At 39.7% G+C, this 72,089-nt stretch overlaps 1 non-coding gene and 1 pseudogene across 1 annotated transcript; both read left to right on the forward strand.

Annotated features, from left to right (window-relative positions):
• Window positions 1-35,966: 35,966 nt before the first annotated feature.
• trnai-uau (transfer RNA isoleucine (anticodon UAU)) lies at window positions 35,967-36,060 on the forward strand. The gene is made up of 2 exons: window positions 35,967-36,004; window positions 36,025-36,060. It is a non-coding gene; the product is annotated as a tRNA-Ile (tRNA).
• A 28,214-nt stretch (window positions 36,061-64,274) lies between these two features.
• LOC148669893 (uncharacterized) lies at window positions 64,275-65,622 on the forward strand (annotated as a pseudogene).
• Window positions 65,623-72,089: the final 6,467 nt, after the last annotated feature.

A 72,089-nucleotide genomic window follows, 5' to 3' on the forward strand; every position in this document is an offset into this window, starting at 1 on the left:
ATTTCTCTAGCATGACTGCGTCCTGCTGCTCGGCTTTTGTTTGTAAAGTTTGAGCGAGCACCCCGTTCAGTGTCACTTTGTCACTGTGGTCAGAAAGCATTCTTGATTCTGCTTGAGCTGCTTCATGAATTCTAGCGACTGTAAGAGCTCTTTCTAAAGTCAGCCCTTCCTCCTGCAGCAATTTATAGTCTCTTATGTGCACATTTTTCCACAAGTTGATCTCTTAACATGTCAGTTTCCAATACTCCAAAGTCACAAGATTTAGCCAGTTCTCTTAGTGCAGTCACAAAAGCATCAACAGATTCGTCCTGAGACTAAGTTCTCTGCCTAAATTTATGCCGTTCTAAAACCACTTTTCTCCGCGGTGTAAAGGAAGCGTCTAAGACAGCTACAGTCTTTTTCTCCAGGGAGGTTGGCAACAATCCGCTGCACGGGAGCCCCGATACAGTGCAGTAATGTAGCACGTCTCACGGCATCCTGAGCTTCTGTAGATCCACTGGCTATTTAACAAAATCTGTACGACTCCATCCATATCTTGTATTCCGTATACAAATCCGGAGCTACGAGGTTCAGTGGAAGCGGTGGAAAAAGCTGGGCATAAGCAAAGCTTCTCGGCACGGATGCCATATCTTCCATGGCGCAAGCTAAACGAAGTTCGTTTCTACCAGCAAGAGAACTAAAATCCGCACTGCACTCGCTTTGAGTCCGTCAAGCACTCATCTCTCGTCGCCTTCAATGTTTTGTATCTTAATAAAAATACGTTTTTATATTATTTTAACTATTTTGTTAACTACACAGATCATGCCCTTACACCATATTGTAACGCTTACGGCCGACAGGCACTGTGTAAGAGCCGGCGTACCAGAGCGGGTGACGTCACCGCCCTTCCCTGTGATAGCAGGACCACAGCTACTGGGCTGTAAAGAGATCTCTCTTTAGCTCACGGGGCTAGGTCGCTGCAGAGAGACGCGGAAGTCCTGGGTTCGAGCCACCTATACTTTGGGCCGACCAGATGCGGCAAGGGCGCCCGCCTGAGCCCCCGTTGCGTTACAATATATTCCCGCCTTCTACCTTCGTAAGTTGTTGTAAATATTCTGAAGTGAGAGATAACTTTGAAGATTTACACTCTATTTAAATGTTATTTCACTTAATTTCAGTTCTCTTCACTCCCCGGGATAACTGAACTCACAATCGCATACTGAAGGCTTTACATGAATTATCTGTGATACAGCTTCTAATAAGAATGGAATGAAAGTGTATTAATAATAAATGACATTGTTTTAAATAAATGTGTATTGATAAACTTCATAATTAATTAAAGTGGTGTGACAGGAAAGCAAATTAAATATTACAATGATATTCCAAGCAACTGATGCGTAAATTCATTATGTCGCGACAATTTTATTCCCACTATAAAGGGTAATATTCTAATGTAGATCCAGTGTTCCCCTTAGTCTGCTTCTGAATGTCTTCATTTCAGTCTGTCCTCTATTTCAGTAACCTCTAGAGGGCGCAGGATTGGGTTCCTTGAAGTGAAGAACAGGTTAATTAAGGAGCTGTGGACTGATTTCTGCGGCCGAGTTCGTTGTAGTGTTAAGTTAAATAATTCTTCGATTTTAAGAAAAAAGACAGGTATGTTTTGTGTCTCATGCCGATCCTCTTCTCGATCCAAATGAAAGGTTTAATATGATCCCTCGAGAAAGAAAAGAGTCAATTTCCACCTGTAATGATTGATGGCACACCAAACATTTTGTAATATCCCCGGAAGTGTATACAGTAGAATCCTGGTTCGTAGCTTAAATTCAAGGTAACCAAGACTAAGGAAAAGAGTTGGAAACTTGATGTCTTACTGGGATTTAAATAACCTGGAACATTTCACTACATTGTGCAGTGTGTGCGAGGAAACAGCTCCTGTTATCCCTTCGATAGCTCAGATGGTAGAGCGGAGGACTGTAGTAGGAACACCTGGGAATCCTAAGGTTGCTGATTCGACTCCGGCTCGAAGGAAGGCGACTTTTGTGTACTTTAATCAAAGACAATAAATAACTATCACTCACATGTTGATCAGAAGCTCAATAAATGATGAAGCAGAGGCTCCTGTTCCGAATTCCCTTCACGTCTGATGGTCTTGTTCTGACCGAGATCAATCTAAATTGGTGGAAGGGATTTTAACTAATCTGGTCTTTGAATTCAGGGACTGCTCTATCTGCTTTGTAATTCAAAAATAGATACCAATGTCAAGTTTTTTGTAGATAAAGTGTTGTCTGTTTTCAAAAGTTAGGCACTTAATTGGCTTTATGATTTGGTATTGATTTTGTATAGTTATATTATTACATTTGTGCTTTCTCTGTTTTTATCGTATTGTGAACTTATTTTTTAATCAAATGCTTACAAAGGCAAACAGGGCACACAGTACAAGCTACTCTGCACTTTTGGGAGTATAACAGGTTCGATATAAAATCGCAAAAATGTAAAGGGGAAAATACCCCAGACTGCGTGTGAATCCCTCCTTGAGGTAGGCTGTTGTTCTATATAAATTGTTCTAGATAAATACGACGTACTGTGCACAAAATGCTGCATAAAACAACCTGATATTTTAATAATTATTATTTTATAATTTGATAAGTGTGAGGCCCCGGATTCAGTTCACGTTATCTTCAGTCCTAATTTTTTTTAAACATGAGATCTTCCCTTCCTCTAGTTGAAGTCACACGATGAGAGCGATTTTTTTTTTCCACGTTGCGATCCAAACAGTCTGACAGTGACCAAACCAGGATGGATTCTGCTGGGAGCCGGACTGAGGTCATTCTCACTCCCTGTGCTGGTACACCTTATGTAATTTTCACAATTGCGATAGACTTCTTTAAAAAAAAAGTAGATATAGCCCTGAAAAAAAGCCTTAGCTTTATCAGTTTTTACATTAATCGATTTTGAATCTAAGATCGAATTTTTAATAGGTTCAATTTATATTTAAATTGAAATATAGCATGCATACCTAATCCACCAACGGGCAGAGCAATATTTTATGGTGGATTTGTATGGGCATCTGTATGATACCACTACAGCACTGGCGCAGGTGCAAAATCCACTTTCACACGACTTTTTCAGTGCCTTCTCTCTCACATGATCCGGAGCGCAGGAGCTTATATCGTTCAAATGTTATTGATTGCTGATCGTTCAGTGGGGGTCCGGATGTGTCTGTGCGGCTGAAACCGGACGGCACCGTCCCAGTGGGCAGTGATTCGTCGAATATACGTATATATCACGGCGAAAATACGGCTATACTTATATATACGTTGTCGCGACGTATAATCAACGTCGAATTGCAACCGTAAAATCGACAACATTAATAAATGCATATATAACGTCGAAAACACATCTGACACAGTCCCTGAGGCTTTTTACTGTTAATGTCTTGTGTGCCGCAACTAGGAGTATACAGCAATCTGCATCGTGCACGAAGTAAATTATTTTTGCAGTAATTACTTTATTTACACGTGTATACTAAATATAGTAATAAATATAGTCCCACCCTACATCGACATTAAAAGAAATTAAGGAGCACAAAATGCATTACTTGAAGAATGCATATGCAAGGCAGGGGGCCAGGAGATCTGGACACTGAAAATAATAAGTTTCTGGTTCTAATTGTTAGGACAATTAGACAGGGTTTGCAAATGGTGGACAAAAATCGTCTTAATTTCCATTGTAATATTTTTTTTCTTGGAAATGTAGAAGTTGTGCATTTTAAAATTTATATTTGAATCAAAATGTGTTTTTGTTTTAGTGCGTTAATGTAATTAGTGTTTGTCATTACTATACTGTATATTGCCATGTGTTTTTTTATGATTATTGCCCATATGTTGATTGTTGATCGATTGTATACAATGTATAATTTGAAATACATATTTTTCAGGTGTGAATGTGTATTTTCTGAATAAATTTCTAAACCAAATCATTGGCTTGATTTACTAGTTTCTACACCAGTAAAACCTATCTTTGATGTATAATAGACCTCTACTCATAAACGTATAATAGACCTCTAAAGTTATCCGTATAATAGACCTCTAACCATATACGTATAATAGTCCTCTAAAGTTATCCGTATAATAGACCTCTAAATTTATCCATATAATAGAACTCCAACCATTTATGTATAATGAACATCTAATCATAGACGTATAATTGACGTATAACAATAGACGTATATTAGAATTTCATTCTAGACGAATTGCAGACCACATTTATACGTCTAAGGTATGCGTTTAAGACATATATTATACGTCTTTTGCCCACTGGGGTGTATCAGGCTCCGCTGCACAGCAGCGTAAGTATAAGTGTATAGATGAAACCTTTAATGATTTGTTCGGTTTCAATTAAAATGCTTTACTACTACAAGAGAGAAGTATAGTAAGAAGGATGGAACAAAATGATTTATTGGAAGAAAACTGTCACGCCCTCTGCAGCCAGAGGGCGCTCCTTCTCTGTCCTGTCCCTAGTTTCCGGTCTGCTGTCCTTCCTGTCCCTCTCTTTCCCTTGGGCTATATATTTCTGGGTCTTGCTCTCTGTCCTGGCTCAGCATTGATGTTCGGATGTCCTGAGACCCGCCTAGCACCAGGGCGCCCCACGTCCGCTCCCTGAGGGCATAGGTGTCTATACGGCATTCCTGAACTCTTTGCACTATGAGCCCGGGCCTTTTTCCCGTCTCGCCGCTACGCATATGGGTCTTTTTCCGCTCTCCTGCTCCCCACGGTTAGTCCCTTTGGACGTCCGTGACAGAATGCTGAGCCACCTACTGACCCCGCGAGCGGCGCTTTTTTTTTTTGTCTTGCCGCAGTTTTTTTTTTTCTTGTTCTCTGGGCTGTTTTTTTTTTCAGTTCCTCTATTCTAATCACTGGATATCACTCCGATCTTCCGTGCCTGTGAGCGGGTCCAGCACCTGGCTTTCCTCGGGTAGATCACTCCGATATCAGTGATTGAACGTTGAGCTGGCTTGCCTATTCTTATTACTGGATATCACTCCGAGCTTCTGTGTCTGGAGCGGGTTCTCGTGCCTGGCTCTTCCTGGTCTGGCTCTCTCCGATATCAGTGATAGAATGGTAAGCTTTCTGCCGTTCCTCCATTCTTTTCGCTGGATATCACTCCGGGCATCTGTGTCTGTGAGCGGACTTCGGTTTGGCTTTCCTCAGGTTGTCCACTCCGATATCAGCGTTAGAATGTGAACGTGCCATTTGCCCAGTCTGCGGTATTTTTCCCCGGGGTTTTTGTGTTTTTTTTCCTTGTTTTTTGTCTTTTTGTTTTGATTTTTTTCTTCCTGGTTTCCCCTCCTTTTTGGTCCCCCCTGCTCTCTGTGTCTCGGAACTTTGGTTCCTACCTGTTTTTGGTTCCTACCTGTCTTGTGTGGTTTGTCTCCCTGGTCTTTCCCAGGTTTTTGTCTGTTGGGTTTGTGCTTGTGTACTTTTTTGTTTTAAGTCTCTGGAGCTCTTCTCACCCCCCCTTCCTCCACCCAATAAAGGTTTATACCCCGGAGGAAGGGGTAGCTCTCAGCCGTGGATTCCCGGAGGTTTCCTTTCAGTTAAATGAGGTTTTTCCTCCCCCCCAGTGCTGTGCAGCTTATTTATTTGTTTGGGCGTCGGGAGCCGCCCATGAAAGGGGGGGTACTGTCACGCCCTCTGCAGCCAGAGGGCGCTCCTTCTCTGTCCTGTCCCTAGTTTCCGGTCTGCTGTCCTTCCTGTCCCTCTCTTTCCCTTGGGCTATATATTTCTGGGTCTTGCTCTCTGTCCTGGCTCAGCATTGATGTTCGGATGTCCTGAGACCCGCCTAGCACCAGGGCGCCCCACGTCCGCTCCCTGAGGGCATAGGTTTCTATACGGCATTCCTGAACTCTTTGCGCTATGAGCCCGGGCCTTTTTCCCGTCTCGCCGCTACGCATATGGGTCTTTTTCCGCTCTCCTGCTCCCCACGGTTAGTCCCTTTGGACGTCCGTGACAAAAACGTTTTTTATTTATAAGCTCGTGTCATCCAGCTCTAATACAAAAGCGACTCGCATCTTCAGCCCTTTTTTTGTTTGTGATCATTAATTTCTTTAGTTATAATCAACATTGAACTTTTTTAAAAATTAAATGACAATAATCAAACACGCAGACAGATTTTTTGAAAGTATTAGGAGTTGACAGGGTGCCCCTTCGGAATAGTCGTCAGAAAATGTGAGAAAAGGAAAGTTACGTACAGTAAGCTCTCATACACAGTATTCGACATTGGAATCTGATTACAAAAAAACTACCTGTCTCCCCAGCATTTATCGGTGCTGTTGTTCTCTGAGTTCTCTTAAGAAATACCAAATTATCTCCTAATTGCGACTTGCTCGCTGAATGATCTCTCAAGAAATCCCGAGTGAGATTCAACAGGTGTTTCCTGCAACAGCCACGACAAGTGTGAAGACGTTCTCTGGATTTCCCGAATATGACGTTAAATTAGTTCAAATCATTTACCAGGCTTCCCACGTACAAAAAGGCCCAAGGACTCCAGCAGTCTTACAACCACTGTCCTGTTTGTCTCACCAGACACGATCTCTATTCTGTTGTAATCCACGATGACCCCGTTCTTCAGGTGATTTATCATGTCCTTCCTCGCCTGTTGAGAGGCCATCCTGATCTCCTCTGCCGTGGCGTGCTTCATACACGCCCTCTTCAAGTGAGCAGGAAGCTGATCAAAAGTATTCAGGCACACCTTGCACACCAGGGGAATCCTTGCAGGTTTCCTTTGAAAATAAATAATATAATTTGTGTATAGAAACAAGCTAAGACTGATTTCTTAAATTATCCTTAATTTTCTCTCTCATAGTTTGAGCATAATGATTTTATTGTATTTATATCAGACTTGCTCATTGCTCCAAATGAAATAATGGCTTAATATAAAAAAGTGAACTCTTACTTGGTCTCAGTCACAGACTTTCCAATAGGAGCCATTGTGGAGTTCAAAAACTGCTGGTCCTAGAAGTGGGGAAGGAATGTTATAAGATAAATTGAATTACAACAGAAGGTCTGGCTGAGGGAACACTGGAATATATACAAATTCCAACTAGTGAGGAGTCCATATAGACACAGCTACCTTTCATATTCAGTATAAGATGGAGAGATGAATTGGCCCTGAAAATTCACTGCAATGAGAGACTGCTCCTGCCACTGTATATGAACAAACATACATGCTCATCTATATTCATTTGCAGTTACATTATTGCAATGAATCTGTATCCAAAAAAGGATGTGCTCCATCTCGTCAGTAGATTGGATTCCAAAACTGATTTGGGTCAATATACATTGCCTTAGAAGATAAGGTACAGTCTACTGTAGGGAACCATCAATTTAGAAAGCATTGGCCTTCCCTGGGGGGCAGGTAGGTGCAAAAGCTTATCATGTTGCCATAGTAGACAAAGTTCTATAAAATGTTAAATAACTTTAAAAAAAAGTTAAAATGAAAATGATTGTTAAAAACTGGGCTTTCAATAAATGACAAGTTTAATCTAATACTGCTCTGATCATGGTAGCAGGAAGGTGTGTAAATTACTCTGTACCTTCTCCCCAGGTGTCTAAAAGACTGACCATTTCCAAAGATGGCTGTTGAAAGCCACTTTCTACTAAAGTTAAAGTTCTACTAAATAATCAATGTAATCCATGTTACACCTCATTCACCTTGTTTTTTTTTATTTTAACCCTGAGATTATAGAGGTTTAATACCTATGGTACCCATATTCACCCTTTATTTAATACACCATAAATTTAATATTTATTCTTAAATACTAGAAAGAGCTCTCAATAAATTAAATGCCCCATTGAACTGGCCCTGATTATACAATGCAAGGAGAAGTCTTCTAAGCCAATACTTGTTACCAGAAAGAGGCTTTATTTCAATTGTACAATATACAAAACAATACCATTTAACACAAAGATATATTCCACACCGTGGCATGCACATGATGAGATTCTTGATATTAGATTAGAAAAAAAATATCAATGCACTGAGAGACGCTTAAGAATAAAGATGCATCTGCCTGACTGCATATTAGTTTTAAAAGGTTATCAGCAAATGTATTTAAAAGTAAAAATGTAAAGTCTTACCTCTTGATCGTAGTGGTGATTCAATATCCAGGACCTTAGTCAAGTCTCAGAGTTACTGTACCTCCTGTCTTGATTGCAGGTGAAAAGTGAAAGGTATATTGCACTCAGCAGAAAGTTACCCCGAGCAAAGACTCCACCCCTCCCAGAAAACAGGACTCCCCTTTGGCAAAGCAGTGGGTGGAGGAAGCCTTTGCTACCATTATCAAACACAAAAATCGTTATAATTTAATTTTAAAAACATGGCTAAGCATGGGTTTAAAGTATATTCAACAGTGCAGGTGCATCCAAAGAAATAGAGTTTCCCAAGCCCTCAGAAAGAATTACCATTTCCAAAGATGTCTGTTGTAATTTACACACCTTGCCCCAAGGTCCAGTCAGTCAAAAGCATCTTTATTAATAAGCCTCAGTGCCTTGGTATTTTTTACTAATCTAATATCAAGAATCTCACCATGTGCATGCTGAGCTGTGGAATATATGTATTGTTTTATATACTGTAAAATCGAAATACCACCTCTTTCTGGTTACTTATCCTTTATTGCATAATCAGGGCCAAATAAAACTAAATCAGTGTCACCTGCTGGGTTCAAAATGCCTTCAGGGGACACCAAATAGGAGGCACTGGACTATAAATACCCATCCATGTTATAACACACTTACCAAGGGTTTTTTAGTTTACTCTGAGCTTTGAGAGATTTAATACCTATGGTACCCATATTCATCCTTTATTTAAGGGAAGTACACATCCTAGACACACAGGAAACTCCCTTGCCCCAAGGGAAGACCGATACTTTGGATGGTAATGATTGAACCTGGCTTGCAACAGACATCTTTGGAAATGGTAATTCTTTCAGATGGCTTGGCAAACTATCTGCCCCAGCTAAGACGGGTACTTTGGATGTTAATGCTTGAAACTAGACATCTTTGGAAATGGTAATTCTTTCCGAGGGCTTGGATTTCTTTGGATGCACCTGCACTGTTGAATATACTTTAATATACTTTAAACCCATGCTTAACCATGTTTTTAAATTAAATTATAACAAGACAGGAGGTACAGTAACTCTGAGACTTGACTAAGGTCCTGGTTATTGAATCACCACCACGATCAAGAGGTAAGACTTTACATTTTTACTTTTAAATGCATTTGCTGATAACCTTTTAAAACAAATATGCAGTCAGGCAGATGCATCTTTATTCTTAAGCGTCTCTCAGTGCATTGATATTGTTTTTACTAATCTAATATCAAGAATCTCATCATGTGCATGCTGAGGTGTGGAATATATCTTTGTGTTAAATGGTGTTGTTTTGTATATTGTGTAATTGAAATACAGCCTCTTTCTGGTTACAAGTATTGGCTTAGAAGACTTCTCCTTGCATTGTATAATCAGGGACAGTTCAATGGGGCATTTAATTAATTGAGAGCTCTTTCTAGTAGATATGAATGCAGAATGGATACAGATTAATTGCAATAGTGTAACTGCAAATGAATATAGATGAGAATGTTCACTTTTTTATGAAACCATTATTTATTTTGGAGCAATGAGCAATACAATAAAATCATTATGCTCAAACTATGAGAGAGAAAATTAAGGATAATTTAAGAAATCAGTCTTAGCTTGTTTCTATACACAAATTATATTATTTATTTTCAAAGGAAACCCCACGAGGATTCCCCTGGTGTGCAAGATGTGCCTGAATACTTTTGATCAGCTTCCTGCTCACTTGAAGAGGGCGTGTATGAAGCACGCCACAGCAGAGGAGATCACGATGGCCTCTCAACAGGCGAGAAAGGACATGATGAATCACCTGAAGAACGGGGTCATCGTGGATTACAACAGAATAGAGATCGTGTCTGGTGAGGCAAACAGGATAGCGGTTGTAAGACTGCTAGAGTCCTTGGGCCTTTTTGTACGTGGGAAGCCTGAAGACACATTGACAAGGTGAGATATTTTTAATTTGTAAGGCTTCTGTAGTTTCTTTTTGAAATCATTGTTACAACATATTATGTAAAAGCATGTTGAAAAGAATCTACCTGTATTCCAGTGGCCCTGAGCAAGAGGCCGCTGTCCAGGAGGAAGAGATGCCAGAGGCTGCTCCAGAAACTGAAGCAGAAGCGGAGGAGGAAGGGGAAGATGGAGAACAGTAAGACTCTCTGCTCAATAGGGTTTCTAGTGCTTTATTTTTTATTTGCACGTTGTATGTATAAAAATTGATTTTGTTTCACAGAGGCAAGAAAAAATGTAGCCTTAATTGGGATGTCAGTTAATTGGTAGATATACATATTCACACGGGGCCACATCTAAAGCCATTTTCTCCCAGAAGCCAACTAAGAAAACGGAAACACTTATAATACATGTAATTGTCCATGTGTCTTATTTCTACAGGGTGTCAGTTAAAGGTAATCTAAAAGCTCTCCAAAAAAGAGTTGCCCTGGCTGGACTTTACAGAAAACACTCTCTTGATTCTCCTCTCCTGGCTGGCTTTAAACAATACCTTATCCAGGGCCTGGGAATGGTAAACTGCTCCAAGGAGGTAGGTATTTGGTACATGGTTTTACTCGGCTTAAACTTCACATACCACGGATGTTGGTTATAAAAATAATGACTTTCTCTATATATGTTTTTCAGGTTGAAAATGTCTCCAGGTTCCTGTTTTTTATGCATCCATCAGAAGTTTCCTTAAGTTTTCTGAAGGACATTTCCAAAATGCAGACATTTGTTTCCCAGTTGAAGATGACTGGGCTGTCTCACCAGACCATTGCAGGTTATATCATTAATATCAGCAGATTCCTGCTCTTCATCCTAAAAAACACTAGCCTGCAAGTGGAGGATCCCAGTCTAGCTAAGAGTTTATTAGACTTCCAGAGCAATCTAAAGGATATAAAAAAGAGAAACAACAAGAGTGTCAGACAGGAAATAACCAGAAAGAGGTACATTACTTATTAAATGTTGGTTCAACTTATACTTGCTTTTCTATTCAAACACATGAATGTTGCCTTTTGGAAGCTGATAGTATTGCTCTCTCTCCCCAAGACAAACACAGCTGCAGAGTCCTCCACCTAAACTAAGCGATTGCTTGAAGGTGTTGAGTTTTGCAAAGAAAGATGTGCAGCGGATACTGGGCAAGACACACACCTCTGCAGACATCACCACAAGTGAGCGGATTGTTGTGATGCTTTACCTGCAGGCCATTCTCCAGCTGAAGCACCTTCAGCGCCCAGGGGTGGTAAACAATATGACAGTAAGCATACAACCGAGAATTTTGATTATAGATGTTCTTTTCGAGAAATTGTATTTAATTAATATTTGTATAAAAAAAATCTTCTGAATTCAGGTCCTGGATTGTTGTGAATAGAAGTGGGCAAAACAGGGTAATAATCTTTGTCAAAGAGCGCATGGCTGCAACTCAGCGACTAGCTTCCTTTGCACTAAATGAAGAAGAGGAAAAGGTGAGTTGAAGGTTTTATTGATATTTCATTGCTAAAAACTGTCTTTAGCTTTCAATGGTATGTGAAGAATACTGCATTTAAACTGCATTTTTATTTTTTTTATTTTCTCTTTTTGTTTTACTGCTACTTCATTAACTTACGCTGTGATGCAAACTGCAGAATGGAAATGGAACATTTTTTTGTGTATGCAGGAGGAGAACCAGTTCACAATCCTACCTATGATCTGCGAAGAGTGCATGAGAAGTAAATTGAATTATATAATTATTTTGATGTATTTTCTTTTTACTTTTCTGTGGCTTGAAAACAACTATTTTATATATGTGTTTGTTTTGCAGGTACCACCTACCACTGATTACTTGCTATGTTGCAAGAAGGGCATTTGAAATGGAAATAAAGAAGCTACCTATTGATCAGAAAACTGTCCTGAATGATTATTTAGGTGTTTCAAATGGAACTGTTGAAAACCTAGCCAGAAGGCTGACAGATGAGGACATGTGCTCAGCCAGCGAACTACTTCATGTCATTGTAGAAGCAGGATCTCTGTAAGTGTCACAGTGATATCTAAATTCAGTATTTGAAAGTCAATATTTAAGATAAACATACATTTCTCATTTTTTTAAACTTCAGTTCAGGATCAGGAGAGCAATCTTCAGGCTATGGACAAGAACATACAGCTACTATACGGTAAGTTTTAATTCAATATCCCTCTTTCAGTTACCTTTTAGCCACTCTGTCTTAGATCTGAGATATTTAAGTTTTCTTTTTACAAATAGGTCCACGGTGGCAGCTGCTGCATATAGATGCCCAAAGATGGATGATGCTGCAGCCTTCCAGAAGCTGATACGTTTCCCATGACATTAGATGGCCAGCCTCCCAGAAAGAAAGAGCGCCTGACAGTGACCGGTGTTCACGATCGCCACTGTTACAATAGATGGAGAACTGAGCAGAGGAAAAGGAAGCAATAGAACATATTCGGTAAGAACAGGATTTCTTCCCTTTTTAAAGAGTAATATTTCAAGAGTCTATTACTGGATATAATAATCTTTGGGTGGATTTCTGATTTCTCACTACAGATCAATGCAATAGACGGTTACCAACAGAAAGCCAAGTGACCCATTATATAGAAAAAATGGGATGGTCAACCAATACACCAGCTGTGTCGGAGGTACTTCAGAACTGGAAGCCGCATGTAGAAGTCCAACCAAATGGCAAGGACATTGTAAATCTGGTAAAACTCCAAACCTGGAGAGGCCTGCACATCGTTGACAATCCTGTGAAAGGAAAGAAGGTTATAACTTACAGGCGTTTCCAGAAGGGAGAGGTGGTGTGTGATTACCATGGCAAGGTTATCACAAAGACAGATGGAGAAGCCCTAATGGCACAGATGGCAGAAGGAGACATGGGATATCTATTCTTTTTTGATGGACCTAAACAAAAAATGTGCATTGATTCACGTGAAGAACACTGCACCTGGCAGGACACCTGAGATTGCAGTGGGAGAAGAGCTCCTATATGATTATGGTGTCTCCAGGAAGTCGTTTAATGGAGAAGGACAATCTTTGAGTGGTTGGACGAATGATCATAAAATAAAGCTTTTATTTTAATTCGATTTCTTGATTTATTGGTACATGCCTAGGGCAATAAGCAGTCTGAGGTTTTATTTCCAAACGGCATAGATCAGTGAAGTAGTGCAACACACTGGAACATTATATTATTAGAATCTATTCTACTTAAATTATTAAGTAGGTTAGGGTTAGGTGCAGGAACACTGTATTTAGGATGTGTTTGTAGTGATTCTGTGTTTCTAGCTTCAACACAGTGATATATATATATATGCTCAGTGATTTATTGGTACATGCCAGGGCAATAATCAGAATGAGGATTTATTTCCAGACGGGCTACAGGTAGTGTTGTGAAATACTTCAATACACTGGATCTCAGATTTAGACCCCCTGCACTCTTACTGCTTAAATAACATTTTAGAATCATACGTTTAGTATATTTAGTCCCTAATGCTGAAAGAAATTATCATTTGTTTAACATGCACAGGTGTGTCTCAAAGGATGCAGTGCTCCTGAAGGGCTCTCAAACCCTGCATTTCAGATTCCTAGCTGTATCCCTCACATGTGGCACCTCAGAATGACTTCTAACCTTACCTGTGGTGTCTTTAATCCCTATTGCTCAATGCATGGCGAACGTACTGCATACATGTGTCTTGAGTATGAGGAAAGGGCCCTTGAAACACTCATTTGCCTGTTTCACAAATGATCGTACTTTACTAGAGATTCTGTTTGGGATTCAGATGTGCATCCGTCAGCAATCCCTTTAAAAAAATTATACGTTCTGGATGAGGTCAAAGGTTAATGAACACTGTATTTAGGATGTGTTTGCGGTAATTCTGTGTCTCCTGCTTCAATGCAGTGATATATAGATGTGCTCCTGTAATTTATTGGTACATGCCCGGGGCAATAAGCAGTCTGAGGATTTATTTATCGACCTTCTACAGCCCCAGTGTGTGCGGGTCTCTTCTTCGTGGAGAAGAAGGATGGGAGACTTTGACTCAGCTCTGACTATCCAGAGCTCAATGAAATAACTATTTTAAAAAAATAACATCGATAGCCCTTGCCTCAAATAGCAGCAGCTCTTGAGTCAGTGCAGGATGTGACTGTTTTCAAAAAACTAGATCTTTGGGGGGCATACAGTATAATCTTATTTGTATACGAGAAGACAATGAGTGGGAAAACAGCTATTAATGACAACACACGGACATTAGGAATACCTGGTTATGCCTTTTGGTCTAGTTAACGCTCCAGCAGTCTTCCAGGCTTTTATGAAATGGAGTTGATCACAAAAGATGACAACAGCCAAGTTCAATCAGACTCGGCCGTCAGTAATTAGTCATCGCGGCTGACATCCTTTCTTCTCCCAAAACACTATAAATGCCTACAATATCCCTCTCTTTTGCATCTCAACCTATGCAGCTACCCCTTGGTCACCCTGCATGGGGGGTCCTGGTCTCCTTGTCCTCTGGCCGGGAGGGGAGCCCTCAGCCAAGCGGGTTAGCCAAAATTTCGCTCCATAATCCTTTTACGATGCCTTAATCTCAGGTGTTGTCATTCCTTGTGAATGATATATTCAGGGATATAATTCAAAGGTTTGTGTTGGTATATCTGGATGCCGCTATTGCTGCTGTTGAATGCAAACATTTAATACATCTGTAATTCATTATCGAACTACATAGACAATTAAATATTCCATTTAAACAGACGGACCCACTATGCAACTCATTATGTAAAGTTTTACTCTGCGTCGTCAAACAACTATGTCCACTGTAGAGAGAAGGCATGGTTTTCAGCAACTGGCAGCTGAGGCACTTGGCTTCTCCCCACAAGAAAAACTCCAAAAACAGACTGACCATCTGGCCCCTGGGCAAGGACTATCTCCAACAGCCCATCTAACAAAGGCGAGTCGCGATTATGTTTTCCACTGGGATCAACCCTTGTGTTTCGCCAGTTCTGCTGCATGTACAGCGTAGAAAGTTCCACCGACAATGTAGACAAATTTTAAATGCCAGAACTGTTCAGTTATAGTAGAGTTGGAGGACAGATTTTGCATTTTGGAGGGGCGCATTAGCACACTATTAGATATTAAACATATTTAGGGATGGATAGATTCAGCTCAGTCAGAGCACTCAGTCAATTCAGAATTGGCTGCAGTCCCTCCCGGCCCAGCTGTCTCCAGCTTGACACTGGCACCAGCAGCGACCACACGCGAGCCCTGGGTCAAGGTCAGATGGGAGTCTAAGAGCTCAAAGACTAGACCCCCTGCACACCAGTTGCCCATCCGACTCAGCAACAGGTTCTCTGCTTTAGGCAGCGTGTCCGTCGATGCGGATAAGGTGCTCTGAATTGGCAGCTCGATAATCAGGAACGTTAGAACTCCTAACCGTCACAAATCTGAGGTTTCCGTAAAATGCTGACATTGAGGAGAAACTAGACATTTTCCAGCAATTAAGCCTCCACCTTGGTTGTTCATGCTAGAACTAATGAATAAAGTATCAACAATCCGAGATGTTAAATATTAACTTCGTTTTATTGCATTTTATTGTGTTTGGTCCCTTACAAATCCTTTACAGTAACCTATAGTAGGCTATATTCTTACTAAACCACTGGTTAGAGACTTGGTGTGCATCAAATAGAATAACCTTTATCAATAAGGGAACAGCCTGGGCTTTTTTAAACAGTCTCCACCCAAACTGGAGAGGATCATTAATTCTTACCAAGTTGCCTGCCTGATTGCTAAGAGCACATCACCAGGTCTCAGTACCGGCACACAGAAGGACATGATGGAAGGCTTAATACTCCACATATTGTACTTTTTAGAAGTGTATAATGTTAGCATGCCCAGAGGGGTTGGGCAGCCAGTTGATCTTGAACCTCGAGAAATATATTTTGTCCTCCTTACTAAGGAGTTTTTGGTTCCTCTCCTCCATTTTCTTCTGGTCTTTTCTGATCTGTATTCACATGTATGGTCACTTGCTTCTGGAATGGTCTAAGAACATCAAGGCCATTTACAAGAAGGGTCAGAGCCGACTTTACTTCATGAGGAGGCTCAGGTCCTTCAATGTACGTAGTAAGATGCTACATTTGTTCTATCAGTCGGTGGTGGTGAGCGCCATTTTCTACACATTGGTATGCTGGGGCTCTGGGATTAGAGCCATGTATTCTAACAGGCTGAATAAGATCATCAGGAGAGCAAGCTCTGTCATTGGGTCTGGCCTGGACCCAGTGGAGGTAGTGGCTGAGAGAAGAATAGTGTCCAAAGTAGAGGCCATCATGGACAACGTCTCCCATCCCCTCTATGACAGGCTTGTAGAAATGAAGAGCATGTTCAGCAATGGAATGATTTATCCACAGTGTGACAGGGAGCGCTACAGGAGGTCATTCATGCCTTCTGCCATAAGACTGTACAACACATCCACCTTGCGTCTGGGCAGAGGCAACATTGACAGTGATCTGTTTCTGGACTGAACAGTAAACTGATATATCTGTTCATTTTCTTTTCTCGTTTACAACCATTTGTGTGCAATATATGCCAGGGACCTGTGAAGTATATTTATATTTATATTCAAATTGTGCAATACGACTTTTTTGTGTACTGTTCTTTTCTGGTTTGTTCTCTGTGTGCTCTAAATTGTGAGTAACTCTTCTTAGTACACTTCTCACTGTACTGATTGTATTGTATGTATTGTATTATTATTATTGTATAATTCATTACACTGTGGCTGTGTTGTCTGTGTTAAGCTGCTGTTGCACTGCAATTTCCTCTCATGGGATCAATAAAGTATCTATCTTTCTTTGTTAAGCACCTTGGAGCAACCTTATTGTGGAAGGCGCTCCATAAAAATAAATTGAACTGAATTAATAAAGTTGATTATGTAGTCAGTGTGTTTGTATTAACCCCTTTCTCTCTCTCAGTGCTGTGTTAATGTACTGTAATGTCCAGTCCTCTTAGCCAGTGCCTCTAGAGCAGGGGGGTCTCAAACAAGCAGCCCAAAGCAATTATCTGTGGCCTGCAATGACTCACTTGGACTAACACAAAGTTACCCATGAAATTCAGTCATTTGATGCATTGTTCTAGAGATTCATTTTCTGTTAAATAATCGCCATGGAGATATTGTAGCGAAGCAGAGGTGCACCCAGCTAATGTATGTGCCACAGTGCAGGCAAAGAACTATAGCCGGGAGATGGTCTGAGGGTCCGTAGAATGACCACTAGGTCACGCTGCCTATGTAAATAGTGACTATAAAACCTAAGGTAAACAGTATTGTTAAATTAATTGTTTACTCCTGTTTTGTCCCTTGTCTTGTTACCACTCTAAACCCGCGTACATGTCCTATTCACATCCCCTATGATTGTGTTAAGTCTCTCTTCCCCAACTGCTGCCTGATGGAGTGCTGTTAATAAAGAGCGTAGACAGAAAGATTTGCCAGGTTAGTCTCCACATCTGGTAGAATCATAACAATGTTTGGCAGGATGTACGTCAGCGAACAGTTTCTCTCATCAATGAAGATCAACAAAATCAGTTTTATGCTGAAGACTCACTGATGAACGTGAATGAGCAAAATTGTGATATCAGGCCTGATGTTGACGTTCTGGTCTCTGCAAAATGCAGAAGCAACAAAGGAGCCAGAAGGACAAACTTCAGACATTACCTCACACCCCAAGTAGATTGAGGTAAAGTTAACCAACGTATGAAATAAAAATTTCGATTTTTTTTTTTTAATATTTGATGTATTTTGTATGTGTATGAATGCGGCCCCCCAATTCAATTGAGTTTGAGACACTGGCTGTAGATTCTAGATTAAATGTTGGAGATGATGCTCTTCAAGCTCTGTACTATACCCTGTGTTTCTTTGTCAGAACAAGATTGTGGGAAGCTGTTTAGAGATTTGTAAAGGAACAAATCTGCTCCGTTTTGCTTGTGTGTTTTGTACTTCTGTGGCAGAAGCCAAAGAAAGTTCCACAGCAGTGGACAAAAATGTAGCTCCAGGATCATTAATGACAACTTCTCCACCATCTTAACAGATGACCCTGACACAGCTATCCTCTTTCCCGATCATTCCTTCATCTCCTATCGCCGACCAACTAATCCACGCAACCTCATTCACAGCTCCCTTGACCTCACTCAGCAATCATCCACACCACACACTTTCCCCTGCAATGGACTTCACAGCATCACCTGTGAATACATATCCAATACCACGCTCATTCAAAGGTCCCCTCTGGACAATTCTGTCACCCAGATGACATCATGCATTTCCGGCGATCTTAGTTACTGGATCTCTTGCAGAAAACGCCCAGCTATTGACATTGGTGAAAATGACGACCTCACAGACCATTTCAGGGAACACGCCAGAGCTGCAATTTCTCCATACTGATAGTTCCCTTATTCACCCTAAAGGCTGCGATCTTCCTTATCTCCCCATCTGCTATTGCAGAAAGACATCCAAAACCATACTTATCCTTAAACTTGGATCACACCACCTCTTTTCTCTCTTTCTAATCCTCTTGCCGAATGTGCTCAGGACTTGATTATTACTTCTCACCTGCTCTATGCCCATTTGCTCCCTACTTCTTGTCTGTTATTACCTGCTCTGCCTTTTGTTCTCCGATGCCTTCCTCTCTCTCCCCCTCACACCTGAAGACTCCACAACCAAATTGTGGTATTTCTTTTCAGCATAGAACGAACCTCTACCATGAATACCAGGAAAGAAATTTAATTTTTTGGCTCTCACAGTGCAGAAAGGTTTCCTAAGAAGTGTACAAAGTTGTAAAGAGGGTCATTGGGTAATGCAGAGTGTGACAGAGTGGCTCTTTTTTTCTTTTGATGAATATGAAATACTCCAATATTTGCCTCTAACCTTCTGGTATGTTTGAGTTTGTATGTGATACGAATGAAGTATGAACGATACTAACCTTTTTTATTTCCCTAAAATCACTGCAGTGTTTCCTCAGTGGAGTGTTGTTTTATGCTCGTCAAGTTGACCACCAGTCACCTTTTCCGCTTGAAGTATCCCACAATGCTCCCACAAATGGTCTTAAAGGGAAAGGTTACTGGTGAGTCATCTAGAAATAACATATTTAAGATTTGTTTTGTTTAAGTGGACATAACTTTGTCAGAGTTGCATGACTGTTAAAACCTATACGTTTTTTTATGGATGCTTAAATACTTTATTTGTATCAAATTGCCAATCTCTGTTAAAAGACATGAGCAAGTCCCTTTAAGAGATCTTAATCCCTCCATTGGGGCCCTCTTTTCTGACCGCCCCATCATCTCATATCGCCGACCACCTAATCTGCGTAACCTTCTTATTCACAGCTCCCTTGACCGTCTTCAGCAACCATCCACACCAGGCACTTTCCCTTGCAACAGAGCTCACTGTATTACCTGCAAATACATATCTAAAACCACACTCATTCAAGGCCCCTCAGGACAATTCCAGATCACCCAGATGGCATCTTGTACATCCAGCAACCTTATTTACTGTATCTCTTGCAGTAAATGCCCAGCCATCTACATTGGAGAAACAGGAAGGAGACTCGGAGACCGCTTCAGAGAACGTGTCAGGGCTGTGAAGATTAAAGATCTCTCCAAGCCCATTGTTTCTCATTTCACCTCTGACGGCCACGACCACTCTAATCTCTCCATCTGTGTTCTCAAAGACGGTTTTCCAAACTCGTCCATCAGAAAGACTACCGAAACCAAAGTTATCCTGCAGCTAGGATCACACCTTCCCCCTTCTCTTAACGACAAGCTGCTCTTCTTCTAAATTTTCTCCATTCATTGGAAGTTTCATTTCACACTTCTCTACACCTATTCTGACTTCACACGTCTTGATTGGCCTCTCTTTCTGTCCCCTGCTCCCGTCTCTCAATCCAAGCCTTTGTTCTCCTGCTACATTACCTTTGCTTACTGCCCTATCTTTCTCACACCTGAAGAAGGCTCCACAGCCAACACATAGCATTTTCTTTCTTCTCTTTTCAGCGTGGAATAAACCTATTACTTGTTTGTTTAAAATGTGTGTTTTGTATTGTTGTAGTCCAGTAGTATTTACTGTATATATTGTATTAAAAGTTGGAATGTAAAGGAACAGTTCTGTTTTGCACATACCTCAGTTGGCTTGTATCATTTAATAAAGTGATGTATTCAAGTACTACATCCCAGTTAACTAGGGTTAGAGTACACACTTTCTTCCAATGTGGTCGAGTTAACCAAGACCCACCCTTCAATGAGAAACTCACTGCCCATTGGAGAACATGTTGGTTTTGCATTGCTGTACTGTATGCATTGTAATAAAGTTATGATAGAGCATAAAAGGTCATAAAAGGGTTAAAGTAACGGATAAGTTATGGTCTCATATGATAATGTGTGCTCCCAAAAGCACTGAAGTGCCAAATCCAGTATGCACGTACATAATGCGACATTCAAAGTCAGAATGTCTTCACTTATGCTACAAAAATGCAAATGACATTTAATAAAAAAGACAATGATTTAATTATTGCTTCAGATGTGCTTGATGTGTGGATAAATGTCAAGTTATCAGACAAGCTGTAGAAGTGTATCCCATCTCTCTATGGTAGGACTTCACATATTGTTTTTTTTTTAGAAGTATTTTACTCTCCAGTTAAAGAAACATGCTTTAAGTACTTGAATCTTCCTACAAAACATCTCATTGAAATGAAATAACTTTACTTCTTATTTCCTAGATTCAGCCTGACGGTTCTAAAATGATTTGTACATCTCATCAGAAGAAAAATGAAGATGACCAGTCTTTTAGTTGCAAAAAATGTAAAGGAAACCCCTAAACATTTGATTTGCAGTTTATTTTTCCCCCCATACTTGCACAACCATTGTTAAGCTACAATTATGATACGTTCAATTTCAGTTTACTCACCTGTAATATTGAAACAAGGCAGGGGAAAATGTCAGTGATGATTACCCTCAAAAAGTTTAAATAAAGAAATTAGTAGGTTATGTTCTCACATGAAAGCATGTGGTCCAAAAAGCACTACAGTGCCAAATCTAATATTCACATATGTAACGGGCTCTGTCCACTTTTCAAGCCAGAAAATCTTCACACGCTACAGGAACATTGATGACATTAAATCGTTGTCATGTTTATTCAAGTTACTCTACAGATGTGCTTAATGTATGGAGTGGTACGTAAGTGGACTGGACAAATATAGAAGTGTATCCATCATTCTATGTGTACGACTTCACACAGTTTTTGTTCTGCTTATTAGAACTAATTGACTCTCCCGTTAAAGAAACATACGCTACAAGTACTTGAATCTTCCTAGAACACAACTCATTGAAATATCATTACTTATTTTGCTTTGTCTAGTTTCAGTGTAACACGTGTGAAAACTGGTTGCAAGAATTGTGCCTCTCAACTGAAGAGTGTGAAAGGCCAAGAATGAAGACACCTGGTTATGTACATTTCACAATGCCTGTAGTGCTGAGTAGTTTAGGCATGTATACTATCACCATGGTATGTTTTGTGAGCAGTAGTGCTACTGATTTGAAAAAGACAAAAACTTATATTTAAATGGAAGTGTTTCAATATAATGTGTTTGGAAGTTCATCTTCAGGCTCCGTTTTGTTTTTAGTATATTCTACTACTGTAAAAAAATAAAAATCAAACCCCTAAAAGTTATTGATAATCAGTTTTTATTCCTTATTACATGCTTGCACAACCATCGTTAAGCTAGAATATGATGCATCAGTTACGTATATTTTATGTCCAATACTACTGAAACAAATGTAGGATAAGATGTTAGGGATGATATTAAAGAGTTATTTCACAACCAGAAATGTCTGGATTTTCAAAACAAATAGCTGCGTACTCCAAAAAGCACCGAGAGGGAGCACCAGAGTATTGCATGTTACAGATATGGGTTTAAAAACCTAATTCCAATACCATTTTTATGTGAGATTTGAAAAATTCTACAGATGGTTTTCAGTTGAACATTAAACGGTTAAACTATTTGGGTCCTTTATGTAGGCCTCTCAGCGGGAGGATTTGCATAGGAATGTGCTTCATTTAAAATGTTTTTCAAACCTAACCACCTCAAAAAAATGAATACAGCATTTTCCTGCATTCCTCTTCACAATACTGTACAATTGGTTTCAACTACTGACTGAACCAGGTTCAAAACCGACCAAGGAGCAGCTCTTTAGCCAAAGAGCTGTGGGGATATGAAACAAGCTAACCAGCCATGTTGTTGAAGCAGATACCCTGGTTTCTTTCAAGAAACAGCAGGATGAGATCGTTGGATTAGTAAATCAACTACCAAATGACATAGGAGGCCTTTTGCCCATTTACTTTTTTTGGAACCTCTTATGTTTTTGCATTCTAGGCACCACTAATAAGTGAGCAGCCACCCTATACAATGCTTTGCAGTGTATGTGCAATATTCCTTATCTCTCTCTACAGGATTACTCTGAAATGCAGGTAACTACTGGTTTCAATATGCCCAAAATGGAGGGAACTGTCCTTTTGATAAGCGTTGACTTACAGAACGGATGGAGTCGCAGACCTTTTCTAAAAATACAAATCATATACAACACTAGAGTGTAACAGTGAAGATCATTTCAAAACTTGGTCAATTGTTTCCGTGATTTAGTCAGAAATCACAGGTCATGTACTGCTTTCCCCAAGTTTGCAAGCACAAGATCTCCAATATGGACACACGGCATCTTGCACCCGGATCTGAACTGGAAAGGGAGGTCGATTCCATTTGGTCAGAGCTTATTCAGATATTTTTGTTTCCAGGTTATTGATGCGGGACTCACAATACAAGTAGAGCAGCACAACAGGAAAGTACCGAAAAAAAAAGACCAATCTGGGATGGTAACCAATGTTGAATGGAAAAAAAATTGTCAACTTGTTTAAAAAGTCTCAGGATTTTGGATATGAATTTTTACTTTATAGATCGATATGAGCCATTCAGAGAAGGAAAAAAAAACTCAATCATCTGCTACAGAAAAAGCCCAATAACACCCCTACCAGCTCAACCAATCCCAACCTTGTCATTACTATGCCCTCTGACCTTTTCCTTTCACAGGATGAGCGATCTCTTCTTAGCAAAGGCCTCAGTTTTGTTCTAGTCCCCAAGAAGCTGGACACCCCGCAAACCCAAGTCGACCTCAACTGGTTTTACCACGGGATTCAGCTTAAAGCTCATTTTGCTGACGGCTCCTCCTCTCCGGTAGAGGACAATAACCCAGTCACTGATGCCATCAACAATATCAATCCTAAACAGAGCTCTTGGACTCCAACTGGCCTCTCTGTCTCTCTATTGCTCCTGCCTCCTCCCCCCTCCCAGCTTTTGTTCTTCTGTGCTAGAGTTGACAATGCATGCTACTGTATGGTCACCCTCCATACTGTCGGCCACAAACCAAACATGTCAAACAGACAGGATACCTTCCAACAAGGAACCAGGATCATCTACAAAATGATCCAAACAGTCCACCATTTACAAAACAGCAGTTTTTTTGGACGGGAGAACAGAGCACCCACTAGCCTATGACGGAAGACCGAGGAACTCAAGCACCTCATTAAACCTGCCAAGCCAGCCAAACTCACATATTTGAAGCTGGTAAGCAATGCCAAAAATTGGCTTCACACCACACTGCAGATCCTCGAAGAGCACTACGAGGAAGATCTGTCATTACAACTAGAGGAACTTGAGCTTCCCACTGGGAGCAAGCTTTCACACTTGCTTCCAACTGATCAAAAACATTATGAGAGGAAATTGCAGAACACCACCTTTGGACCCTACACAAGCTATCAATACTGGGTTAGGGAAGGACACTCCCTAACAGTGAAGCTATTGGAGAGAAAATTAAGGCTCAGTTAAGAAACTGGAACAGTCTTGACTTGTTTCTTTACACAAAAGTTATTTATTTTCAAAAAAATAATGAGGACCCATGAGGATTCCTCTGGTGTGCAAGACCTGCCTGAAGACATTTGACCAGTTTCCTCTTCTCTTAAAGGTGGTGTGTATGAAATGAGCCTCAGCAGAGGAGATCAGTGAGGTCTCACTCCAGGCCAAGAAGGACTTGTTGAATCACCTGAGGAATGGGCAGGTTGGGGATTGCAAGAGCACAGAGCTCATATCTGGTGAGGTTGTGAGACTGGTGGAGTCCATGGACTGTTTTATGTGGAATCCTGAAGACACATCATCAAGGTGAGATATTTATAATTTATATCTTCTGTTTCTTTTCAAATTTACCATTATGTAAAGGTATGTTAAAATTATATACCCATAGTCCAGATGCCCTGAGCAAGAGGCTGCTGTCCAGGAGGAAGAGATGCCAGAGACTGAAGCAGAGGAGAAAGGGGAAGACATGAGTTCTGGAGAACTTTCTATTTTTACAAATGTATCTATTATTTTATTCTTGTATTCTAGTTTGTCTTATAGGTATAAGATTTTTAAATGTGAATCTTGTATTCCTACTGGCCCCCAGTACTTAAAAGCCATCATCAGGCTCTCAGGAAGACGGTAGCTTCTGGACTGGACAGAAAGCACTCCCTGGATGCTCCTCACCAGGCTGGGTTTAAACACGACCTTATCAAGGATCTTGGAGCGGCAGATTGCTCTCAGGAGGTATTTCTTTTTTAAAGGCATTTACAATTGAGCAGTGATATTTCCATAACACATGTTTTTACTCCTTAGCTTAAAATTCACCCAGGTGAAATGTCAGCCATAAACATTGTGACTTTACATTTTTCAGGTAGAAAATGTTTCCAGATTCCTGTTTCTTTAATGGATCGATCTGCATCTTCCTTAATCTCTGTAAAGGACATAACCAAAACACAATTATTGTAACCAAATGAAGACCACTAGACTGTCTCACCAAACCATTGCTAATTATACCAAGAACATAAACCGTTTTCCGCGCTACATCCTGAAGGCTATCAATGTGAAAGTAGATGATCCCAGCTTGGTTAACCTCATCATCAACTTCCATAGTATCTTAAAGGATATTCAGAAGAAAAACTATAAGAATGTTGTCAAGAGATTACCAGAAAGAGGTACTTTTCATTTTTTAACTTTATTCAACTGTACTTCTTTTAATTCAAATACAAAAAAAGATGTTGATAGTATTACTTTCTCCCGGAGATATAGACAGATGCAGAGTCCATAACCAAGTACCAGAGATTGCTGGAAGGTGTTGAGGGTTGTAAAGAGAGATGTGTTGCACATACAGCTCTGAAAAGAACACCCTGCCTGACCATTATCTTGTGCTGTATTACCTGCAGACCTTTCTCCAGCTGAAGGACCTGCAGCACCCAGGGGTGGTAAAGAACATGACAGTAAGAATACTTTCATACAACAAATAAGTTACACACACACACACACATATATATGGGATTTTTACAGTTTGGTGTATTAATTTTTGCTATTACAGGTCGAGGAATAGATGCAAAGAAAGTGTTGTTTCAACAAGTGGGCAAAAAGATGGTCTAGTTTGCTGTTAACCAGCACAAAACCTCATCACAGCAGCTGGCTTCCTTTGCATTGAGTGAAGAGGAACATGCAAGTGGATGGCTACACTGATAAACCCCTTCACTCGATTCAGGGTTGTTGTGGAACTGGAATAATCCTGGCAAGCAGTGGGTGCAAAGCACAGTATCGCCAATAATGTGACACCAGTTCATCACAGGACTCGCACACTCACACCACGGCCAATTTTCATAGAAGCCCATTAAAATCCATGTTAATACAGAACAAAAGACCTCCACTTGCATAGCTACCATCATGTATAGTATTTAAGAAAATCTCCAATGTACCTTAATTGCATTTTATTTGTGTTTTATCAGCTGTTTCATCTTTACTTCACTAAACTAAGCTGTAATGCCCAGGTCAGCAGCTGTGAAGGGAGACAGAAGTTTTTCAGTTAATCTGCGGGAGAGCCAATTCACAGTCCTTCCAACAACTTGAGACGACTGCATGAGAAGTAAGCAGAATAATATATTACTTTATATTTCTGTGGGTTGGAAACATTCACAAATGCTTGCTTGTTTGTTTTGTAGATTCCTCCAGCCATTCATTACCAGCCAGGAGGGCAATTGAGTTGACAGAAAAATATGTAACCGATGCACAGAAGAGCATTATGTGGGATTACTTAGCCCACAGAGAAACATTATAGAATACCGACTCAGCCAGCATCTGCTCGGCAATCAAAGTAATTGAAGGCTTTGCAGGACAAGGAGTTTAGTAAGCATCATCACAATCTCAAAATAAGTCTCTCACAAAACAATCATTCATTTCTTTTTTTTAACTTCAGGTCAAGTAATCAATCATCAGACTCTGGACAAGAATGCACACCTGCTGTGGAGTGGGTTAGAAAACATTACACCTATTCAGTTATTTTTTGACTGTGTTACAGAGACCTGTGATATTTTATTTAAAATTTTTACAACAGTGGATCAAGGCCAAGATCCAAAACAGCAGCTGCAGGATTTACATGTCCGAAGATGGATGATGCTACAGCCTTTCAGCAGCTGATAAAGGTGTTTCCAGTGTTATTATATGGGCAGCTTAACAAAAAAAGGAGCATCAGCTTACCAAAAAAAAGGAGCATCTGAAACTAACTAGAAGTCATGACAGGTGGAAATCAGAACAGAGGAAGTGAGACTGCAGACCGTTAATGGCAAGTTTACAAATCAATTATCTTCACCGACAAACACTAAGTTTGGAATATATTCTGAGGATTTATGATGTGGTTTTCCTTCTAGACCTTTACACTAGATGGCTATCAGGTAACCTACTATATTCAAAAGATGGACTGCTCAGCCAATGCATCAACAGTATCTGAAGTGTTTGAGAAGTGGAAGCCCAAGACAGAACTGCCACCAAATGACAAGCAAATTAAAAAGATAGAAAAGCATCAAATCTGGGAAGGCCTGAGCATCAGTGACAATGTTTTCAGAAAGGAGAGGTGGTGTGTGATTATCATGGCGAGATCATCACAGAGACAGCCGCTGAAGCCCTAACGGCACAGATGGCAGAGGGAGAGAAGATACATCTTTTCTTTTTTTGATGGACCTGCACAAAAACTGTGCATTGATGCTCGTGAAGAACACTGTGCCTGCCTCACGGATATGGAGACGATCAGAAGGTGGATAAATCCATCAAAGAAAATAAATACATCAAGGCTGTAAGAGGGTCATTTATATAAACGAAAAGCCTGTCATAATCCTGTCTGTGACAAAAAATGACATTGTTGAGGGAGAAGAGCTCCTCTTTGATTACAGCATTTCCAGAAAATCATTTCAAGGCAAAGGACAAGCTCTGGAGTGGTTGGATCACTGACCATTTCCAAAACAGAAACTCAGTAAGTGTACTAAAGTGCATATTTTGAAGATATATATTTTCTTGTAGCTTAAAATTAATGTTAGAATTAAGAATTATGTTTGTGTTATTGTCTTAAAAATGGCATTTCTCATTCTCACCAGCAAGGATATAAGGAAGGGATATGGGACTGCCAAAAAGATACATAATTTTCAGAAGAGCATAGAAGGCAGATAACTACCCTCAATTGTTACTGCAGAGAAATGCCACATCGTGTAAACAAAAAAAAGCTTTTGAGAAGTGAACCATTCTTGAAATGTATTGACAGAATCTGAATAGCACAGCATTCCCAGACCAGGCACTGGAGTTTCCTGCAGCGTTAGATGGGTAGTCTCTTGATAAGAGAGAGATCGACAGAGTACTGGAAGTCATGAACGACACCTTTCCAATTAATCGAGAACAGAGCCCACAAGATGTGTCTAGAGAACAATTTCTTACAATTTAAGTGGTAGTTTCTGAATAGGTTAAAGACAACATGGCTCTACCATATTGTCAGTGGTTTATATTTAAAATCTAAAGATTTGAAATTGAATCTGTTTCTTAAACGACATTGTTCACAGGAACAGCAGCCCAAATCATTTGATGACTGTAAATATGACAAGCTTGTGATAGTGTAAATTGTACAGTGCAAAACAGTTGTATTGTTTTGGTTTTGTCTTCAACATAATCATATTGGTAGGCATGTTATTTTTATAGCAGCAACCTGCCATTCATCACCAGCCAAGATGCCACAAGGTACAAGAGATGACCCAGAAGTACTTAATGATGCAGAGAAGAGCATATAGGTGAAAAAAAGAAGACAAGAAATATCCATTAACACATGCATCTACAAATCAGAAGATGGGTGATGGTCAGCATTTCAGGAGTGACACTGGAGATTAAATTCAAGTTCTTACAGCGATTTTCTGTTTGGCTTCAACACAAATCATATTAATATGCTCACATTATTAATTTGCACAAAATGCCCGATATTCAATACAGGCCACGTTCAGAGGAGTACACACAACCCTGCCAGAACGTGGCTAGCCGAAGTGCGGCGGACCACAGGGAAAGAACTCTTGTCCACATGGATGTCTCTGCTCTGAAAACCAGTGGATAAAGGTATATGACAGTCTGTTCTCAGCTGTTGATTTTGTGCAAAACATTGAATATGAAAGATTGAAGTGTCACCATTCTATGAAGTTCAGACATAAGTATTATATTGATAAGCTAGGTCTGTTCTAATACCTGAAGAACTTTTATATTGCACTGTTTGCTTTGGTTTCCTTCACGGGCTCTGGTTTTCAGACATCAGTCCAAGATCATTGGTGGGTTAATTGGTTTCTGGTAAAATTGGCCCTAAGTGTGAGTGTGTGTGTTTGATTTCCATCTGGCATCCTCAGAAGATGTCTTTGTTTTCTTTTCTTATTTGCCGTTGATTACTAGAGTTTATTTGGCATAATACCTTTGTGATGAATACTTTCTTTTTTGTCAATAGTCTTATTTTAAATCAACAACGTCAATGAGTTCGTACCTTAACCTTAAAGAACAAGCAGTAAAAAATTAGAAACTAAACACTTCAGATGGGTTATAAGCTGAAGTTTTTGTAAGTGAACCGAGATTCCTGTGCAGTGCAGAGACACGTCTTTAAAATGCTGCATGTATATATGGTGGACTTAAAATTTGTTCAATTTTGTCACAATGTAAAAGTATATTAAACAGGTGACATACTCCATCTATAAAGATTTGACAAGTTTTAATTCCATACTTCCATTGACTGTTTTGGAATGCATTCCTTAAATTTCCCTGAATAATCATTGTCTCACAGAGAAGACCTGGGTGACACAACAGGGGTCAGGGCTGTGCTGAATGGAGGTTTGTGTAGACTAGCCAGTGTCTATGGGCGACTGTGGGATCACCGGGGATTCCCCCCCCAACGCCTGTAACATTGCCAGGGGGTGTAATCACAGACAAAACCTAAAGTTCCCTTCATTGAGGGGTCACTATTTGTCATACATCCTAGCTGAACAAGAGACAAAAGATAAGCCTTCCACTGTCACTGACAGAGCAGTCTGGGACACTCTAGGCTGGACTGGACCATTGGCTTTGGAAGATGGGGTAACAGGAGATTAAATAGATCACACAAGACTGTCAGTCCTGCCTAGCTGTTATGTGACTGACGGACTCACCGCCACATTGAAAAAAGACAACTGACTTCTGTGTAGAAAGCAGACCATTTCATTTTAACTGGTTAATCAGATCTAATGAGCTTTATTACCCTTGACAAGACCGGACACTTTACATCTAACTTCCTCCACCCCTCAGACTCAATCTTTCTGAAACAGGGTTATCATTTTAGTTTTGCCCGGCACTGTTTGAGCAGAAGAAAGAAATAATAGCGCTATTACCGACAGTCTACCACAGTAACCACTAACTCCAATAAGTTTGGAGCTCAAAAAGAAAACTATTTAAATTATAATTATCCAACACTGGCTGGAGACTCTGTTTGTCCATGCTCAGCGGTTATATAGGACAGGACTCGGCGCGCAGCAGGTGCGGGTCATTGCTCTGCGCTCCCCGTGCGGAATGCGCGTCTCCTCCCTCCTGACTCGTCACACCGCCTTCATACTCTACAGCGGGGAAAAAAAAACTCCCCTTTACTGTCTTCATACATCCCTCTTAAATCCCAGAAACAGAAACTCCGAGGCGTTTCTGTGAGTCAGTACTGTTTTTTTTCTGTTCGAGGTTACAAGCAGAAACAATAAAAGCGTTGAAAGCAGGAAGTTATTTCTGCTCGTAAAAATAAATTTTCTGATTCCTAAAACCTAATAAAATCCATGTAAGTCTCCCTTTCGTTCCCAATGCACATTACTGAATATAAACCAGTCAAGTTCAAGTACTTTTCTGATTTATCTGAATAGTTCTGGCGCAGCTGTTACAACACAGATACAAACTATTTTTTTTTTAAAGGAGCTCTAGCCTTTTTTAAATTGAATATTTTTTTCAAATCGCTAAGTCACAAGAAACACCAACAACACTCATCGTAAGCTACTGACCAATCACATTCCTGAATGTTAAACCCATTTAGTATTTATTTTTAAATTGTTTTATTTTTTTTTATTTTACACCTGTTTTACGTATTCTTGCTGCTGTCCTTCCTTTTACAGCCACTTGGACAGACCGCTCTGAGACATCTGCGTTCAGTAAGCGCTGAGCCTGCTCTCAGAGCAAATTGCCTCTTTTACATAGCAGCCCCGACACTGAGAAACGAAGAGTAATGCCTTCTATCTGGCATTTTTCATGTCCAATACGTTTGACATCTACCAAGGGCGACAGAGTTCTTTTGCGACACTATTTATTTTTTTTTTCTTTCTGTTCTCTCTTTGAAAACAAAACTAGAAATCGTGCAAGGGAAAAATGTTTTTTTTTCATAGAGAAAACGTGCACCAGTATGTGTGTTGAGAAGAAATGATTAAACATGATATGTGACCTAATTTACCAGAGCAAATGCTCACCCAGCAAGGTCTGGAGAAGTTGGAGAGGATGACTTCGCATGCACATGTGCTTGCATGGAGTCATATGTGCTTGCATGTGTGCTTATGTGCAAACGGGCGTGGATTCTTGTATGCAAAAAACTTTCCGAGGCTCTTCTGAAGCACATAAAATTATTTGGAGATATACATTTGTCTTGTTTTACTCTTAGGCTCTAGATTTGATAACTTTTTTTTGCATTTTTGCATTTTTCATCATTTTCCAGAAAATGGTTGCAAGCCCGATATCATGCGAAGAAACTTCAGGATTCAGGGATCAGTCAATGGATTTTCTTCAAAGTTGGATTTTTGCACTCTGTGGACAAAGAGATGTTCTATAATGTTTTTTTTTTTCAAATTTAAAAATATCATTTTTTCATGGAGATTTGAAGGGGATGGATTCACCCTCCTTTAGCCAGGACAGAGCTCCAGGAGCCTGGGTAGGATTCTAGCTTTCTCCCCTTGCAGGCACCTGGCACAAAATACATAATTTTTTTCCTTAAAATCTTTTTTTTTGTATTCCTTGTTGTTCCAAACGTAATTTTAATCACTTTTAATTGGAGATTATATTAATCATTAATAAATGACCAATTTCACTAAAAATAATGTAATATAAAACTGATGTTTTTAACTTTATTGTAGTGTTTTAGAATCGAATATATCTTCAAAAATTGTTATTTTTCACTCCTAGGAATGAAAGCTGTTGTTATATGATGTTTATTTTCAAATTTTAAAAAATCAAAGGCATCGGACACAGACCCTCATGGTTTTCCTAAAAATCTTTTTTTATGTTCCCTGGTGTTCCAAACTTAGTTTTAATCAATTTTAATTTGTTATTATGTTAAAAACAGGGTAATACATTCCTAATTGGACTATAAATAATGTCATATTGTCTGCTATAAAACTGATGTTTTCAACTCTATTGTAGAGATTCTAGAATCAACTAATAGAGAATTGAAATAAAAAAATGGCATAAGAAGACATTACCAACAACGACCACAAGATTGTCCAAAGAGGCAAGAGGGGCAAAGCTGCGATAAGGTAAAATCATTTTTTTAAAGAGATTGCTGTCAGAATGCACATCCGTATCCCAAACAGAATCTCTAGTAAAATATGATCATTTATGAAATAGGGAAATGAGTGTCTGCTACAATATGATTGCTACATATCTGCATTTGTTGGTTTTTAAGTAAGAGAGTTGGGTTTGTAAGTTTTGAGTAAGAGTGCAGGGGGTTTAAACCTGCGATCCAGTGTGTTGAAGTATTTCACAACACTACCTCTAGCACATCTGGAAATAAATCCTCATAATGATTATTGCCCTGGGCATGTACCAAAAAATCACTAAGCATATATATATATATCACTGTGTTGAAGCTAGAGACAGAATAACTGCAAACACATCCTAAATACAGTGTTCCTGCACCTTTGACCTGAATGTATTATGTATTATTTTTTTAAAGGGATTGCTGTCAGAATGCACAACTGAATCCCAAACAGAATCTCTAGTCAAATATGATCATTTGTGAAACAGGCAAATGAGTCTCTCAGGGGCCCATTGCTCATTTTCAGACACATTTATGCAATACTTTCACCATGCGTTGAGCAATAGGGATTAAAGATACCAGAGGTAAGGTTTAAAAGCGATTCTGAGGTGCAACACATCAGCGATACAGCTAGGCATCTGAAATGCGGGGTTCGAGAGCCCTTCAGGGAACCGTACCCTAAAGGTACCAGAAGTCCACTAGTATAAGCATTAAGTCACTGTCACCCCTGTTACAATGTGATTGCTAGATATCTTAATTTCTTTGGTTTTTAAGGAGTAAGAGTGCAGGGGGTCTAAATCTGCGATCCAGTGTGTTGAAGTATTTCACAACACTACCTGTAGCCCGTCTGGAAATAAATCCTCAGACTGCTTATTGCCCTGGGCATGTATCAATAAATCACTGAGCATACCTATATATATATCACTGTGTTGAAGCTAGAGACCTGTATGTAATAATATAAGTAGAATAGATTATAATAACATAATGATCCAGTGTGTTACACTACTTCACTGCTTCACTGCTCTATGCCGTCTGGAAATAAATCCTCAGACTGCTTATTGCCCTGGGCATGTACCAATAAATTACAGGAGCACATCTATATATCACTGCATTGAAGCAGGAGACAGAGAATCACTGCAAACACATCCTAAATACAGTGTTCCTGCACCTTTGACCTCATCCAGAACGTATCATTTTTTTAAAGGGATTGCTGTCCGAATGCACATCTGAATCCCAAACGGAATCTCTGGTAAAATACGATCATTTGTGAAACAGGCAAATGAGTGTCTCAGGGGCCCATTCCTCATTGTCAGACACATGTATACAATGCTTTCACCATGCATTGAGCAATAGGGATTAAAGACGACTAAGGACATGATAATTCACCTGAAGAACGGGGTCATCGTGGATTACAACAGAATAGAGATCGTGTCTGGTGAGGCAAACAGGACAGTGGTTGTAAGACTGCTGGAGTCCTTGGGCCTTTTTGTACGTGGGAACCTGGTAAATGATTTGAACTAATTTAACGTCATATTCGGGAAATCCAGAGAACGTCTTCACACTTGTCGTGGCTGTTGCAGGAAACACCTGTTGAATCTCACTCGGGATTTCTTGAGAGATCATTCAGCGAGTGAGTCGCAATTAGGAGATAATTTGGTATTTCTTAAGAGAACTCAGGATTTTTTTTTTCCTTGGTGGCAATGCGCTTCCGCAATAAATCATAGACTCTGCTTTCAAAATAGCTGCACCAGGTACTCGGACACAGATAAACACAGGGATTTAAAATTCAAGAATATGAATGGTCAACTGCTTCCAGTTGGGGTTTTTACGTTTCGTATTTAGTGATTTTTGTATCAATCTTTTAAAAAAATCATTAAAATGCGAACAATATGTAAATTAAAAACAACAGCATCGACAAATGCTGGGGAGACAGGTAGTTTTTTTGTAATCAGATTCCAATGTCAAATACTGTGTATGAGAGCTTACTGTACGTAACTTTCCTTTTCTCACATTTTCTGACGACTATTCCGAAGGGGCACCCTGTCAACTCTTAATACTTTTAAAAAATCTGTCTGCGTGTTTGATTATTTTAAAAAAAGATCAATGTTGATTATAACTAAAGAAATTAATGATCACAAACAAAAAAAAGGGCTGAAGATGCGAGTCGCTTTTGTATTAGAGCTGGATGACACGAGCTTATAAATAAATAAAAAAATGTTTTCTTCCAATAAATCATACATTTTGTTCCATCCTTCTTACTATACTTCTCTCTTGTAGTAGTAAAGCATTTTGATTGAAACCGAACAATACATTAAAGGTTTCATCTATACACTTCTACTTCCACTGCTGTGCAGCGGAGCCTGATACACCCCAGTAGGCAAAAGACGTATAATATACGTCTATTAAACGCACACCTTAGACGTATAAATGTGGTCTGAAATTCGTCTAGAATGAAATTCTAATATACGTCTATTGTTATACATCAATTATACGTCTATGATTAGATGTTCATTATACATAAATGGTTGGAGTTCTATTATATGGATAAATTTAGAGGTCTATTATACGGATAACTTTAGAGGACTATTATACGTATATGGTTAGAGGTCTATTATACGGATAACTTTAGAGGACTATTATACGTATATGGTTAAAGGTTTATTATACGGATAACTTTAGAGGTCTATTATACGTATATGGTTAGAGGTCTATTATAACATGAATAACAGTTGTGAATAACATAAAACTGTCACTACACATGATTGAGTCCTTGAGTCTGGCACCTAAGACCACTCAGCCATCCTGACAAGCAGTGGAGGCTGGTGTTTTGAATGCGCCCGTTTCTTTGTCGAAGGATTATTAACTACTACTGATAGTTCTTTTCTTCTTATTACAGAGATTTCTGCATTGCAAGACAATTGACGATATAGATAAAGTAAAGTCTTGGCAAACGAAATACGCATGGACAGGGTTGGACTCCGCGATCTTCGGTTTACGAGACTGACACCTTACCGATTTATAATGACATTCACAATAGATTTAAGGAAAACACAACTGCCTGAACAGGGACTTGAACCCTGGGCCCTCAGATTAAAAGTCTGATGCGTTACCAACTGAGCTATCCAGGCTCCAGAAGAGAGTCAACACTGTCGGGATCCTCGCAAGTCACATATCTCTTCTTGTGCCGAAGCGCAGTCGTACCTGACCCGTCTGGAATGACCACTGACAGACTTTATCCAGAAGTGACAGCACCACTCCCAGTAGAATGAGAGAGAAATACAGTACGACGTGAGGAGTCAAGGGGCTCCCACAATTCATCTTTCCTCACAATACACATTTTTTCACTAACATTTTGACCTTTTCACAATCAGATTTTTTCACATTTAATAAGATCTTTTAATCAACAACATTTAAGAAAGAAAAGAAATGGAACATTTTTTGGAACAATAAACAACAAAAAACTTTCAATGCCTTGGTTGTATACATGTGCACACCCTTTATAAAGGGGGTTGCAACTGTGCTGAAATTTAACCAGTCACATTCCAGATCATGTGCAAAGGTTATTTGCCTTTGCCAGACGTCAATTGTATTGATTCTGATTAGTCCTAATTTATATCACTTGATCTCATATAACCAACCGATCTGGGAGAACAAACGTTCAAACTGCACAGCGGAACATGAAAAGAAATCCGACTGCTGGTTGTCAGCAAAGAATGTCGTTACAAATTATCCACCGAGCTGTTTTATGTATCCGGCCACCTCTTTCCTTCTTTGCAGTGAGCACAATTCTTTCCGTTTATTCTCTTGTATATTCTTTTCTATTGTACTGTCCCTTTCCCCCATGTGGAGATGGATTCACAACCGACACCCTGTTTTCACCCTGTGTTTCTGCCACGTCAGTCTGTATGAGGAGTGGGTGTTTCACAGCTCCAGTGGCGCAATTGGTCAGTGCGCGGTACTTATACGGCAGTACACAGCGGAGCTATGCTGAGGTTGTGAGTTTGAACCTCACCTGGAGCAGTATGGCCTGTGTCTTTAGCTACTGAAAGCAACTGACGAGTTTAGGTGCTGGAGATGAGGTTTAAATTAATTTGAAAGAATCAAGTAAAGGTTTTTTTCTATATCACACCCAAAGAAGGCTCCACTGCTGAAACATTTCCTGCTCGTTTCAGCATGGAATAAGTAGTTGCAAGAAAATCAGCCACCTGAATAGGGACCCTGAGATGAAAAGTTCGATATTCTACTGACTGGGCTATTCCCGTCTACTCAGTTTCTTTCTGAAACAGCGTTTTTCCAGAAATACTTACAATTTGTGAAATTTAAAATACAATCTTGCTTAAAAATGCAGATGATTTTTTTCCCAAAAACCGTAAATGGAGAAAACTGACCCATTTGAGTCTCTGTGGTACAATTGCTTAGTGCGGTCAGGTTGGGACTAAAATGATAGTAAGGTGCTGGTTCAAGCACAACCTGGCATGCCTTTCTCACTGATCCAACATGAACATCATCTAGGGAAGAAGTGGCATGTAATGTTTAATACATTATTGACTTTATTGATAATTGGAGGGAATGCAAATGCTTTGCATGTATCAAATTACAGCACATAACAACTGAGTACTGTACCTGAGTCGATATCACTGGGCAATTTCCAGTAGTGACCAACATCATCAACTTAAGATAAGATTCACACATGGAGTTTTATCTTGGAATGGAGGGCGGAGAATTCATTTATACTCCCGTTGCATCTTGAGCTAAACTATTTTAAAAATATGACGCAGATTTGTTCAAGACATTTCTAATCGCCTTAAAGAGCGTTTTCATGAAGACATACGTCGGCTAGCTCTCCACTGTTAATTGACAGGACTTTTGAAGAAACTGTTCTCATACAACCAACATACAAATTACACATCTTAATAAACATGAATGGAAATCTGTGTTGTGAATAACATAAAACTGTCACTACACATGATTGAATCCTTGAGTCTGGCACCTAAGACCACTCTACCAAGCAGTGGAGGCTGGTGTTTTGAATGCGCCCATTTTTTGTCAAAGGATTATTAACTACTGCTGATAGTTCTTTTCTTCTTATTACAGAGGTTTCTGCCTTGCAAGACAATTGACGATATAGATAAAGTCAAGTCTTGGCAAACGAAATAGGGACGGACGGGGTTGGAGCCCGCGATCTTCGGTTTACGAGACTGACACCTTACCGATTTATAATAATAGATTTAATCAAATATTTCACATTTAATAAGATATTTTAATCAACAACATTTAAGAAAGAAAACAAACATTTTTTGCAACAATAATTAAAAATAAACTTTCGATGCCTTGGTATCACACCCTAAGAAGGCTCCACTGCTTTCTTCTCGTTTCAGCATGGAATAAACCTTTACTTGTTCCTTTTGCAGCCCATTCATGCTAGCACAGCTACTTACTTAAATTACCATCAGCTGTGGACCTCCAGCTGACCTGTACACAGATAGATGAGAGATATCTTCTTAAACGAGAGGAGCACGATGGAGTACAGGAAACTTGATAAAGCTCTTGCAGTTAGATTCTGTGTTTTTGTTGCTCCCTAGATATGTTTTTAATGTTTTTTTTTTCTTTTTAAGTTGTTTCATTTGATTGTTTTTAGAGCTGTTAGACTACTACAGGGATTTACCTAGGTTTCCGGAAGACTTCTCGTGTTGTGGTTGTTGTGTTTTCGGGTTACAACTATTTTTTTTCTATTGATAGGACCCCACGCATTACTGTGGGACTAGTTAACTTTAGTTCTTACATTCTACCTGAAATTACCTCAATACCTACAACTCTGTTTTTTCTTTTTTTTTTTAAAGGCAAGTGATGTTTAAAAAAAACAAGTGATGTTTTTTTTCTTGAGGCTGATCGGTATCTACAACGGGTCGATTGCAACGAACTTGGCCACTGAAATTTGTCTTCATCTCTGTAATAAAGACTAGCAATCTGGTATTTGCGATGAAGTTCAGTTTCACATTTTTCAGCACTCTCACGGTTAGTATTGCCTGGAGCGACATAATACCTAACGCATTCGTTTTTGCAGCTACATCCGACGGTAACAAGAAAAAATAGTTGTAAAACCAACAGAAAGCACAGACTGCTATAACTAGTCTAGTTATATAACGATTTTAAGTATAAGGATAAACTACTGCAAGGAATCGGTCCACCTGAACAAACAGGATCGTAATGTTGACACCCAATAATGACACTGATATGTTCCGTTCCTGGACGGATAGCCCTCCTTCACATCAAACAGTCCGAGTGACTGTTAGTGTCAATTAGTGTTATCTGACCATTGACAAAGTACAACTTTTTTTTAGGGTGCAGGTTAAGTAAGAGAAAGTGTTCAAAAATCCTTTTGTCCAGAACTGAGGGGGCGACACTCCTCCCTCCCCATGCGACGCCAGGCCTGTCCCCATCCTATTCCATAATGTCATTATATATAATACCTTACAACAGTGACCATTTCCTTACTAACTGCATGCGTTAAAGTTGCACATCAGCACACAGCAGGGAGCACCTTGCTGCGATGTATTATCAGTGTTAAATTGCAACCGTAATATTGACAACATTAATAAACGCATATATAATTGACATTGGAAACACAGTAACTTTTCCGGTTATATACCACAATGCATTGCTGATATTCGTTAGTCGCCATTTTGGTTTAATACTTTCATGTTTTTCAACAAAGAAGAAATCTGCAAAAATCTCAGCAGTCCTCTTTTGACAAGTAAGTATAAATAATAATAATACTATTTGAATACATACAGGTCTTACTTAATATTATTTTGGTTAAAAATAGTACGTTAATAAGCAATAAATGGCACATAGTGCACTATATAAAATAGTGTGAAGGTGAAGATCACACAAAATCAACTACAAATGTGGGAATTTTAAAATTTTAGGATTATAAATTGCATGTAGCACATTAGCAACACTACAGTAATGCTAATATAACAATAGTGTAAGAAAATCCTCACCCAATTCCTTTCAAATGCTGATACAAAATGTGAATGATTTCAGAGTTTCAGAAGTGGGTATTGAGTCTCAGAGATCAGAGATGAATTGAGGCATGTGAGAAGGTGTACAGAACGATTGGACTCCCAATTCCACATCAAGAGGCTGAGTACAATGGAAGAGTTCTGTACACACGAGCGAGTCCTTGCCACTGGCATGATATTATATTCTCTCTGTGGTGTAGCCAAAAGCAATATTAAGTGGAGCTGATGGCACACTACGGTTTGCACTGATTCTCGGCAGCTGTTGTTGCCAGCATAAAGCTGAAGGGACCAATGAGCATTTCTGTTGAGTAGAAAAATTAAAGCTTTTTTCTGCCTTGATGTTCAGCTGACAAAGATTATCTTGAAAGACGTACCTCAGGACAGACTGTCAAATAAATCTTTCACTGATTTAATCTCTAGGGATTGGTGTTGATCAAGTCAAATAGAGGACTTATTAATAGCTGACAGTCGAAAATGAACCAGCGGCCACAATGGAGAAATTTGCACTATGCCTGATCAGTGATCACATTATTCCTATCCTGTAGTCCTTGCACTGGCTGCCTGTCAAGTTTTGTGTTGACATCAAAATCCTCATGCTAACCTATAAGGCTCCACATGGGTTGGCACCTCAGTACCTTTCTGAGCTATTATTGCCCTACTCCCCACCTTGCAATCGTTGCTCTTTTAATTTTGGTCTCCTATATGTCCCCCAAGCCCGTCAACACTCCCTGGGTGATAGGGTCTTCTTCTGTTATGCCCCATAGATCTGGAACTCTCTCCCCAGGGATATCAGAGAGTCACCTTCTCTAAGCTCCTTCAAATCCAGACTCAAAACCTTCTTCTTTAGAAGAACCTTTTTTTAACTTTTCCTTACCCTCTGCTTCTACTGTACTTAGTACCACCATCTACTGTCTCCTCTAACTGTATATCCTCATCCTGCTTATCTTGTGTATTTTTTATTTTATTGTTATTATCATTCTGTAAAGTACTTTGAGAAGCCACCTTTAAAGGAGCTATATAAAATAAGGTTTATGATTATTATTATAAATGATGAACAGTGTATTTAACACAGACCACACACAGTCCTTCATTGCGAAAGATTGCAGGGTTAGGGAATATTCTTTTCACTCGTTTTGTTGGCTTTGTTGCAGGAATTGTTTGGATGACATCATTGTAGGAAGGAGAGGATCAGGGTTTAGGTGAGTCTTTTTCACGCCTGACACTGTGTGGTTCTCTAAACAAGCTTTTCAATTGTGTTGTTGAAGACTGTATCCCGGCTTTGTTGCAGGAAATGTGTGGATGCCATCATCGGAGCAAGGAGAGAATCAGGGTTTTGGGGAAGTCTTTTTGACGCCTGAAACTGTATGGTTCCTGGTTGTAACGGCTGACACTCTACACCTGAACAACAGAGAACACTGATGAAATTGCTGAACTGTCTAGCGGACATTTTGTCACTTTCTTCTGACCTGTATTTAATGCAATTCTCTGAAAACGTGGCACGTTATATCTGTGCTACCTTTATGAAGGGTCATAGATCTTATCATAGATTCGATCACAATTATCTTAAAACAAGCATGAGAAAATTACATTACACTATAAGGCTGAGTTCTCCTGGTCCCTCTGCAGCAAATGTGTGTTTTAAAGGAGGTGTCATGTTATTTTTGTTTGCCGTGCCATAAGAACAGCATGGTTGTTTAAATTAATAGGTCTGAAATTGGTTTAAACCACAGGGATGTAACAACAAAAAAACAAGTTCTTCTTGACACAGAGATAGTTGGAGATATTTGGCAGCAGTGGGAATCCAACTCAATGCCCCCAAAGAGACTGGAGCTTTAATCCAGCTCTTTAGAGCGCTCGGCTGTGTTAGCCTTGACTGCCTCATACTTCACACTGTTGGCTCAGAGAAAACTGGGTGACTTATAAAGGCTGGTAGGAGAGGAAAGGAACAAATGCTTCATTTTTGGACAAAGACTTTATCTACTAAAGGAAGGAAAATATTTGATTATTGTTTGTTCATAAGACATTTTGATCAAATTATTGTAATGCAGTGCCAGGTACAATTAAGGTATAATATGTACATAAACATCATGTCTGAGTCAGTGATGGCAGCTGACTATCGCTGGAGGACAGTTTTTCATGAGTGGGTAAGCCTGCATAATGAGGGAGAAGAGATCAGCCATCTGTGACGCAGTGTCCAGTGACACTAACTATCTGTCCTTCTTTTCTCTGCTAATGTAGAGGGTGAATGTAAGGAATGTCTACTCCACACCTGAAGAAGGCTCCACGGCCGAAACGTTGTGTTCTCTTTCTTCTTTTTTTCCAGCATGGAATAAACCTATTACTTGTTCCTAATTCTATACATTTTATAATCAGTCTACAACATTTAGAGGAGCTCAATTGCATAATGATAGTATTTCTTGCCTTTTAAATACATCAGTCAAAAATGTAGAGAAGGTTCTCCTGTTTTCACCATTATAAGAACTGTGATGTACCACTAATATTTACGCTCATAAAAGCATTGTAATTGTATTGTTCTGTTCTGTTACAGTCTTGAATGACACAAACCTTCTCTTTTACTGCACTACACAGTTCAGCACACAAGGATCCTCAGTCAAATAAACACTGCAATCACTTGATAAAAGCCATTTCTCATCCTTTCTCTTGGTGTTGGTGCTACCATTGTATGCAAAGAAGGCGACTTGACAATGAAAGGTGTAATCATCTTAAAGAGAGTCTTCATGAAGGTGTGTGTCATGAAGCTCTCCACTGGCAATTGACCAGGCTTGTGAAGAATCTCATTCAACAACCATACAAATTGCACAGCTTAAGGCACATGAAGTGAAATCCGTGAGCTGATTGACACAAAACAATGTTGCTTCGCATTATCCGCAAAGCTGTTTTGCTTTCTACTTCTTCCTACTTTACAGTGAGCGCATATATTTCAGTTTCTTCTTTTGTATTTTCCTTACTATTTTACTGTCCCTTTCCCCCATGTTGAGATGTATCCACAGCCAAAACCCTGTGTTTCACCCTACGTTTGTGCCAGTTTTACAATCTGTGTAGGAGCCTGCCTTACAGAGGTCCAGTGGTGCAATCGATCAGTGTATGGTACATACACAGCTGTGCACAGTGGATGTTGGTCTGGACTCTAGAAAGTGTTTCAATTCACAAGCTACTCTGGACCTCAACACCTGTTGATGGGTCACTTCTGTCAAACACACCAGTGGAGCCCACACTCATTTACACACACTGACAGATATACACCTACACACACATTTACACCCACAGACACAACACACTCTCACAGACACAACACACATTATACACACAATCAGACACTCACACACTCACAGATACACACCCACACACTTACTCACACACATTCACAGACACACAAATAAACACTATATACACAAATAGACACCGCATACACTCTTAGGTACAGATGCACTATAACTAACACTAATGCAGATACTGCTAATATTACAACAATAACACCATCACCAAAACTTACACTATCATTGTTACTAACACTGACAAAACTACTACTAGACTAATAATACTTATAATTACAGTAATACTGTCATGAAAACTAACATGATGATGATACTCTGATACTAACAGTATAATTATCACTAATATTAACATGAATACTAGCATTAAAACTAAAATTAAAAGTATCTATCATCACAAACTCTCACATGTTTACTTATATTATTAGTAAAACTACCAGATATACTCTCACTAATTTTAATATGAATACTAGCATTCATACTAAAACTATCAGTAATGCTATCATCATTAATACTCACATAGACACATAGACACTACACACACTGACAGACATACCCACACATACACTTACAAATATAAAACTACATACTGACAGACACCACACACTCACAGACACACACCAAACACACACATTCACAGGCATGCATTCACAGAAACAAATAGACATTACACATACTTACAGACACACACTTATAGACATCACACACTCAGAGACCCCAAACGCTCACACACTAACAGACACAACAAGCTCACAGACACTCACAGACACACAGCCCACATGAACAGACAACACACACACACAGATACCACAAATACACTTATCTACAGATACATAATAACTAGCACAAATTGATTCTACTAATATTACAACAGTAACACTATCACTAACACTGACACAAACTACTAATAATAACAGTAATGATATTATTAAAACTAACAAAACTAACAAACTAACAAATGCGAGACACTTAGAGGCGCGCAGCGACGGGGCGCCTGTCGCTGTGGTTACCATTCTTATGATTTATAAACACTGGAAAAATGCATTTAAACTGTAACATACATTTATCAACTTGGAATATAATTTTCTAGCTCTAGGATACAGTTGCCTAAATAATAATATGAATAATCATTGTTTAATTTCGGATTGAACATTATTAACACTAAACACATTATGGTAATTGATTGATACAGTCTTTATTGACTGTTTTCTAGATATTCAAACAGGGTCAAGAAAAGAATCAATACTCACCAATCGGTGAAGTTAATCTATTTTTCTACGGTTCTTCAGTTGAATTAATTGGTTGTCGATAGATAAGTGATCAATAACTCTCCTGCATGCTCTCCGTGCGCCTCCCGCGGTCTTGCTCTCTGATCCCGGCGATCCTGTTAGTGTCTGTGACATCACAGCGCTCTTTTTGACAGAACAGGGCAGTCTCCGCTGGAGGAGACTCCTGTCCGGAGCCCGGGGGGCTTTTCTTACAGATATAACAACTCTAAATGAAAACACACCAGGCTGTGGAGAGAAGCGAATCATCACAGTTGGAAAAAGAGAGCGACGGACCTAGGAAATATATTTTACAAAAAAAAAATAGTTTACTTCGCAGATTAATGCGTTACAAAGTGTACCCATGTGGAGTAGTCGAGAACGAGCACGAGTCCCTGAAATAAGCGCTTTTAAGGGTTTTACACGAATCTTCAGTGTAATCTTCAGACTCCTGATCTCTCAGTTCCTCTGCGGGTTTGATGATTTAATTAACTGTATAACTGTTATCAGACTCTGTTTAACTGTATATTTATAAGACTGTCTGCGAGAGATGTGTGGGAGACGCTGAATCCCAGGGCTGGTGTGGAATCACTGCTCAGAGCTACAGACTGGTCAACTGGTCACTATTGTAGACATGACCTTCAGACCATTGGCTACTGATAATCAATATACTGATCACAGTGTCACTACTGGTGTTAATTACATAAATACTAAGATAATTCCACACTCACTTGTGTTATAAAACGTTTATAAAAAACATCTTTGGAGGCTGACATACAGTAAAGAAAGTAATACTGAAGGGCTGGAAGTCCGGGAAAGGGTTAATAAAAACTTCTTGCATCTGACCTGGAACAGAGCCCACTGTCACGACCACCAGGCAGTCAAGATCAAATCGTAAGCGAGCTAATCAGCCCCAGCAGCGGGTGATTATTACCAAACGCCGCCGCACGAGTTAAACCACCTGCACACACTCACTGTGCGGTGCGCACTGCTATTTATACCCTTTTTCACCTGTTTCCCACTGCTCAGTATTGAGTCTACTCCTTGAGAGCTCTACCTGGCGTTTTTCCCCGTACCACGTTTATTCTGGATTTTGGATTCCCCTTCTGCCTTTTCGACTTTGCACCTCGCCTCTCGCCTCGGACTGTCTGCTACCGGAGAACTTCCTGGATTACGACTTGCCTTTCGCCTTTTGACTACGACCTTGCCTCTCGTTTTGGTTTGTTCGCCTGCCTCATCTATCACCCGTGTCTGCGTCTGCACAGGATCCGTGTATCTTCCTACCAGGGATTCCTAACACCCACAGCTGCCAGATCAGTGATCCCTGAGCCCTGTTCATGGAGAGGAGAACCAGGAGCTCTTCTCTGTCTCTAGGAGGCTGTGAGAAAAGAGAAAAGGGGGAGATGTGACCTGAATCCAGGCTGTTCTGATATTATTCATGAAGCACCACTGATTGTCTGAATGTACTCTTGTTCTGGATTGTGAGGATAGAGAGAAGTATGGAGTTGAACTTCAGTCTGAGTGTGAGTCTAAACTGTGAATCTGACAGAGAAGAGAATAATGATTTTTTATTCTGCCTCAGAATTTTTCTTCTTTGCCAAGTGGTGTTACATCCCCTTCAGAGACTCTGCACAGACTGTCAGAGTGAAAGAAGAGAGAAATGGACAGATAAGAGCACACACAGCGAGAGAGATATGGCTTGATTTACTTTGAAGCAAGTGTTCATTTCCTTTCTAGAACAAGCTGTTTCCGAACTTCAAGAAATTCATACAACTTCTGGAAGATAAAATACAAATCTTGCTTATCAGGATAGAAGAAAAACTGCAAAAAAATGTCAGTGATTTTTTCTCCTTTTAACGAAAAGTGCAGAAAAACAACGGCAGTGCATCTCTGTCGGCTTGATTTAGCTAAATACAAGTATTCACTTCTTTTTCTGGAAATTACAGCCTGCGAAAGATTAAATAAAATTCTTGATTATTCTTCGTCAGTGCAGAAGAAATACTACCAGCTGGCAGGAAAATGCTAGTATTTTATTTTCTTTAACTACAAACGTATGAATGGTGAAAAAATGTGTCCCTGTGCAGCTGTTAAACAAAGGGCTAGTTGTGCAAGCTCAGATTGTTACGATGTAAACATAATCTCCGCTAAAAATTGATGGGATTTCTGTGCAAACCCTTTTGAACTTTGGAGGAAATGTGTTTTACTCATGTGGAACTACAACAAGTAAAGAATTAAGTACTTTAGTCAATGTCCAAGAAAACCATTTTCATGTGTGGAATTTTATCTTCAACTGGCTGTCGGGAGAATTTATTTATACACCTATTGTATCCTTAGCAAAAATATTTTAAAATTAGAAAACAGATTTGTGAGAGAACTTGACAATCCTTGACAATTATTATTAAATGAGCACTGTACAAATGTACGTTGATATTTTTTATATGTACCTCAACTGGAATATATATATATACATAATTGCTTTGATATGGATGTTCATTTGAAGGATTTGAGAAAACTATCAAGGATCTCAGAACATCCAAAGATACATTTGGGCATCTGCATATTTGTAAAGATTAAAGAGCACCATAAGTGTGAAGTTTGCACACACGAGAGAAAAAATCAGTTTCAATGCACTTCATTAAACTGATGGTGTACTTATCAATCATGCGCAAAATGCTCATAGCAGAGGATAGTTTCCATTCGTCGACTTCAGGGTAAGGGGCCCAGCACACTTTTGCTGAAGGGAGCTATTCAACACAACTGGTTTTTCACCCGAAATGAAAAGTTTCAATGGTAAACGCAGACGTCACTTTGAGCACTTGGTGTTTTGTAGTACAAATCATCACTCGTTGCTCTACATGGGCTTGTCTTCAAGATCGTTGAGAACCAAAGCTTCTGCCTTCCTTGCTACTGATTCTTTCGTCGTTAATTCACAAATCTTCAATGAGAGTCAGAGAAGCGAAAACCAAACACATGTAGACACTCGCGTCCTAGCCTGAAAGAAAAATGATGGAAGTATTTGAGAAATAACAAGAGTAGTCTGAACAGCTCCAGCCTATCAACTGCTCTACAAAGTGATCGCTACCTCCACACCCAGTTTATAACACTGAAAATGATGCAGGAAGCAGAGCAAAGTTCTAAACCCAGCGGTTGAAAAGCGTCTGGATACATAAAATGACAATTTCTCAAAAGTAAAATCTTTATCTTTTAAATATTGTCATCCATATATTTTTGTTTTTCTCTTTTTAACATAACACACTTTTGAGAAATAAACTGTCTTGTAATGAAGGCTAGAAAATGTGTATCTAGCTTTGTTCAATTCATATCGGGACATCCCAGTGGGCAAACCATGTAGAATATACGTCTATTAAACTCATATCTTAGACGTACTGTATAAATGTGGTCCGTAATTCCTCTAGAATGAAATTCTAATATACGTATGTCGCTATAGGTCAATTAGACATCTATGGTTATATGTTCATTATACATAAATGGTTGGAGTTCTATTATACGGATAACTTTAGAGGACTATTATACATATATGGTTAAAGGTCTATTATACATCAAAGATAGATGTTATAGGGGTAGAAACTAGTAAATCAAGCCAATGATTTGGTTTAGAAATGTATTCTGAAAATATACAATCATTCACACCTGGAAAATATGTAGTTCAAATTATACATTATATACAATATTGTAATCAACATAAGGCTGATCATCATAAAAACACAACTAGTAAACTTCAGCTACAAGTTCTAGTAACATGGCAATATATATATATAGTAATGACAAACAGACTGATTACAGGTGGGTTTCATCGTTTGTGTTGTTTGTAGAGGGGCCAACTTCACAGAGCTGAAACAAGCTCATCCATCAGCTGCGGGGTTGAAGGTGAACCGTATCGTATTCTAATGGCTTCTATTTCCATTGATGAATGAGACGAGGAGATCCTTCACGTGATTAAACGAACACATTACTATTTCGGTCTGATGTAGAGACTACATTTGTGTCAGCAGTACTATGAATGTAAGTCTTGTACACTTTCAGGGGCTACATCTGTAGTGCTTCATCTAAGAGGGTTTTCTTTACTTTAGTGCACGGTTACATTCACCTACAAAACGTATTCTCTGAATGCCCAATTGCTCATAACCCTGTTTTCCCCTGGGAATCACCAACCTACAGTCCCATGCCCTTCAAAAATATAACAAATATATTTAATGAACTGTGTAACACAAAGCTGGAAAGGTGAACCCAGGATGGCTGGGCCATTGATTAGTTGGAGTGATCTTTTTATAGGTGAATAATTGCAAATGTTTGAATCCGATTCATATTGAAATGTTAAACAACTGACAATCTGTTCAGAAATGAGCCCATGTAAAAGGGGCTTTAGTGTAGATCTGGATGGCTGAGTGGTTAAAGCATTAGATTTTCCATCAAATGGATAAATGTCGGCGTGGGTACAGTCCCCACTTCCGTTATACTCCTGTAACAAATTTGCAGTGACAGAACACTGAAGATTTACACTCTATTTAAATATGAATTTACTAAATTTCAGTTATCTTCACTCCCCGGGATAACTGAACTCTCACTATCGCATACCGAAGGCTTTACATGCATTAGTTCAGGTGGGAAGCTGCGTCAGCATGCATAGTTTGCAAAGGAATAAGTAAAAGGTATATTCCATGCTGAAAAGAGAAGAGAGAAAAGATAATGTTTCAGCTGTGAAGCCTTTTTCAGAAACGTTGTTTTCTCTCTTCTCTATTCAGCACGAAATAAATCTATTACTTGTGCCTTTACATGCATTAGCTGTGATACAGATTCTAATAAAGACAGAATGAAACTGTTTGTTATGTGTATCATGGTGATCCTCTTCTCGATCCAAATGAAATGTTTAATATGATCCCTCGAGAAAGAAAAGGAGTCAATTTCCGCCTGGAATGATTGATGCCCCATCAAATCTTTTGTGATATCCCTGGAAGTGTATACAGTAGAATCCTGGTTCACTGCTTAAATTCAAGGTAAACAAGATAAGGAACAAGTTGGAAACCTGATGTCGAAGTGGGATTTTAATCACCCAGAACATTTCACTACATTCGGCAGTATGTGCCAGAGAAAAGTGCCTGACAGCCCTTTGATGGCTCAGTTGGTAGAGTGGAGGACTGTAGTAAGAACAGTTGGGAATCTTTAGGTCACTGGTTTGAATCTGGCTCGAAGGAAGGTACTTTAATGAAAGAGTTAAAATAGCTAATCTTTTTCACTCAGACGTTGATCAAAAGCTCAATAAACCACGAAGCAGAGGCTCTTGTTCCGAATTCAACTCCCGTCTGATTGTCTTGTATTGGCCAAGATCTGATATTTGAATTCGGGGAGTACTCTGTCTGCTTTGTAATTCAAAAGTATATACAAATGTCACATTTTTTTTGTAGATAAGGTGTTCTCTGTTTTCAAAGGATAGGTACTTAATTGGCTTTATGATTTGGTATTGATTTTGTATTGTTATATTATTAAGTTTGTGTTTTTTGTGTTTTTAATGTATTGTGGACTTATTTTTGAAACAAATGCTTACAAAGGCAAACAAAGCACACATCTGTTTATACCAGCGGTGAATTTTTATTTACAAGCTACTCTGCACTTTTGGGAGTATAACAGGTTCTATATAAAGTGGCAAAAATACCCCGGACTGCGTGTAAAGCCCTCATTGTGAGTGTTGTTTTATTGTTAAATACGGCGTACTGTGAACGAAATGTTGCAGAAACACAATCTGATATTTTAATAATTATTATTTTAATAATTTTAGAAGTATGCGATAAACATTTTTTTAAAGGACCTTTGAAAAACTTGATATAGATATAGATAAAACTAGATAAAAAACATGAGCTTTATTGGTTTTTACATTAATCGATTTTGAATCAAATTTGATCCTTGTACATTGCATTTTACATTGAAAAAAACGTGCATACCAAATCCACCAACAGACAGAGCAATATTTTACGTTGCCTTCCAGAGCTTCCAGCGCCACACGACTTTTTCCGTGTCTTCTCCTCTCTCAACTGGACCGAAGCACAGGAGCCAATATTAGAGAAAACGACAGGTGTTTAAATAGACGATGTCCCAATGTCTGCGACAATGCATTGTGATTTTGTATAAACGCAAATGGTTTCTAATTTAAAAGCCAACAACATTCTTTTTCTCCCTGGCGCTAATAAGCTACAGTACCATACATGCGAGCTGTTGTGTGAAAGAAAATTAATATTTGCATAGGAAGGCAGAATAAAATCCAGAACTGTATTGGTGATATCGATAAATAGGGCTCATGTTAACAATTAAACTTTATGGTATAAAACGTTAAAATTCGTAAATATATATATATATTCTTTTTAATTATGCAAAGTATCTGTTTAGCCATTCATGAAGGATTCTTTAGACAAAAAACACACCATTATATGAGAAAATATATTTACTATATGTGCATTTAACTTACGTTTTAACAATTTCAAGTTCAAGGCCGATGGAAATTGTTGCCCTGCTTTTTTGTCATAAATACACAAGCTTGTTATGTCTTGTGTCAGAAATAAACTGCATGAAATTTGCTAAAGCAACATAAAGTAAGCGCCACAAAGAAGGCAAACAATTGCTTTTATAGTGCAATGTTATCTCGAGCCTTTAAAATTACTTTAAACACAATTTGTTTTTCTCTGTGGCTCCAAGGCTTTGTCATTTAGGTGTGCTGTTTTTTTTTACATGTTGTAAAAAAGTCGCTTAATCATACGAAAAATAAAAACTGCAATTGTAAACAATTGACCATTCATATTCCTGAATTTTAAACCTATGGAGTATTTATACCTTGTCTTCGTATTTGTGAATATTAAAGAGCTCCTTTTCAAAAGCTGTCAGTATGGATTAGTGCTTAGGTTTCCTGTTTTTTTACCCAGGTGGTCCAGATAAGACTCTTGGTATAGGAGCGCGTCTGTGTTGCCTTCTGGATTTCAAACGAGCAGCTCAGTGCAGAAAAGAGCCCCGTAGACCAGCATGCACATTTGCCTGGACAGTAGATTTTTCAGAAAGTGTAATTGCATTATATCACGTGCCCCTGACGATGTTATTGGTACGTCATATGTGCTCTATTTTGTATTATATGTATTTTTGTTGTTCAAATAAAAATATGAAAAAAAGTTTCAGGATGCATGCTGCTGTAAAAATAAAATGACATCAAGGTCTGAAGCCTGCTCCACAGAAGAACTTTATCCAGAGGTGTTAAAGAAGTCGAGATCTCGCCATGAGAGGGGAAGAATCTCAGAATAAGCAGGTGCAGTTGGTTCCACGGTCATAACGCCACGAGGTTGGACGAGTGAAGGGCACCCGGCTTTCCCCGAACAAGTAATGAGACAAGGAGAGAGACACTGAGGGTAGTGTGGCCAAGTGGGCTCAGTTGCTGGTTTAAGGCTACAGTCTCTTGAGGGGCGTGGGTTTGAATCCCACCACTGCCAAATGCTTCTCTGGCCCTTTTTCTTCTGACTTGGAAAGCAATCTTTGGAATAGTGTTTTGACCATCTCCTGATAACCTTAGCAAAGTTTTTAGAGATACTTTGTCACCTTCACATCAAGGCAGAAAACAAAATCTTTATTGCGTCCTCTCAACCCAAATGCGCTTTGCCACCTTTAGCGTTATGCAGGGAACAACGTCTGCTGAGATCACTTTCCAGTCAGTGCAAATCGTACTGTTTTAATATTGGTTGTGCTGGCGTACTGCTTCTGTCTGTGAAACTTTAATGTTCTGCTAAGAGTTAAGAGGAGTGCTTAATGTTATGAGGAGTGTTTGAAGGTCATAACGGAGGGAGGACACGCGCATTCCTCACGGGGAGCGCAGAGTAATGAGCCGCGCCTGCAGCTCGCTGAGTCTTTTCTTATATAACCGCTCAGCCTGGACACACAGCGCCTCCAGCCTGTGTTGGAGATTTACAGTTCAGAAAACAGCTGTGTCGAGCAGAAACTGATCTTCCTGCTTTAGTTAAGGTTATTGGAATCGGCGGTTACTGTGGGGTTATAGAGCTTATATCTCTCTTCTCTGGCTAAACACTATCTACTGTATAGTATAGAAATAGACAAAAAAGCTCAAATACTTCAGTAAGACCGAGCAGATAGGAAAGTTTAATCAAATGTTCTATAAATCAATTTCCCTAGATTTTCGAACTCTCTGCTCGAGCTCTGATATAATCTCTGTGCTCCTGCCGCTGTCACTGGGAGAGTAACTGCATTCCGTAGGGCTTCAGGATGGTTTCACAATGACCCCATATAATGTAATACAGGACAAATAGCAAGGAAAACAATGTTTTAATAAATCTTCTTCTGTTTTTTTTTATTTCGGTCTTTCACATTTGAATGCATACCTTGCAGTTAATCTTTCCTTGATTACAGGCAGCCCAAACAGTTCTTAAGGCAGAAATTCGAAGCCTATTTGACTTTCTGCTGATCACATTGAAGTATTCACGGAGCATTTCCTTGCCCATCATGTGCCCGCAAAGCGGTTTCTCCGTTTTCTCTTCCTGTCATTATCAGCGAGCACAACAAGATGGGAAAAATGCAAGACAGAGAAAAGCGAGTACCTCTCAGGAGTGGGATTTAAATCCACGCATCTATTCAGAGACCAGAATACCCAAGCAATAGAAAGACATCTTTCAGTCTGGCGGTTTAGACCATTTACCATCCTGACGAGCTACATACAACGGTGTGGTGAAAGCACCAGTAGTTCACTAAACTGAGAAATGCTTTGCTGGAGAAGTGCCACGTTGCCTGTTGTTGCCTAAACGGATCGCGGAAATCAAATATTCGGATCGATTCAGAGTGTGCTTTACAGCCTTTGTGTAATATTATGATCTGCAAGGGTGCAGTCGTCTTCACAATCTGGATTATCTCAAAAGGAACGACGTCAGTGTAAAACAGGTTTCATTTCCGGGAACGGACCTTGTATTGCATATTTCAAATTGATTTATTTTCCTGATTGCAATGTATTGTGAAGCAAAAAAGCCAGCTGCATAACTCTCTATTACGCGTCATTTATGAAGGCGTTTCAAATAGCAGCCAGTGCAGGATTAACGCTTTTGAGCATGAGTTATATTGTAAATACTCTTATTTAAATAACCTTAAATTCGCACACTGTTATTGAGACAGCGCAAACCAGTCTGACCTCCTACAACTTTCCGCTAAGCAGATCTTAAAGCAGTTGCAGCCAGAGTAGCCGCAATGGCAACACAGTGCTTTGAGTTCGGCTTTTCTTATTTCTTCCGCGGAACCACCAGTATCGGAATATATTGATCCGCTTAAGAAGCGCTTTCGGTTTCTGATCGTTTTTATTGAGCGCTGCTCTAAACTTTACATTTGCCCGTGCTAGTTTTCCCCATGAAACAAACAAAGACATTTCCCTAATTACATGATTTCACTTTTTTTTCTTATCAACGAGTAGAAAGAAATAAAATATATAATTCATTATAAGTACCATAGGAAAGATAGCTGGTGGTCTAAGGTGTTGCGTTCAGGTCGCATTTTCCCCTGGAGACGATTGTTCAAATCTCACATCTAATAAAAAAGTTTTTCTCGTTAGAGTAGAAACGATCGAAGCCTTAAGCGGAAAAAAAATCACAACATCTCGCATTTCACGTGTTTAATGTTAATTGTCTCAGTGGCTGTCTCGGTGATTGATGGCTCTTCTCCCTTGCAGGGTGACGGCAAACTTCTTCAAAAAGGGAGTTTCCTACTGTAACGCAACGGGGGCTCAGGCGGGCGCCCTTGCCGCATTAGGTCGGCCCCTGCACCGTCCGGGGCTCGAACCCGGGACTTCCGCGTCTCTCTGCAGCGACCTAGCCCCGTGAGCTAAAGAGAGATCTCTCCACAGCCCAGTAGCCGTGGTCCTGCTATCACAGGGAAGGGCGGTGACGTCACCCGCTCTGGTACGCCGGCTCTTACACCCAGTGCTTGTCGGCCGTAAGCGTTACACTCTCCCCCGCTTAAATCGCCGTCCCCGGCGAAGGGCTATCCCGCCCCGCTTCTGACACCAATGTAACGCAACGGGGGCTCAGGCGGGCGCCTGATCTCTCTTTGGCTCACGGGGCTAGGTCGCTGCAGAGAGACGCGGAAGTCCCGGGTTCGAGCCCCGGACGGTGCAGGGGCCGACCTAATGTGGCAAGGGCGCCCGCCTGAGCCCCCATTGCGTTACATTGGTGAAAGAAGCGGGGCGGGATAGCCCTTCGCCGGGGACGGCGATTTAAGCGGGGGAGAGTGTAACGCTTACGGCCGACAGGCGCTGTGTAAGAGCCGGCGTACCAGGGCGGTGACGTCACCCGCTCTGGTACGCCGGCTCTTACACCCAGTGCTTGTCGGCCGTAAGCGTTACACTACATAAGGCTGCGCTTCATCAAGACAACAGAAACAGACTTCAAACTCGAATGAATTACTTCTTGAGTGTTTATGACCGTCTTTAAAAAGATGAGAGCAGGCGAAAACGTATTTGGAAATGTCTGCTGACAGTATCAGAGTTCACGCTCAGCTGCGGACAAACGCTCCTCGTTAGTACAGCAAAACTTTAATGCCTATGATATTAGCAGAAATTGCGAGTGCTTTGCACGTGTCGAACTTCACGGACGAACTACTACAACAGTTGTGAACTTAATTCAATATTACCGGCAACATCTGAGAAAATAATGTTCACCCATGGAATTTGGTCTTTTAATGGCTGGCGGGAGAATTCATTTATACTCCCGTTGCATCATCAGCTAAAACGTTAAAATAACAACGCAGATTTGTTGGAGAACCTGACAAGAATTATTAGGTTAGCACTGTATGTATGTTGATAGTATATTTACTTTAATTTTAATATAAATGTAAACATACATGCTGTACAATCTAAAGTAATTTTAAAATGTGTTAGCTGAGGATGCGAGGGGGGCTATTATACCTTGTGAAACACGCAAGACAACTGTAAGAAAGGCTGGTATTTTAATAAAATTGGTGATCACAAGAAAACCACAATTCGTGTGATATTATCATCAATATCCTTCATAATCGATGTTCAAATGAAGGATTTGAAGAAACTATGAAAAAAGCAACAGTAATAGCAGAGGATTTTGATTATTGCTCTTCAATTCAGTAGATCGCTGTGGGGTTGCACCCCCACAAACAGCACAAAGGATGAAACCCACCTCCTTCGTTATTGCTATGTTTGTGCCGGTTTGTGCTGTTGAAAGTAGCATTTGTTCTATTGAAAACATCTCAAAAGATGAAGGTGCAGTCGCTTCCACGCATCATGATTCCACTAGATCTGATGACAAGAGCTGAAGCCCCTGGCATTTTACAAGCCAGCAATGTGAGAAAGCCCACCCCTGTGGAAGGTAGCGTGGCCCAGCAGTCTAAGGTGCTCTATTTTAGGCTCCAGTCTCTCTGGGGGCAGGGGTTCAAATCCCACCACTGCCAAATGTAACTGTTTTAAGACCTTGTTTCCTCTGATTTGCGATACGATCAGTAAAAGAGCTCTTTGTTAGTCTGTTGAGAGGCTGCACAAGGTGTTTGGAGATAGACTTTCTAAAAGACAATGTTCTTTGGCACTTTCAGATTTATGTAGGGAACAAAGTCTGCCAAGATCATTTATGAGGCAGTGCACATGGTAGTGTGCCGGCAAGTACATTTAGTACTGGCTGCAGTGGCAAGCTGCTTTTGTCTGTGAAACTTTTACTTCTTCATGCTGAATCATTGGCAGGGGTAAAGCTTATTAAATCTTTGCACATAGCGCTCCATCAGAAATACTTTGTACATGTTCAAAAGCAATCTGGGGGTTTACTTCATGCTTTCGCAAAGCACAACTTACAGGAAAGATTTAAATGGGGAATTGGTTGTGCTTCTTGATGTTGTTCCTGTGGTTGCCTTGGTTAGTTCTTGAAGTTCGACACGTGCAAAACACTTACAATTCCTGCAAATATCTTAGGCGTTAAAGTTTCACTGAGTCTAATCGTCGTAATTGAAGCCGTTTTGTTATTCGGTTGTAAAACCCAAAACAGCCGTTAGAACCTTGTTGTGCTTCCAGGATCATTTTCAGCCTTATAAACTGGTTATCAAGCTGCTGATCACTATATTAAGCAGTCGATAGCCTGAAGCTGTTCAGGTGCTCTTATGATTTCTTTTAATAAGAAGCACCAAACAATTTTAGAAAGCTTTTCAAGTTCTGACATAATTTTTTTCTGGCCATCAAATGAGAGACTCCAGAATATTAAAAAGTGCTTCGACCTTTAAGTCGTGGTTTTACAAACTAGGGTACTGAGGGAGCGCCCATACACGCTCTGCAATGGGGAAGAAATTGAAATTCTCATATGTGCTGTGAAGGAGATTCTCAAATGCTTCCATCATATTGCTTTCACGCTAGGACACAAGTGTGTATAAGTGTTTGGTTTTCATTGATTCTTGTTGAAGAATTGGGGATTTACGGTGAAAGAATCAGTATCCTCGGAATGCAAAAGCTTTGCTTCTCAGCAATCGTAAGGATTCTGAAGACAGGTCTATGTAGAGCAGTGTGATGATTTGTATTAAAAAGACACAGGGTGCTCAAGGTGACACCTTCCTTTACTATTGAAACTTTGAATCTCAGGAGTTCATTTAGTAAGTACCGAAAGAACAGTTGTTTTTACGGCATTTTACGGTGAGTGATGCAGTGGAAGCATTCAGGTCCCATAACCCAGACATAAATGGGTCAAATTCATCCTCTGCTATGCTCGGTTCATGAGCACACCCTAGATTCACTGAAATGCGAGAGAAGACTCCCTTTCCCTGTGTTTATTAAAGCTCCGTTCTGAGTTTCTCTCTTCGCTTCACACTTATGGTACTCTCTAATCTTTAACAATATCCTGAAAGGGAAAGGAACAGAGGCACATTTAGATAGCCCTTGCTTTGTGAATTAAGAACTGTTTGGGGTGTCTGTAATCAAGGCACGATTTGCGGTAAGGTATGTATTCAAATTTGTAAGACCGAAATATAAAAGGTGCAGCACAGTGTACTATGTAACTGTTCTGCATTTTTAAGATCTGCAGTTTTCTACGCATCTTGGATTCTTTTAATTTCTTTTAATTGGATTTCTTCTTGGATTTCTTACTCGCCCGCTCGATTTGTAATATGCACATCAAACCTCCCCACTGAATAAAACAGCTTCATGTGCCACAGCAATCCACAGTAAATAAGGTTTGCACCGCGTATTATGCGACCCCTAGTGAAATATTTAAGTGTTGGCTCAAATGTGAGGAATTTAATAAAACCTGAAAAAGAAATGCATGCAGGAAATATCAGCAATTCAAAGCATGTAGGCAGCATGAATAAAACAATGCAGAGCTCAGTTTAAATGATCTGAAGCCACAATTCCCTTTATATCCAGAGCAGTGCATTCTGACACAGTGGCTCTGCAGAAGAAAATGAGAAAAGCCGAACTTTACCCGCCTCGTTGCGGTTACTGCTACTCCTGCTGCTGTAGCTTTAAGTTTCTCCTGACATGTAATTGTCTTGCTTCTAGCATTATAATCTCCAGTGTGTCGACTCCTCACACTTCCTGACAGAGGAGCAGTCAGTGGATGGTAATCAAAGAGCTGTAGGGAGGGGCTAGCTGCTGGTATTTGTAGTATTACTTATAATAATAATAATAATACATATATATATATAGATAAGATAACACATATATAAGACCACTTTATTGGTCATATACAATTTCATGTATTAGGATTTTGTCTTTTCACCTACCCCCAACTTGCTCTCCATAAGATAAACAGAGAAACGTGGGGTCAGAGCACAGGGTTAACCATTTATACAGTGGCCCTGGATCACTTGGGTTTAAGGGTCTTGCTCAGGAACCCAACAGAAGAGGATTTCTCTGCCTGCCATGAGACACGACCTGGCAACCTTCAGCCACAGGAACAGATCCCTAGCCACTGCACCACACCATATACTATGTGGAGGATACATATAGAATGTATATACTATATATATATAAGCGCTGAGCTCAATCTGGTGCAGTTCAGCAATGTGAGAGGAAGGGCAGTAATGCAATGGATAACGTGGATCAGAAGATTGTAGGTTCGTCTACTACCTGACTCAGGCTCCTCAGTAATAAATGCCCTTAATGTAAGTGAACTGCACCTGACAGCTATAGAACCACACATTGGGTCAATTGCAACAAACTTTCGAAAGGAGCACACAGCTGCGGACTAGTTAACACGGTTGTATCTAGAGATCATCTCCAGCTCTGAGCTCAATTGCAACGAGAAACAGTGGGGAACAAACCTGGAGAGCAGCTGAACTTGTGCTCAGGTTTCAGCACTGTTGTTTTTCTAATTAACACTAACTGCAAGGGCTCTGAATCAAAGCTTTTCAATTATTCTGGTCAGTGTGTTAAAATGTAGGTCATAATTGTTATTTTTCTGTTTCGTTCAAGTATATAACTGGATATCACCAATAATTTAGTTATTTCCAATTAAACAAAGGCATATATTTTAAAATATTGCAGATCTGGGTAAGTTTGCTCACAAAAGCAAGAAACTTAGAACGGGACTTAAAGAAAGAGATTTTGGCTATCTTTGTTTTTCTTATACTACATTGGCCCGATGGTGTGCTTAAGTCTTCCATAAAACTCAGAGGATGGTTTCAATTCATTGACCTCTAGGTCATGGGCCCAGCATGCTTCTGCTGCGCCATTCTGCTGTATGATGCAAATGTCGACACAACTGTTCTTTCTATGCCTTCTAAAAGTACACCTGAGATTAAAAGTTGCAACGGTAAAAGAAGATGTCATCTTAAGCACTTGGTGTTTTTTAGTACAGATTTTCACACTGTGCTCTACATAGACATGCCTTCAAGATTGCTAAGAAACAGAGCTCCTGCTTTCCGATACTACTGATTCTGTAATCATAAATCACCAATTCTTTAACAAGAATCGGTGAATCGAAACCCAAACACATATTCACATCAGTGTCCTAGTCTAATAACATTATGATGTAAGCATTAAAGAATCTGTGTGGTTTCGTGTGATTTTTTTACCATAAGATTGTTTCCCAACTGGTCGGGATGGAGAAAGTTCAGATTGATCCATTGGGATCGTACTGGATTTGATTGAGATTTTGAAATGTTTCTTGCAAAGTTATTCAACTTTGCTTGAACCTTTCATAAAAAAGTGATCTGAAACGTCTTAGCTTAAAATCTTTAATGTTGCTGTCACTAAACTTGGACGTGATGTTCCAAAGTTGTGCAGTGTGATTTTATTCTTCAAGAATTCTCGGTGTGTGAGCCTTTACTGTGACATGTGATTTCATTTACATTATCTACATGGAGTATGTATAAGTACGTATGATTATTAGTAAATATAGTGAAATATAAACGTTTCAAATGCAGACGAACATTATAACAAGAAATCACGTCAAAATCTCATGGTAAACCAAGGGTTAAGTTTTACAACTTCAAGTACAACAATTTCATTACAAAAAGAGCAAGATGAAGACATTAAACACAAAACAGACACATTAAAATACAGAATCAGGTATTTAAATTGCCACCAGGGCAGAAATGTTACTGGGTGTTAACAGGTGAGAACAGTTCTGTGACTCATCAGTCATTTTTACAATGGAGCAGCAGGAGGTGAAACTCTGGACAGAAACTGCAGATAATGGAGCAGCAGGATGTGAGACTGCAGACAAGGTGAAAAAGAGAGTGAATGAGACAGGAGCAGGTAAAGGTTTATTCCATACTGAAAAGAAAAGAGACAGAACGTTTTGGCTTTGGTGCCTCCTTCATGTATGAGGGGCAGCTGATAAATCAAACAAAAGAACAAAAGATGGGAGTGGAGAGGAGACGAGCAGGAGAGAAAGAGCATCAACACTCAGGTGGTGTGAAGTCAATGAGAGGGAGCTGGAGAGCTGTTCTCACCCTGACAATACCAGCTAACAGCTCTGACCTCTCAGTCACTCTGCTCCTCTGGACAACTGAAACAATGAGTTTACAACTGCTCTTTCTGTCAGAATGCTGCTGGTTTGTCAGCTGTAAAATGTTAAATGTGGACAGAAAAGACTTCATTCAAATCACAGTCTTTTAGGGACTTTATTTTTCTTATTCTATCAACATTGCTGTTTTTTTCTGAAAATGAAACAAAGGATCTCTATAAATTATAGAAATCATCAATTATAATAAAACCAATCTTTATTATGAATAGAGATATAAAACTATCTATTGTAAGCAGAAATATAATTTGTCTAACTAATTAAATCCCATAAAAGCCCATAAACTAATGGATGCACAGAACATGTAGCATGGTGTACTTAGATTATCAGAAGGTTTTTGACCTACATTCCATTTTACATGTTCTGTTTAAAACAATATTTTCAATGCCTGATGTCTTGGAGATATCAAACCAATTGGCAACAGGAATTGTCCACATTACCGTCTATTAGCAGACATTGTTCAGATATGGATCCATTACATTAAAAGTTTAATGCCTTTATTTCAATACACGTTTAAGTACTGTTATTTATTTCAATACAGGCGAAGGATCTGGAAATATATGAAAATATTTCAATATTTCACAGTGTGAAAATCTGTACTAAAAAACACCAAGTGCTTAAGATGACATCTTCTTTTACCGTTATATAAATATTTATATATTTGTATGTGTATATATATTGATGTGTATATTTTATATACATATATTTGTAAACAAGGCTACATTTATTTTTATTATTTTATTTCATTGTAAATTCAACAAGATACAACATACTGAAAGTCCTTCATGTGAAGTGCATAGCAACAATCACTAAGGAAGTGAGTCATGTGGTAGGATGTAGGAGGAGTGATCGCTCAGTTCCTGTTCCTGCTTTAGGTGTGAATTCAAACCCTTGCAATAATATAGACCCGTAGGTGCGTAGGAGTCATAGTGTTTGTCATATCAGTATCAGCACAGCAATCTCTCTGGATTTGTGATCAACTTTGGTTAAATATGGCAATTGTACTGTTCAATCTGGAAACTAAGCTTCACTCTTTCATGGAGGATTTGCTCAAATCGATCGTGCATGAAGTTTCACATGTGTTCCGAAACAGGATGTCTGACTCCGAGGATGAGATTGAAAACAAACTCTGCAGCGTCTCCCAGACTCAGGTGAGACGGGCCGTGTTTAAAATCACACAGTGTGTGGAGGACAGTGTCGGGAGTGAAGTGGCGCAGCTGAAGAAGGAAAACGAGAGCCTGAAGTTGAGATTGCAGCTGTGGGAGAAGGAGTCGGGAGCAGAAGATCGGCGACAGACAGATCATGTTGGACACACGCTTCCCTGTGAAGTCCCTGCAGGAATAAAGGAAGACATGGACACGAAACTGCAGCTCTCAGGTCAGTGGGGTGACTTGTATGTAGTCAAGGTGTGTGTGAGTTTAAAAACAGTGTCTTCCTCACTGGTGAGAATATAGTGGAGAGATGCAGAGTCAAGTGGGAAAGACTTGTGATGTAGCAACGGGATTCTTTAGTGGAAACTGAACTGTTTTGTACGGTTACGGTGCTGAAAACAATTGTTTCACTGAATCAGTAATTAGGAAAGTAGACATATATATATATAGTTTTGCGATGTATTGGTTTATATTATTATATGTATACTAATGATTGTGTATACAAAATAATTTTAATAGGTTTAAGAATTACAGTCCTCCAGGGCCTGTGTCTATATTAACTCATCCCAGTGTCAGTGTGTGTTTTAACCCCTCTCTCTCTCAGTGCAGTGTTAGTGTACTGGAGTGTCCAGTCAGTGTGTGTGTATGAACCCCTCTCTCTCTCCCAGTGCAGTGTTAGTGTACTGGAGTGTCCAGTCGGTGTGTTTGAATCAACCCCTCTCTTTCTTTCAGTGCAGTGTTAGTGTAAATGTAATGTACTTGTGATATTATTACAGTAGACATACTTTTTACCCCTTTATATGCACTTATTCCCCTCTGCTTAAACAACACACATTGATTGTGAGTGTACTAGAACGTGCATGCATGTAGTTTAAAGTATAATAAAACCAGTGATACAGCTTAATTTCTCTTGACTTGCCTTTCCTCCTCGATGGAGATGCTGCATGATAACTAGAGACTAGTTCCTGAAGAGGAGCTCTGTTTCTGTTGCGTGGTGTATAAGAGTTGAATTTTTGTTTCCCACATTCTTTACATTTTTATTTACAGTATTTGAATTTTTTTGTTCACCGTTAAATGGCTATACATGAATTTGTGTAAAAATATGTTACATAAAATACTAGTCTGCTGTATTTTCAGTCCCTTTTCACTTTATCTGTTAAAAGAGATTAAATGTGTTTGAATGCATTTAAAGTTTGGAAAATTAGTTTTTAAAACTTAAATTACATGCTACTAAATAATATCTTTGCCATCTCAAGTTTAAAATTTAAGCTACTTTTTGTGCAGATATTACTTCCTTTTGAGCACTACTCTAAGCACGTATTAAAGTTCAGGGCTAAATATTAGGTTCCTTACTTTTCAGCATTTACATATTTCCACTTGGTCAGCGTTTTGGTCAGTTTTGTCTTCTTCCAAATCGGCTATTGTAACACTCCACACTCTGGGGTTTCTAAATCCACATTGAGCAAACCCCAGTATGTCCATACTTTGGCAGCCAGAACCCTAACCAGGTCTAGTACAACTGCTCACATTACTCCTATCCTGGAGTCCTTGCACTGGCTTCCTGTCAAGTTTCCTGTCGACTTAAAAATCCTCCTGCTCACCTATAAGTCTCTGCTTGGCTTGGCACCTCAGTACCTGTCTGAATTAATATCGATCTACTCCCCACCTTGCAACCTTCTCTTCTGTTTCTGGTCTCCTATCTGTCCCCCAGTCCATCTACACTCTGTGAATGACAGGCCCTTCTGTTAAACCCTAAACTCTGGAACTCTATCCCCAAGGATATCAGAGAGTCACCTTCCCTAAACTCTGTTAAATCCAGACTCAAAACATTCTTCTTTAGAACAGCCTTTATCTACCTGTTCTTTACCCATCTGCTCCTACTGTATTTTGTGCCGCCATCTACTAGGGCTGGGCGATATGGCCAAAAACATTATCACGATAAAAATTTTCATATCAGTCGATATTGATAGTTATCACGATAAATGTCAAATCATTATGAAGAAAGATGTGAAGACGGGGGTTTGAATTTAATCTTTTCTGTAGGGGGTTTAGACTTCCAAGTCACAAGCAGGGGTTTATGGCAGGAAAGGGGGTTAACTGATAAGGATTGCAGATGCCAGCTAGGAACCCCCCTGGGTGTAATGTTAAACTGACCATTTGCCCAGAACATCATAAACTGGCCAAATACCATGAACCCCCCTCTTTACCATCAGACCGAGTGACGTCAGAAACGGAGAAGAAAACTGTATATAACCCAAAAGTTTGTAACAATACGGGGAACAATACTTCGGTTTTGTTGTTTCTTGCGGGAAACAAGACTTCGACTTTATTGTTCCTTGCATGCAATAAACTCATCTGTTTTACTTCATCTCGGGATCAAGAACCTTATTTCTTCTGTTACAACAATTATTTCTTTCAAGTTTAAAGGCAGATTTTTTCTCCTGAGTGAAAGTTGAAGAAACCAGACAGTTAATTGGTAAATTAACAACTCTTTATTTTAAGAACACAACAAACACTTGCCAAACAGCAGAAACATTAAACAAATCTGAAGTAGAGAGTATTCAAGTCTTTTTTATGTCAAAATATGCATGAGTAAAATGTACAAAATAAATATCTTAATAGAACGCTGTGCACGCTGCTCTGTTTTATGTCTGATCGTAAAAAGCCAAAATATCTCCAAATTACCAAAGTTGAATGACCTTTTCTGTCGATGATGTCATCGTCCTTCGAGCTGGTCATTGGCAGCACTACATTTGCTTCAGTGTCGCTCATTTCTCCACTCTTCAATCCTGTCAGCCACCACCGTGTGGGTTAACAACACCACGTTAGCTGCCTGGTCTGCAACACACACGCGCACTCGTAGTATTTTGTGCGCATGCGCAAAGCATAAACATATGTATCATACATTTATCAAACTTTTGTTAAAATTATATCGAGAAAAATTATATCGCGATAATTATCGTTATCGAATTATCGCCCAGCATTACCATCTACTGTCTCCTCAAACAGCGTATTCTCATCATGCTTATATTTTTGTTGTTGGCATCATGTTAAGCACTTTGAGAAGTCACCATTAAAGGTGCTATATAAAATAAAGTTAATTATTATTATTATTATTATTATTGTTGTTGTTGTTATTATTATTATTATTATTATTATTATTATTATTATTATTATTATTATTATTATTATTATAAAGGTCTTGGTTTCCTGTCCTGTGTTTTTTAGGATCAGAGTCTAGTGATTTCCCTGATGCTGGGGAATGGGCTTCTCTTGAACAGCAGCAGAGTGAGGAGGAGTGGGGCTCCAGTCTGATGCAGGAGACAGAGCTCACTGCCGCAGAAGGGAAAGAGACACTCAGTGAGAAGCACACTGACAGCAGACAGAGTGTCAAGGATCTGGACTCTGTGCCCATGATGAAGACAGAGCCTGAGAGTGAGACACCTGGGCTCTTAGTATGTGATGATTTTACAGAGAAGATTAACAATCTGAACACAAACAACATTACACAAGGTTGTAATGAACTGGGCTGTGTCACTGAACAAGAGCACAGTGAAGAACAGGATGTTTTAAATCTTCCAGAGCAAGACATGGAGCCCAAGTTGATTGACACTGCAGAGCAGCAGACTGATGTCCCTGGTGAAGAGAATAGTACTGAGTTACAGCACCCAGAGGAGAGTCAGTACAGGGAGGAACAACGGCAGCTCCAACAGGGCTTGATAATAATTAGGCCTTGTTCTGTTCAAGTGGAGAGATTGTCATTGCAGAGTCTAAAACAATTATACGATCCCTTAGTATCCGATGACTTTACACACAGGTTTAAAAATCTGGTTACTGAGAAAACTGTTGAAAGTTTTAATGAACTGGAGAGCATGTCTGTTCTTGGGCAAAGAGAGGAACAACTGAATGAGCTGGGCGGTTTTAGTCTCAGAGAGCTGGAGAAGGAGCCCCAGATGATTCACACTGCTGAACAGCACACTGAAGGACATGGTGGAGAAAACACAGCTCTGTTTCAGCACCCAGAGCAAGACCATTCCATGGAGCATTTGCAGAATAAGAGACCCCAGCACAATCAGAGGATGAGAAAGAATCACTTAAGGCCTTGCTCAGATAGAGTGGATAAACTGCCATTACGGCACAGACAGGAGCGGAGTTTCTGTCAGTCTAGCATTTCGAATCCCTACCAGCACCTTCACACAGGAGAGAGACCATTCAGCTGCAGTCAGTGTGTGAAGAGATTTAGTCGGTTAAGCCACTTAATAAACCACCAGCGCATTCATACAGGAGAGAGACCTTTCAGCTGCAGTCACTGTGGGAAGAGTTTTAGTCAGTTAAGCTACTTAAAAAATCACCAGCACATTCACACAGGAGAGAGACCTTTCAGCTGCAGCCAGTGTAAGAAGAGTTTTAGTGATTCAAGTACTTTAAGAGTCCATCAGCGTATTCATACAGGAGAGAGACCATTCAGCTGCAGTAAGTGTGGGAAAAGTTTTAGTCAGTTATGTAACTTAAAAAGACACCGGCACATTCACACAGGAGAGAGATCATTCAGCTGCAGTCAGTGTGGGAAGAGTTTTAGTCAGTTATGCAACTTAAAAAGCCACCAGCACATTCACGTAGGAGACAGACCATTCAGCTGCAGTCAGTGTGGGAAGAGTTTTAGTCGGTTAAGCCACTTAAAAAGACACCAGCACATTCACACAGGAGACTGAACATTCAGCTGCAGTCAGTGTGGGAAGAGCTTTAGTCAGTCAAATAACTTAAGAGCCCACCAGCACACTCACACAGTCAGCGTGGGAATAGTTTTAGTGACTGAATCACCTGAAGAGCCCACATATTAAGATCACTTTATTGGCCATATAATTTTTTTTGTATTAGGAATTTATCTTTTCACAGGTTGCTCACCATGAGGCCCACAGATTGGGAGAGAAGCTTTGGGTCAGAGCACAGGGGGAGCCATTTGTACAGCACCCCTGGAGCAGTTAGAGTTTGGGGGTTTGCTCAGGTATCCAACAGAGTAGGATTCCTCAGTAAGCTTCAGGATTTGAACTGGCACCCACAGGCCCAGATCCTTAGCCATATTGCCACCACACCACCCTTATTCGTACAGCAGAGAGACCTTTTAGCTGCAATCAGTGTGGGAAGTGTTTTAGTGACTCGTGTAACTTAATAGCCCACCAGCCCACTCACACAGAAGACCTTCATTGTTCACCAGTGCAGTCACACAGGCAAGAGTTCATTCAGCTACAGTCAGTGTGGGAAGAGTTTTATCCAGTCAGGTGACTTAAAAACACACCAATTTAGTCACCAGTTTTTATTTTAATCATAGTCTTAGTCTTGTCAATTGAAATGTCTATTAGTTGAAGTAGGTAGCTGCGTCAGCATGTGACATCCGTAAAAGTTTCCACAGCTGACTTTTTGTGTTTTCTTTGTTCTTTTTTCAGAGGAATAAACCTTTACTTGTTCCTAAAATGTCTATTGGTCACTTTGTAGTCGGCCACTTTTGATTTAGTCTAGTCATCTAAATGTTGAATATGATTACTCTTACTTATGGTTGATTAGAACAGAATTCTAGTCATGCAGTTGACTTTATGTGTATAATAAAATATAAGTCTAAATTGAATTCTTTATTCCTTTATAGTCTTGGAATGTTAAGTTTAGTCCTGTTTAATTTACAATTAAGACTGTTCTCATTGGATAGGCTTGTAATTGTGTAACAGCTTACCATGTTAAGCAAGAAATGTGTATAAAACAGATTAGGATTCTTAACTGTAACTCTTAAGAAAAAGAGACACATCTTTGTTGCACAGTCTAAATTTTATCAAACACAAGAAATATTTATGCAATAAAGGGTAAATAATAAGGGATTGGAGAAATTGTATGAATCTCTCTTGATAAGAAAATCTATTTTGGCACCATTACTAATAATTCCATATTTTTATGGTTTTTTTTTCAGTGCAGCTTTTTAATTTTTTTTTAAACCAGACAGGACAAGCAATATATATATATATACACTTTAACAGCCTCATAAACTAAGTGCAATTAAATATTATTTTCTGATGCCCTCATATGAATATGATTCATAGTTTCTGCATAGCCAGAACCTGTGTCATCACTACCTTAGTGAGCATCTTTGCTTTTTCTCAAATACAGCATTCACTCCAAAAAGAAGATGAATTATAAAAGCCAACACATTTTCCAAAGCGTTTTATAATAGTGTCACCCTGGAGGCATGGGTTTGAATCTCACTCGTGAGGAAGAGCTTGCTCTATGGTCTTGGTATCATGCAAATGAGGTAAGGCACTATGATGTAGATAATGCGTTAACATATGCACAAACACACAAAATGTCCCATTCCTTTCCTGTTATGTCCTTATCCTATCCTGTATGCTTAATAGGAGTTAAGTGACCTCCTGGTTTCTCGTATATATATATATCCTGACCACTACTGAACAGATACCCTGTTCAGTGTAGCTGATTCAAGATTCAAGAACTCACCCTTTTCGGCACTTTCTTTGTTCACTGGAGATTGTTAATTAATAAACTTTTTTTGGGAAAAAAATTAAATTAATCAGACACATAGGTAGATTTTGATAAAAAGCATTTAGGAGTTGACAAGGTGCCCCTTTGAAATAGTTGTCAGAAAATGACAGAAAGGAATATTACATAAGCTTTCTCACACTGCATGAGAGATGGAATCTGATGGGAGAAAAGCTACCAGTCTTCTTGTTGGGGAATAAAACCCTGATCTCCCACGTGACAGGCGGGGATATTCACCACTATACGAACAAGGGGTGCTTGCTTGCTGCTTGGAGGCATTTCCTCTTATGGCTACTGCTGTTTCAGCTTTTATTTTAATTTCTTCCAAAGAAGTGTAAGAAAACAGGTTTGCATCTGCACCATTCTCACTCCTCCTCTTCTATTATCACAGCTCCTCTTTGTGCACGACCAACACCTACGGAGTCGGTTCTTTCAGCTTTACTAATGAGGTTTTCAAAGGCTGGAAGTAGGGCAGAAGACATGAGGATGCAAAGAGCGTTGTTATCTGCTTCCATCTGCGAAATGTCATTTGTCGACACTGAAGGACTTATTGCCAAGGTTTTGGGTCCAAGTGATTTAGCATTTCAAAAGTACCAGGAAAAAGGAAAGAGCACTTTATCTTTTTTTTGTGCCAGAACACAATGACATAAGAAGGTCACTATAATCAGTAAGATTCAAACCCACGTGGGAAGACCTCAATGGATTTCTAGTCCATTGCCTTGAGCGCTCTGCCACAACTACAGTAAGTGCTGCTACCGCCACACTTTTGCAATAAATCTAACATGGAGTGCGTGGCGGCATCGGAAACCTTTTTCAAAGTCCCTCTCTGTCTTAAAGAAAAATCTTTACAAAATACATGCTAGCAGACAGATACACCTCGGAGGATTTAAGGGGGGCTTGGTTGGAATGATAGTCTCCCCGTCTGGACATTAAAATGGAATTTTGTTAGAAAAAAATGGAGAAATGTGTACAAGGATTTTAAAAGCTGCACCACAGTTTGAATAACATTTATATTAATGTTACACGCAGGAATTGCCTTTGATTTACACGCTTCTTAATGCAATGAAAGACAAAATGACCAAAAAATGAAGTCCTGCAGTTAAATATAATGTCGTTGCGTGTCAAAGCAGTATCATACTTTATTCTACCACCGTGGCACTGGGCGTATATGGAAACGATCACACGCTATGACTCATTTTTAAGCAGTCCCTACTGTTGTAAGGCACCATGAAGCATGCACCTCCATCAATATTTGCGCATCTATGAAAGGTAAACTCTGTAAGGCAACTTATGCTATAAGACCAGCACCTCTGGAAGATCTTAAGAGTCTCTTAACACCACTTCCAGCAACAAGCCTTTTTTTTTCCAGCAGGTCTTGCCCATCCAGGTACTGACCTTCGTAGCTTCAATGGGTTATCAGTTTTGGGTTGGAAGGTGATGTAGCTGCTAACTGCAAAACTCAGTGCATTGTTCACCGAGTTTGCTGTGTTTTAAGAGGAGTGTATGAAGATGATAACGGAAGGAGGATACGCCCATTCCTCACGTGGAGCTCAGAGCAACGAACTGCGCCTGCAGCTCGCTGAGTCTTTTCTCATGTAACTGCGGAGCCCAGACACAGCGTCTTCAGCCAGTGTTGGAGATTCACAGTTCAGAAAACAGCTGTCTTGAGCAGAAACTGATCTTCCTGCTTTCGTTAAGGTTATTGGAAATGGCGGTTACTGTGGGGTATAGTGCTTGTATCTCTCTTCTCTGGCTAAACACTATCTACTGTAAAGTATAGAAATAGACAAAAAAGCTGAAATACTTCAGTAAGGCTGAGCAGATAGGAAAGTTTAATAAAAATGTTCTGTAAATCAATTTGCCTATATTTTCGAGCTCTGATATAATCCTCTCTGCTCCTGCCGCTGTCACTGGGAGTGACTGCATTCCGTAGGGCTACAGGTTGATTTCACAATGTCACATTTAATGAAACGCAGGAGAAACAGCAAGGAAAACAATGTTTTAATAAGTCTTCATCTGGTTTTATATTTCGGTCTTTCACTTTTGAATGCATATGTAAATCTTTACTCGATTACAGGCAATCCAAACAGTTCTTAAGGCAGAAATTGAAGCCTCTTTGACTTTCCGCTAATCACATTGAAGTGTTCACGAAGCATTTCCCTGCCCATGATGGGCCCGCAAACCGGTTTCTCCGTTTTCCTCTACCTGTCATTTTCAGCGAGCACAAGACGGGGAGAAAAGGAGACTAGCCGTCAGGAATGGGGCTTGAACCCAGGCCTCTATTCAGAGACCAGAACACCCAAACAATGGAAGGATATGAAACCTTGAATCTGGCACCTTAGACCACTCAGCCATCCTGATGAGCTATACAAGGTGGTGTGTTGAAAGCACCAGTAGTTCACTAAACTGAGCAATGCTTTGCTGGAGAAGCGCCAAGGTGCCTGTTGTTGACTAAACGGATCGCGGAAATCAAATATTCGGATCGATTCAGAGTGTGCTTTACAGCCTTTGTGTAATATTTTGATCTGCTAGGGAGCAGTTGTCTTCACAATCTGAATTATCACAAATGGAGTGACGTCAGTGTAAAACAGCTTGCATTTTTGGGAACAGACATTGTATTGCGTATTTCTAATTGGTTTATTTTCCTGATAGTATTGTATTTCCTGATGCATTGTGATGCATAAAAGCCAGCTGCATAAAGCTCTGTTACGCGTCATTTATGACGGCTTTTCAAATAGCAGCCAGTGAAGGATCAAGACATACTCCTGGCTTCACACTCCGGACAACCAAGTCCTGCTTATTGTTGCTGAGGGTTGCGATCTGTTGCCCTGTAACGTCGCCGTTAAGTATCAGAATGTGTTATGCATTAAACACAATCCACAAGGAAATAAAGATTGTAGAGGTATGTTTTAGGTGCTCAGCTACCACGGTGGGTAGAGCATGAAACTTTTAATCTCATGAGTTTGAGTCCAATTTTCTTGATCTCCTCTTGATCTCTCCAACCATGTAGTAGGATCGTGCAAGTAGGATGCGATAGCATACTGGGATCCCTAGTGCCTAATGACTTTTCATAATTCAACTTGCTTACAGCGTTGGGCTCTGTTCAAAAACTGCTGTGAAATCAAGAGCTGAGCAGGAGTCTGTGTAAATGGAGGCAGGTCTGCTCACGAGGAGGGAAACACTTCATCGTTTACTAATTGAAGACCACAATCTGCCAAAACACTTATGCTAATTAGTAACACTTTTGAAGTATGTATTATATTGTAAATACTCTTATTTGAACAAGCTTAAATTCGCATACTGTTATTTGGACAGCGCAAACCAGTCTGACCTCCTACAACTTTCTGTGCCCGCTAAGCAGATCTTAAAGCAGCTGCAGCCAGAGTAGCCGTGATGGCAACACAGTGCTTGGAGTTCGGCTTTTCTTATTTCTTCCGCGGAACCACCAGTATCGGAATATACTGATCCGCATAAGTAGCGCTTTTGGTTTCTGATCGTTTTTATTGAGCGCTGCTCTAAACTTTATATTTGTTTGGGCTAGTTTTCTTTTTTCTTTCTTATTATTTATTGACGTGTTAAATATTAATTGCCTCAGTAGTTGCCTCGGTGATTTTTGGCTCTTCTCCCTTGCAGGGTAACGGCAAACCTCTTTAGAGAGGGAGTCCCCCACGCACAGCTTTTCTTCATCAAGAGCGGAGACAGAAACAGACTTCAAACTGAAATGAATTACTTCTTGAGCGTTTATGACCGTCTTTAAAAAGCTGAGAGAAGGTGAAAATGTCTTTGGAAAAGAGGAAATGTCTGCTAACAGTAATCAGAGCTCACGCTCAGCTGCAGACAAGTGCTCCACCATAGTACAGTGTTGAGTACCCCTGCTTGTTGCGCGGGAGACCGGAGTACGTTTCTGTGACAGGGTGCTGGTTTAATTTTTTAACAACCTGACTTCACTTAAAAAGTGTGTACTGTGTACTAAGTTTTGGACTAGTTAGTGTGGTAGAATATGGAAATCGTCTCCAGCTCTGAGCTTAACTGCAACAAGAAGTCGTGCTGAACAAAGTCAGACCCCAGCTGAAATTGTGCTCAGTGTGGTGCTCAGGACTCAGGAGCATTGTTGTGGTTCTAATTAGCATGAACTGTAGGGGCTCTGAATCAGAACATTTCAATTTATCTGATCAGTAAATTAAAATGCAAGACACTTTAAAATAGGATTATTACTTTGTCTCTGTCCTGTTTGTATATAACCGAATGTCCCTCACGGTTTAAAAGATACCAGTAAGGACACATAACTCTTAATTTGGTACTCATTGCAAATATTCCAGAAACAAGCACGTCCGGCAGAAGGGGTTGAAGGTGAACATGTATCGTATTTTAACGGCTTCTATTTCCACTGACGATTGAGACAGATTCATGAGGAGATCCTTCACATGATTAAGTGAACACATCTCTATTTTGGTCTGATGTAGAGGTTACATTTGTGTCAGCAGTACTATAAATGTAAGTCTTATACACTTTGAGGGGCTGCATCTGTAGCGCTTCATCTAAGAGGACTGTTTTACTTTACCACACGGTTACATTCACCCACCCAATTTATTCTCAGAATACCCAATGGCTCAATAACCCTGTTTTCCCCTGGGAACCACCAGTGTACTGTCCTATCCCATTTGAAAATATAACAAATATATTCAATTAATATATTAAATTAACAAATATATTCAATGAACTGTGTAACACAGAACTGGAAAGGTGAACCCGGGATGGCTGAGCAATT

This window comes from Lepisosteus platostomus, chromosome 5 (assembly GCF_059453375.1).
Source record: "Lepisosteus platostomus isolate fLepPlt1 chromosome 5, fLepPlt1.hap1, whole genome shotgun sequence".
NCBI lineage: Eukaryota > Metazoa > Chordata > Actinopteri > Semionotiformes > Lepisosteidae > Lepisosteus > Lepisosteus platostomus.